The following is a 62,227-nucleotide window of genomic DNA, read 5'->3' as shown; positions in this document are numbered from 1 at the left end:
CGGAAAAGATAATAAATTTTTCTTCACTATTTTTTATATAAAATTTAGAGCTAAATCAACAGCTTTGGCCTCGGCTGAAAATATTGTTGCATTATTTGGCAAACGTAATTTTGATTGATTAAGGAGGCTGACAGCAGCACAGCCAACCTTTGATTCATCTATTGAACCGTTTGTGTAAAATTGCAAAATAGTCCTTGTAAGTTGACTTGATTTCATGATATTTGGACTTGAATATTTCAGGGTTTGTTTCAGACTTTCTAAAGGCAGTTTTCAAATCGAAAAAGAACTGTAGGAGTATGAAGGGTCCATGGCAGTGTATCTGGAATTGAATTTTCTTTAATACCATCGAATTCAAAGTCGGTTTCATTCATAGAAGATTTTATGCGAAATCCATACGGTTTGATTTGTTTTTATTTTTCCTCATATGAATCGGAGTACTTTAAAAATAATTTCATGGGCAGGATTGGATTTGCTGGCAGCCACTCTTAAAGTATATTACAATGAAAGTTTTTCTCGGCGTGTGTAAATAGAGGGTTCATTTGCTTCAGCATATAAACTTTCAACTGGCGATGTTCGGAATGCACCAAGAGCAATACGAAGACGTTGATTATGGATGGTATCTAACATTTGTAAATAAGATTTTCTTGCTTAACCATAAACAATCATCAGTTTTACGAATAGTTCTTGTTCTTTATTAACAGCCAAACAATACGTCACGGGGTACATAACTCTGGCGACAAAATTTCATGATTTAAGCACATTTTACATACATGTATAATGTCGGAGTTAAAGTTTTTGTGATCATCCATTTTTGATGGTCTATGGCTCTGAGATATGCTCCCAATTAATCTTGTCTTTGGACAGCCTGAATTAGAAAATGCTGAAACGAGACTAAAATATGGTTCTGATTATGTATTTGTTTGTTTTGGGTTTAACGCTGTTTTTCAACAGTATTTCAGTTATGTAACGGAGGGCAGTTAACCTTACCAGTGTTCATAGATTCTCTACCAGTACAAACCTGTTCTCCGCAAGTAACTGCCAACTTCCCCACATGAATCAGAGGTGGGGAACGAATGATATTAGACACAATGTCTTTTATCAAATCGTCAAGAAGAACATACGCCTCGCACAGGGCTCGAACTCGCGATCCGTAGATCTGCGCTCTCCCTATTGAGCTAAGCGGGCCGGCCTTCTGATTATGTAAATGCCTTTGTAAGTAGAATAGTAGAAATACATGAATATGCTGGGGACGAGATAAAAGTCTCTAGTAAGGTCATGAAAAAGAAATATGACCTGGATACTAACTTTTTACAGTACGGTGTAGGTGATAAAGTGTGGTATTTTAACCCACAATAGAAAGTCGGTCTTAGTAGTAAACTCATGAGACCGTGAAATGGTTCCTTTACAGTTTTGACAAATATTACTGGCATTTTGTACGGTATTCAAGTGTTACGTCAGATACCCTTTGTAGTAAATTAAAACCATATGTCTGCAGAGCATAGTACAGATAATGTAACAAATACGCAAAAATTGATAATGTACAATCACAACCTATTTCAAGTTGCGACATTATGCAGAAAGAACATGAATTATGTGCAATATTACCATTCAATTTACATCCATTCTGTGCCATCTACCAGTCGAATTTCATCCATTTTTTCTGTGTCTGTGTTGGACACGTATGAGAAGAAAATGACAGTGCTAGAAGTATAATACATGATGTAATGCAAGAATGACAAAATGGGTTAAATACAAAGAATCTGTACTTACTCGATTTTTTTTTCTGATTCCAGAAAATATTTACTTGGCGACAGCAACTTCACCACAAGAGGGAAATACCATTTCAATTTAATAGAACAACACAGCCAAAATAAATTAAGTTTAACAACTGTGGCAAAATATTTTCAAGGAATACTCCTGGAACTTAGTGTCACACCTCAGGAGATGATAATTCATATTAAGATATCATACTGCATCTGATGCAAAAGGGGTCGAGGCAGAAAATAATTTACAAGACTATATCACAAATGTGGACGAGTTAATTATTGACCAACATGCCCCTATGATTCGAATTCCCACGAGACCGAAGGCTTCATATGGCAAAGAGTAAAATGAGTGCAAATGTAAATAATCAACGAGGTAACAAACGCTCTTGCAACAGGGACCGGTCACCGTCTGCATCAGCAATATCATCACGTCCTTTGTCATCTTCATATAGGTCTCTGTCATATTCGTCAACACCATCAAATTCATCGTTATTTCCAATTTTTCATCATCTATAAACACTTTTTCGTCAACATAAGTAAGTGAAACGAAAGATCTAGGAAGCACAGCGTTGAAAAAGAAAAAACACTGAAGATAGATATCCCGAAAAAGACAGAAAAGAAAAAGCAAAAAAAAAAAAAAAAAAAAAGAGAGGAGAAAGGATGAGGAAGATAAGAAAAAGACGAAAGTTGAGAAAGAAAGTATAAACGAATATAGGATGAAATAGGAAAACATCATCCTGTATTTACTATAACGTTCTACTTTTTCCAGAATATACTACTACAATACTGATAAACAATGCATGAAATTTTTTATTAGAAAAGATTGTCCTTGATTTTTCAAGAATGTTCTTTTTATTCTTAGTTTTACATGAAAATTCTGGAACCTTCAATGATACAATAAAAAGGATGATGTCTGACATTAGAACACGAACCTAGAACTTGTAGATATTGATGAAATTTTCCTGCACATATTACAAGTTTGAATATTTTGAAGGATTATTTGAAGGATTTACTAAAATTTTGTGGATTTAAAAAATGTCTTTGAAGAAAGGAATTATAATTTTTGGATATACTAAGGTTACTTTTGAACTGTTTGAAACATCGTTGAATTTATTCTGATTGGATTTAAATTTGACCTGGACAGGATTTGGACTTTTAAACATATGTTATTAGATTTTACGGCTCTTTGACATTTTTGAAGGTATTTCAATTGTTACTTATAATAAATTCTTGAATAAAATTTCGTTATTGTTAATAGTTGCTGGTTTGTCTTTCTGTTACTTGTATCTACTGTAACAAGAAATTGTTACCCTCTGACGTAACACGTATCAGGGCAATTTTTGAAACAATAACATCAACAGTATCAGCGGGAGTTTTGTGTGAACTTGCAGACCTGGACACGCAAGTTATATTTTAGACATAGTGTTTCCACCTAATACTGAATTATCTAAGAAGTGAAGGAAACAAGGATAGTTTTCCCTTAAACATTCTGCCAAGCAGTAGGTCTGAAGTAAATAAAGCGAGCTGTTATTTGAAACAAGATTTTATGCCCTCCCTATTTTGGAAAAGCTTGTAACAGAAAAGAAAGACAAAAAATATTTTATCAATTAAACAATCCAGAAAAAAAGTCCAGAATTTAAATGCAACGAAAAGAATACTGTACTAGATTAGATTAAACTTAGGAACATATGTAAACTCAAATTTGTTAACTTTACTATTACATCACACTTAACTTACTTCTTAAAGTTACTCTCTAGTTATCACTCCTCCGCATTTTCATCATTAGTAGGACGGGTACTGCTCCTGTAGAATGTTAAGTAAGAACTATATTTAAATAGTTTTGTTTTTGCATATTATTGTAAATTTTTATGCCCCCGAAGATGGGCGTATGTGCGAGTACGAGCCGTGTACATTCTTGCCCGGGCTATAACTTAACAATCATAAAAATAATTTGACGCAATTGTTAACCATATTGAGAAGGTGTGTCGCACTTATGACCCAGGTCTCTCAGGTCATAGGCAAGGTCACAAAATGATTTGTATTTTTTTATTGTGTTCGGTCCATATCGTTTTGGCACATGGAAGGATTTTGAAATAACTTTGCACAAATTCTTATCCAAAGGGTGTGTCGTGTCAAAAACCTCTTTGGTCAGGGTCACAAATCGGTTTTCTGCATGCTGTCATTATTTTTGATTTTGATGATTATATTTGGATTAAGAAGTCATTTTGTGCAGATAACTTTTTTAGCCTGAGAATATGATTCGGATCTGTCGGGTCAAGGTCATTATTTATATTTTTACCTATTTTGCGCAGACAACTGTAGCATTCTTGGGGACGTTTCGCTAATAATGACAGCTCTTGCTTTAAATTTAAACAAAAACACTAAAATTTCAAGACTCAGTGTTAGTGAAGGACTTAGGTTGAAACAATATCTGGTAGACGTTTTGCTACCTTTCCAACATATTTACAGAAATCACTGTATTATTAGTACATGTTTGTAACTATGAATATTAATATTATTATTCCATTTTGGGTATATGAGGTACTGGTTTGAAAGCGGGATCTGAACTTTGTCTTTGTGGCTATAGGTATGTACTATTGCATTGTTAGACTGCGAGCCACATCTCACTTTTGCAAACTAAGTTGTGATATATTTACACACATAGTAAAAGATGGGTACATGTAACAAGTTGTACACTTCTGTATTAGATGATTGCATGTACTTAGAGTCTCTGCAATTCTTCTCTTCATTCGTCATTATGGTTGATGTATGTGTTGTATTAAGGCTTCTGCCTGAAATATGCAGTGTAATAATATACATTAGGAAATAGGGCAGCTATTAGTAATTTAGTGATAATTATGCCATGTAAACATTGTACTATTTGGCAAAAGATGTCTTTCCTTATATTGAGTAATATGTGTATTGTTCATATTGCTGCTCTTTAATATTTTCCTATACATATATAATTGTTCATTATTTCATTTATATATTTACTTTGAAGACTAAGCTAAAGCTGACATTTTCACTTCGTCGTTTTCTTGTTAGTTTTTGTTGTTCTCTATATCATATCTAATTGTGCCAATTATTACATTAATATTATACAATTATTGCCTTTTGGTAAGGTCGATATGTGGACTTATCGACCGGATAAAGCGATATCAACTTCGGCGCATCCTGATAAAAGCGATATCGACTAGGGCGCAACTAGAAGTTAAAATAGCCTTGTTTTGACGTCAAACACTTATGACATCTCACTTATGACGTCGCAACATTTTATCATTATCATGTCATATCTAGATTAATGGAAAGGACTATAAAAATATTATTAAATATATTGTCATGCAATTTAAAAATGCTACTCTGGTATAAAAAAGACTTCGGGTGTTAATTGCTGTGTGGCGGCCGTAAAAAGTCGTCCCGACTTCATCTCAGTGTTGTTATATTTTCTGGTTCCTCGAGATCATTGATTCTAAATTTATTTCTGACTACCGCTTAAGCCATTAAACGGGAAAACAACGGACAGAACTATACAAACTGGAATGTAGAGAGGGGAAAGACAAAAATAAAAAGCAGGCACCATATCCAAGGGGTGATTAAACAATACCCAAAGGGTTTAAAGCGGGAATATTGGAACCACCCAAGCGAAATATGCAAGCTGAAAAATTAAAAAGCATACTAACACAACATTAATGTTGCGCTGAACGATCTCAAGAGACGAAATATAACCGCTCAAAAAAGAATGATGAATATGCAGCCACCCCAAATAAAAGCCCAGCACGCGGACGCGTACTCGACCAACATACACAAAGTAAACACGCAAGGACAAAACAATCAAATAAAGGAAGACAGTGGGGCATCGCCTTGGAACGGTCAGTGACAAAATCACCACTGGGGAGCTTAAACCGGTTTATGATGCACCAAATCTCACCCATGTTCCAGTCACAAGACAGTGTAAATAAAAGTTATCCCCGCAAGGTGAAAGCTTAACGTATGCAAAGGCAACATGAGGCGTGTAATGCAAAACACAAAAATGTTCTTGTGTTAACAGTCCTTAAGAATCTAAAACGCATGTACACAATGCATTTACAAAAGACAGAGCAACAAGTGAAACACCAATAAGGGCTTGACAAAACAGGCCAGAAGACGGAAATCAGAATAGATAAGTTTGTTTGTTTGTTTTGGGTTTATCGCCGTTTTTCAACAGTATTTCAGTAACGGCGGACAGTTAACCTAACCAGTGTTCCTGGATTCTGTACCAGTACAAACCTGTTCTCCGCAAGTAACTGCCAACTTCCCCACATGAATCAAAGGTGGAGGACTAATGATTGCAGACACAATGTCGTTTATCAAATAGTCACGGAAAACATACGCCCCACCCGAGCTAAGTTGTGGTACTTAAGAACTACCTATCAAAAAGTCCTCCACCCGCTCCGTCAGAAACATCCAGAGGAAAGCGTAGCGTAGCGTCCAACTGTCAGCATCATCTTTCAAATACTGAACGTATTTCACTAAATGACATGCTATTGTACGCGTTCTGCAAATTCGGTCCAAATGTGAAATACAATGATGCGAAGATAATTTGCAAATTGGCGTTTTTTGTCTATGTTCTCAAAATTTGAATTTAAATTATTTGTTTGGCTTTACAGAAAATAGTTTTGCTTGGAAAATAATGCCTGTAATTCGAAAATCAGTTTCAGCGCAGTCTAGAAAATACTTCCAAGGTAGCTAAATAATATACATTAAATTTTACATTTACAGTTAACCAGTGTCTTAGAATTAAGATCACAACTAAAAACCCCGCTTGTGTATGACATTGTTTCCTCTTTGTTAAACTATAGTGAAAAACTACCTCAATGAAAGCTGTAAAAGACCTGTAAATGGAGAATTACTAGAAACACAGTTGAAATTTACAGGTGTAAAACAATTGCTGATCTCAAAAATACAGCTGTAGAAATTTTAGTTGGCTTACGGAAGGTCGGTGCTTCTACCCAGGTGCCCGCTCGTGATGAAATAATGCACGGAGTGGCACATGGGGTCTTCCTCCACAATTAAAAGCTGGAAAGTCGCCATATGATCTATCATGTGTCTGTGCGACGTTAAATAAAAAATAAATAAATAAATTTAGTTGAAAGTTACAGCTGTAAAATGGTCATGTCTCAAAATTACAGCTCTAACTTTTTTGGAGGGAAACATGAGTACTGTCAGCCATCTTTAATGCATTTTGGCGGATATAACTGAAATTCACAGTGACACCACATAATCTAACATGTTGGAATTTTAGCCATTATGGAGTAAGTGCAAATGTTTAATTATCTAAAACAGTTGTAAAAGGACATGTGTAAGCACGTGCATTAAAATTTACTCTTTATTTGAAACTGATAAGTTTAAAGGAAATAATTACAAGATTGTCATATGTTTTCATGACATAAAAAGTTTTACAAACAAGATATGATGCATACTTTGTATCCTACGCTTTAATTTTGCAATTGCTATTATACTAGAAACATATTTGATATTGTTCTTTAATTACTAGATCATTTATTTTGCCCTATGTGTTGTAATTGCTACCCTTTCTAGAGAATTACAATTCATCCTAAATCTTTTTGTACTTATGCTTTCAACCCGCCCGCTTAGCTCAGTAGGGAGAGCGTTGGTCTGTGGATCGCGGGGTCGCGGGATCACGGGGTCGCGAGTTCGATCCCCGGGCGGGGCGTATGTTCTCCGTGACGATTTGATAAAAGACATTGTGTCTGAAATCATTCGTCCTCCACCTCTGATAATTCATGTGGGAAAGTTGGCAGTTACTTGCGGAGAACAGGTTTGTACTGGTACAGAATCCAGGAACACTGGTTAGGTTAACTGCCCGCCGTTACATGACTGAAATACTGTTGAAAAACGGCGTTAAACCCAAAACAAACAAACTTCTGCTTTCGTCCCTTAAAATAATGTTTTCTTCTTCAACACCTGTTATAATCTACAGCTGTAACTTTTAGGCATATTTACAGCTGTAACTTTTTCTTTTTTACAGCTGTATCTCATTTGCATAATAATTTATTCGACCTTTTTTACAGTTGTTTTAAGCTGTAAATTGAAATCTACAGCTGTAAAATCAATGCTGTTATATAAAATCTACAGGTGTAAAATTGAAATAATCATGACTGTAATTTTGAACAAAAATACAGGTCCTTTACAGCTGTAAAATTTCGTACAGGCCGTACGGCAATGTATGAAAAAAATATATGTTAGTTAAATTGCAAATATTTCAATTTAAATTAATTCTAATAAATCATACGTTGTTCTAATTAACGTAAACTTTACAAAATATTTTGACTGGGGAAATGCCAAAAATATAGAAACCTTCAAGACGCAGTAAATCTTGCATCAGATTTTTGTGCAAATTAAGCCATAAAATTACTTCCCATTGTCACAAAATATACAAACAATTAATGATGTTTAAAAAATCATTGTGCCTGTAACTACAAACATAATAAGAGATAAAAATGTTGAAAGTTCAGAGAAGCTTCGACACAGAAATATACTTAAAAGTAAAAAACGTCCTCATCTCTAGATCTTAAAATACATTCATACAGCGTGATTGATATAGAACATGTGTCAATTCAAGGAAACACTCTATTCATACATTGTGACTCAAATGGTACGTGTCGATTATAAGCCAATAAATGTGTTGGTATCTGTTCAATCATATGATGTGAAAAAACATATCTTTCTAGGGTACGTATTAACAATTACTGCCAGTTGCTCCCGACACATCTAACAGTTTTATACACTTTTGAAAGAATATGTTCTAGCTCATGCGGCTCTTGTGGACATCCATACTTTATAATTAAGGTTTTCGATTTTTTTTGAGTCTTTCCGAAAGGAACAGCTGCTCTTCCTTGGTTAATAAAACGCCTCTTATTCTACAGCCATTCTACAACTTTTCGCTTTTTCCCCGAATCCAAGAATACCTAACTCCTTGAAAGTATAATGATTTTCAAATTAGCCTGAACTATTACTTACGTTATGAATTCAGATATTTGGCGAATAACGGGATAATAATTACAATGTATTGACGCCTTTTCCATATCAATGTCCTTGAATTGCTTGGAAAAATGTGAGTTCACAACGCTATCCTACTTCATGCTGAATTTTGGTATGATTGTAATCACTTCTAGTCGAACGTATAAGACTATGAGGCCTATAACTTCATATAAAGGGTAATCAAAGCATTTTTGTTTCTTAAAGAGAAAAAAATAATAATAATAACTTTCTTTCTAAAAACTTTAACTTGTAATCTGTTCCTCGTGGAATCTGTGAATTTAGTATAAAAGGTACATTAGGACTATTTAATCAAAGTATGAACTGTCAACATTACCTTTTCACCGACTTAAAAAATATCTTGCACTAAAAACCGTTGGAATAACAAAACAATAGTATATACTCGTTGATTGGTTTGGCAATTCTCTAAACTATTGCCCGAGGCCCTGCGGTTTTTTTCTTACCTCGGGCAATAGTTTTGACTATTGACCGGCAAGTCATTCGGCGAGCATTTTTATACATAGCCTCAGAAATAAATGTTTTCAATCAAGTTTTGCAGTAGAAAGTGAATACCATTTTCTGTTAATTTGTCGTAGTTACTCCAATATATGCAAAAATACTTTACAGACACTTCATGGCATTCTTTAGCAAGGTTTAACAATCTCATGTCAAGTAAACATCAATCGACTCTAGTAAAAAAGAAATGGACACACTGTAAGAACATACCTTCGCATGCAGAATGGTGTAAAAATGAATTACACGTATTCCCACACACCAAAGAATAACGAAAATCTCAGTAAAAAGGAAAATCACCACTATTTTTGAAAGTGGTTGCGCTATCACTCTAGTGGAGGCGCTATACAGTAGTGGTGGCGCTGTCGTATATGATAAGTGGTTATAATATTTAATTTATATGTATGAAAATCCCACAGCGGAGCATAATGTTGTTGTTGAAATAAAGGTATTGAAATCATAGTAAAATTTGTGTCTGTTACAATGTAAATATGTGGATTTTTCAATTTACGTGAGCGGTCTAGCGGTGCCTCTTGATATAATCATTTACCTTTACAATGTGATAAATTTTGTTAAAAGATCCTTTGGAAGCAAGGATTGAAACCGACAAACAAGACAGCAGACTTGGTTTGGTCGTGCATGAATTGAAAGAGATATGTAACACCCTTACGTCTTCTAGCATTAAAATTTAAAAGGTTACAGTGTCTTTAAATTTTTGTGAAGATTATTTTTCTAATTCACACGTTAAAACTGATTTATCACTACTTAATTGTTCTAGAATCCCGATACTAATTTATGTATACTCCATTTATCTATTGCAGATGTGCATTTTCAAGGGAAGAAGGAAAAGGGGACTTTTCCTTACATCTAAAAGGAAAAAAACTATTTCATCAAGTCTTGCTCTCCGATAGGAATAAGTCAAGAAAGACTTTAAATATGGAGATGTTTCAAATGATAACAATGAATATGAAGAGTTATCTGAAGATACTAACGATCTGGAGAATTGTGAAACTGTTTTTATTTGTTTAGATCTCAGGAAGACTCTACTATAAATTACGGGGATAATACGACGGATTCGTTCGTTTTTAAAGAGGAATCTAAAGAGGATAGTACATGTATTGCAGATGTATTCAAAGACGTTTCACAAATACTTGAAAAAGAAAATATGAATAGCGAGTTTATAAACTCTGATCGTTTTTTCTTTCTTTAATAACACAAATTACCAATTAGAGAATACTGGTGTTTGTTTTGTTCCGGATGCGTCAGAAGTTCGTATTATTGAATGCCGTTATAGCGCCACCACTACTGTCTAGCGCCATCACTCGATTTATAGCGCCACCACTTATAAAAATCCTGGTATATTTTTTTCTAACCCGAGATTCTATTAATCATGGTTTGTGCGTATATAATAATTAATCATTTCTACACAATTTGCATGCGCAGGTATGTTCTTCCAGTGTGTCTATTCATCGGAATGGTGTTCGAATGCTGGTCGATATGAAAATGTGCCACTGTCAGATTCGGGAGAAAAGCTCCTGGCATCACAATGTGCATAATATTTTAAAGAAATTACGGCCAACCTATAGTAAAAGTGTTGTTACACGGCACTACATTCTCCGATTTTCGAAAAAAGTTATATCAATAGAAATATAAGATAAAATATAAATTTTACTCACGTGTTTACTAACAGAAACGGGCGATAGCCGCACCACGGAAATGTCGATAGCTCTTTTCCTTATCACCACACTTTGGTGGTGGCGCTAGCGTTTAGTAGCCGTGCAGTAGCAGTTGTTTTATTTAGTTGAGAGTTGCTATATAAATACATGTATACACATCACTGTTCAAATCTATAATCTACATAGATTTAAGTGTATATATTGCACATGAATGCATTTATTATGCAGAATCAGAGCTATCTTGAAATAAATACCTGTGATATTTGCTTTTGTAACTAACCCGTAACGATCAATAGAAAAATACTTTAGGGCGGAGCAAACTACAAGCGTGATCAAATTAACCTCTCACCGATAACTAGCGTGGCACCTACGTCATTTACTACCAGGGTTTGATGTAAACGCCCATCCGGCGAGTTTTTCTGAAATTGGCAGTATTCTCGGATTTAAGATCAAGATTGGCTGACTCTAAAACTTTGATTTTCTGTTCGAGTCCTGCGGTTACGCCAGGCACAATAGCGTCAATCTATGACTGTACTGCTTTTATGACGATGATTGAAATTTCATCTTGAAACAAAGATTTTAACAGTTTAGCGATCTTTTCTTAGGCCGAGTCATCAAGTGATAGTCTAGCAACTGGAGAATCTTCAACTAAATTCATAGATTGCTCCATACCAGTAATGGACTCGCTAGCAATATTAATGTCCATTATGAGACAAGATTCCTTAACTTCTGCGTTTCTAAAAGGTGAAGACAGAAACGGTGTTTTTCGTCGTATTTACCTCAGGTGTCGAACTGCCTTGATTGTCACCTGCAGATATGTGTAACGATATTTATGGCTTGCAGAATAAACGAAATAAAATTTTGCATAGAGTCCATATACTCGTGCTTCACTCATGCGTACCTATAGACAGGTAAATCTTTATATTTCTTTGTTATACAAAATCAAACTTCAAAAGTCAAAAAATGTTACTTGATATCAATCGTACACTGTCCATCTCATTTAAGATTTTAACACATTCCAAGCTTTCAAAAATCCCTCAAATCCTATTTCTAAATTTTAAACATTTCTTGGAGCACACGAAAAACACAACCATCCGCCATGATCATGTGACTTTTAGCCTTAATTTTAATCCATACTGTCCCTCTAAAAGGATTAGGCATTACAGTCTAACCCTAACCCCATCTTAAAATCAAGAAAATATGGTCATTTTCCCCTGCTTTCAACACATACAAAACAATCGCTTATGAACTTTCATAGAATTACACCAGGTTTTCATATAGCTCAACCCTTAAGTTGCAAAAACTTGCTACGCACAGTGTCTGTCAACGACCAAGTTTCAGGTAAAAAGCAGGTCAAACCATTTACTGTCCGTTTTGCTGTAGTAAAAACCTGATTCGTTCAAATCAGCTTCCATGAATAGCGGCTCACAAAATTTATAGATCTAGAAGTAGCCAAAATAATAATAGCATCTGCTATTTATAGCTGCATGCAAGTACACAGATTCAATATTCAAGATTCAAAGTTTATTTCTTGTAACGAATACATGAAGAATCTTGTTACAAACAGATGTATTAACAAATACAACGTGACACATTCAAATAACACGCACACGTACACACGCAATTGCGCGCGCACACACACACACACGCATATACGTGGTCTTTTTCCTGAATTAATATATATATACAGAGAGAGAGAGAGAGAGAATTTTTACGAACTAAATCACTACCACAATATACCAGACCAATTACGGCAAAGCACCTAGCTGTACAAACGAACACGCACATGCCACAGCAAGTCCACTAACCATTAAGATTACTTTCGATGCTTCTTCATTCACGAGCCCGAATTGTACCACACATTCGTACTGGTTCAACGCTTGCATATACACTTAACAAAATTCCTAATTGGTCAGTTTATATTGTATTACTATTTTGTTAGTAATGCATGTATTTACAAGAAATTACACATACCGACATTTGAATAGGTGCTGCAGCTAATTATTGATTTATATTTGGCCGACTCACGGCCAGCGTAATCGCATTAGGCGTTTTGACCAATATTGCATATTTTGCACGTGCAGGGCATGCGCACCAATATGCACTTGTTAGTGAACATTTTTGGCATTACTGACGAAAGTCCTACTAGAAAAACACATGCAAAATATGTAATGTTAGTCAAACCACATAAAGCGGTTACTCTGGCTGTGAGTCGCCAAGAATAAATCAATAATTAGCTGCAGTACCTATTCAAATGTCGGTATGTGAAATTTCGTGTGAATACAGGCATTATTAACAAAATAGTGATACAATACAAGTTAAAGCATAGCAAAAGGTCCTTCTAGGGCACATCTATATAAATATAAAATGATTATCTTGTAAAATTTTGATTGCAATGTCTGTTTTATACTGCCAAAACAATGTCAGGTAAGTATTTACGCTAGTTATTTATCATAAATTGTTAAATCCAACAACAAATTAAATATGTTACCACTTTCAGTAGAGTAAATACGGCAATAAAACATTGACCAGGTCAATCCATTACAATTCGATGCGTGAATTTGTTGCGCCTAGTTAGAGGGGTTTGTTTTCACATATTAACCATGCATTTGAAGGCAACGATAATATTTAGTTGCTTACATTTAACTTTGCTGATATATGTCTATCTGGTCGACTAAATGTACATATGTTGTTCTTCAAGAATGGAGGAAATAAAAGAATCAACCAATCATCCTAGGGTTTAGTTTTCCATGGAACGCGTTCAGTCAGAGAGTCGCCTCAATTAGGAAAGAATAGTTTAACGTCAGAGGTTATTTCTAAGGTCACGGAGTTTAATTGACCACTTTGTAATTACAACAGCCTTCGATATCAGTAGCTCAGTCAAGTATGACTTACCGAATTAAAATATTCCTTCTCAAGAGAAGGAACAATAAACTGACCAATTAGGAATTTTGTTGAGTGTATATACTCAAATCTGTTTTCATGTCTCACAAATCAGTAGTGACTTTTTAGTTTTTATAACTGATTGGGACCAGTGAAGCTATATTTTCTCCCTCTGAAAGTTAACTGGATCTCGAGGATACATTGAATAAATATATTTGCATTAAGGGATATAATTATATTCAGAACAGTTGACTTTCCCATACGTGAGATCCGCTAAGATACAAGTTCGCATTATAATTAAATATTACTTCACATGCATAAGATTCTGTGACAGTATATGCCACAGCCCATAGCGCCAGATTTTATCAAAGCACTGGGAAAACTCCACATATGAACAGAAAAGTTTTTGCTTCTTTTTCTTCAGAATTTCAATAAGGGCATGAAGTGTAAAAATGCGATCTGAACAAGAGTAGCCTTTTCTAAACTCAGCATGATTTTCATCTAACAAATTGAACGTTTCGACATATTTTGTGAGACGATAATTTAGAACTGCGGTAAAAAGTTTGCCTAAACAGCTTAGTATTGTGATTGACCTATAATTACTATAATTATTAGGTTCCTCCGAGTTTCTTTTATTTTTAAAAATAGGTATAATGGTTCCCTCAAGCCAAAAAGAAGGAGCTGTCCAGTATCAAGCACGCTATTAAAAAACCTGACATATATTGGCATTAAAAAAATACGTTAGCAAAAAATCAAGTATAAACGTGCACATTGGAGCAGAACAACATACGTGAGCGATTCTTTTACAAGATATATTTGACCAAAGTACGCAGACAAGTCTCTACTGAAGCTTTCCTATAAAAAAAATGCGGTTGGTGTAAAAATGCGAAGCTTTGTTACAGATTTATCTTAAGACTACTAGTTTGCCATAAATATTACTGTCAAGGAAGTAGGTTTTTGAACGTAAGTAACCTGTGTGGTTGAAATGATTCTTTAAAAATAAAAAAGTACTCTAAGTGCAAAAAAAAAAAAAGAATCTTAAATGACATTAAAATATGATGTTACACGTATCGTATTAAACAAAGACGTAGCTTTGTCGGTCAAATGCGCGCATATGTGCCTACGCATGTACAATTTATATTTTTGTCAAGGGTATTTAATTCTATGCGTGTGTGTGTGTGTGCGCGTGTTTCAACATTGTATAAAGTGGATTTGTTTGTTTGTTTTGGGTTTAACGCCGTTTTTCAACTGAATTTTAGTCATGTAACGGCGGGCAGTTAACCTAACCAGTGTTCATGGATTCTGTACCAGTACAAACCTGTTCTCCGCAAGTAACTGCCAACTTCCCCGCCTGAATTATTAGAGGTGGGAGACGAATAATTTCAGACACAATGTATTTTATCAAATCGTCACGGAGAACATACGCCCCGCCCGGGGATCGAACTCGCGACCCCGCGAGCCGTTGACCAACGCTCTCCCTACTGAGCTAAGCGGACGGGCTAGTATAAAGTGAAAATCTGTTAATCCGTGTTTCAACATTTTCGTTGAAAAAAAAGAATAGTTTAGATTTCCTGCAGCTGTTACATACTTCAAAGAATCATCACGTCATTGACCGAATCGTAAAACTACGTTCGCATTTTTAGGGATAAATCTAAATGTTTTTCAGACGCCGACTACCAGCCATGGAAACTTCGTCGAATATCATTCACCGTTTTGTTTTTGTTGTTGTTGTTTTTGTTTTTGTTTTTTTTTAATTAGATTTATTATCAGAACAATACATAAGATTGTCATATATGTTTAATACTATATTCATCATAATCGGAAACCACAAAAGATGTTTTTTTTCCATACAAATCCAACTGATAATAAATATATTTTATATTTTCCCCATTTTTGTCTTATTCCATTCATAGAGACAAAAACCAGCCGTTTTTAGGTATTTCCATTGCGGATTGATGTTAAAAAGTATCATACTGGACACATGATATATACTTGCTCAGTTAACTACATTCAATCATAGAAATGTAAAATATATATCATTGTTTAGGAGCTGGTATTGGACATTGGATATATATTTGCCCAGTTCATTACATATAACCAGAAAAATGTAAAAAGATATATCTTAGTCTTGGAGCTGCTCTATATAATGGTTACAGATCGTTCAAAGACGAATTACCAGTTTTCATTTCGATTGATTTTATTATGTCTTGAATATGGTATGCAAGTAAAGGATTCTATCACTAGTTGTTGCTGCAGATGGGAATATACGGTGCTAGGGTTAATGTGTACGCGGTAACTCGAAAGAGCCTCGTTACTGCCTAAACAGTAACCCTAAAGGCCGGAAATTCCTACCTGCACCAACAACTAGTGACAGAATCTTAAAATATACTCTTGTTTTCTCTTAATTAGTTATAATGACTTTTTATTTTGAGTATTTATGCTTATGGCTTAAACCATATATTTTTTAAAGTTACTGACTGCCGTTCTTACCGAATATCTAAAGTACTTAAGGTCAGCAGAGTAAACAAATTATGTTGACAGTTTGATCTACATGGAGTAGCGATGCATTGAAATCAATCTATTTGGAACCTAATTAATTATCAATATCCATTTTTAATTTATGAATTTGACCATATTTGATAACTTGATTTAAAGTCGAAAAACGTCACCGGTTGATGAGGTCATGATTTGACATATATCTTGCACTAACAGCTATTTGATATACTTTTACTTTTAAAATAACTGTTATTTACAATAGCGTCGTTGTACAGGGCGCATAAAAGTAACAGTTTATCTGAAACAGATCGCGGATTGTTGGTTAGACATAATGCTGTGTGTTTGATAAAACCAATTTCAACATTCGTTTTTATCAAAAGCATTATCTCGAGAGCTGTCGCTTTGCTAAGTACAAAGTGCAACTCAGGCGATCGCTACATCTGTTTGAAGATATGATGGGAAAAAATGAAATGTTAGTTTTGATTTTTTGTCTTCTGGTGCAGTTCATTGGAATTCATGCAACCAGTTTTACAAGGTAGGTGAAATATATAATTAGCATTCTATCAAATAATCTTACTATATCATTTTACAATATTTATTTCCTCTGAAAGGTTAAGTAGAGAAAAATGCTTTAGCGAAGTTGTGATATTTCAATTTCGATACTTATTAAACAGCATTACATCAAGCGTACTTGGCTCCATATTTCATACAAATTGAATTTAATAAAACAAACTCTACAACTTCTATTTAGTACTCTCGACTATTACCGCCACGAGAGTATGAGAGAAAAGAAGCCAGATTCCATATTATTCCAGACGCCGAGCTCCAGTCAATGCGGCTTTCTTTGTGTGTGTATGAGGTAGCCGGAAAACTAATCCACTACGTTCTACTTTTGGGCTAACCTGACTTTAATTCTTAATCTTAGCATATCTTATATCATTTAATATTGTCGACACAAGTTACATCGCCTTGGTTTACAGAACATTAAATGTATGATTTCTATGATAAATATTGAAGTGAAGTGTCATTGCGGATGGGTATATCTGGATCGCGGGTAACTGTTTACGCGGCAACGAGACTGTCAAGTTAATTAAAAACAGTTACACAAGAGGAAAATATTTCATCTGCACCACCAAAGTATGATAGATTCTTTTGTGTTGCAAACCATACAAACAATAAACATAAAATTTTTCTATCATGTAGTATTTTATTTACGAGTCATTCTTGTACCCCGGTATGTAAGAAGATTTTTTTCAGCTCGATTAAAATACGTGAGAATCATGCATGCAAAAATTAATGAGATTAATCACCGGTTTCACAAAAATTTGCACAACCGTCTGATTTTGTATTTCATAGGAGTGAACTGCTACAGCGTCTAACTAACAAGACTACATATGACCCGTATTATCCCCAAGGCTATGATGAAGGTATGTTAATTTTTATAATCTGATCCCTTTTGTGCATTCAACCAGCATGCATGCTGTTTGAATCTATTTGTTATTTTATTTGTTCCCTTTCTTTTTAGCTCATTTAAGCACACAGTCCTCTGGGTGAGCTATTGTGATCGTTCACCGTCCGTCGTTCGTTCGTCCACAGTTTCCTTTAAACCACCTGGCAAATATTGAATGAACTCTGAACAAGGATGTTTCTTGGATGGTCTTTTAAAATTGTTTAAAAAAATCGAATTCCATACAGAACTCTGATGGCCATGGCAACCGAAAAGAAAAATTTAAAAAAAAAAGCCCTTCTTGTTCTAAATCACTGGCACTGGGGCTTTGATGTTCAGTTTTTTTCATCCCCTAATGGTACTCTACCAAAATTATTACAATAATCGTCCTAAGGTCAAATTTGACCAAGCCCTTGGTGTAGCATGATTAATACAGACTTATATAGGGAAAATTTTGAAAATCTTGTCCAACAAACAGGGCCTAAGACTTTAATATTTGATGCATAATCTAGTAGTTTTCACCTAAATGTTCATTATTCCCAAGGGTCAAACATAGCCGAGCCCTGGGGGTCACATGATTTCTATAGACTTACGAATATCTTCTTGTAGAAAACCACATGGCATAGGGCTTTCTTGTAGAAATCCACATAGCCCATGGCTTTGATATTTGGTATGCAACAACGAGTACCGGCCTTGCACCTAGTTTTGAGCTCATCTGAGCACAAAGTGCTCATAGTGAGGTATTATGGTCACATTGTGACCGTCGTCTGTGCGTGCGTGCGTCAATTCGTCCGTCGTCAACATTCATGTTTTAACGATATCTACTCAAAAAAAAAACAAAGACAAATATCAAACAGAGAATGCCACGTACCAAAATCGCAGCCTCCCCAAAACGAAACCTACAGCACGCAGACGTGCACATACACATGCACACACACAAAGCCAACACGCGAGGACAAAACGAACAAACAAAGGAACACACACACATACACGCGCGCACACACAAAGCCTACACAAGAGGACAAAACGAACAAACAAAGGAACACAGTGGGGCACCGCCTTGGAACGGTCAGTGGCAAAAACCAAACCACTGAATGGATGTTGATGCAATTCGGCCTGGATAATGCCTGATTAGTCCTCTACCAAAGTTGTTCAAACGGTTTCGCTTGGTTGCACATAGCAGCCACCAGAGCTAAAATTAGAAAAAAAAAACATCTTCAAACGACATCTCCTCATATCCTCTCCCGTCCTCACTCCTTAAATCTGAGGCTACAGTCTTCCATCAATTTTTACTATGTGAAGTTTTGTACCCTTACCTTGTCAGACATTCTAACTCTAAAAATGAATCAAGGTACTAGTACAATACTGATTGAAGTTTATTTATGATAGTATATGTATGAAAGTTTTTTATTCCAAAAACGGCACTAGCTTTAACAGCGCTTTGATAGTAAGAAATACAATACATATAAGATTCGATTCGGCTAACAATATCATCAAGATGATACTGCGAATTGGTGATATATACAGTTATGCATTCAAACCCCCTATTAAGTAAAAAAATGTTAAGTAAAGGCATGCAGCCGGTAGCTTTTCGGAGTAAATTACTGCGCCATTGTTACATATTCAGTTATATTTTTACTGGGCATGAGTACTTGTAAGTTTGTGATCAAGTCCGCGGCTGCCTCAAAGGTGGTGATAGAGTTGGCAATTTTATTCTGGTTTGTAAGTTTAGATTAAAATCTGCGCGGTTACTTAAATCATCTTCCAAAAGTAAAGGTGAAGTCCTGTGAGACTGTTTTGAATTTTGCTCGCTTTATTAAAAAATAACCATGGGGCAGAGGTAACACACATTTGATATCATGTCAGTTTCCATGGAAACCAAAATGGCGTTCCTAATGTCCTCCATTTCTTGCGCTCATGACCAGTCTTATTTTTATCTTCTCTGACAATTTAATGCCCGCATATTTTGAATTTAATTTGTGGGATAATTCATGTACAGATATTTAACAGTCTAATGATCTCCCCATAAAAGCCACGAAGGTCATTCAAATGTAAAACAAAGATGTTTCAAACACATTTCTACCATAGAATGTTTCGATTCTTTAACATAGATTTAGTCAAATGTCTCTGAAAAGTATTTTATGACAACTTGTTATAAATACAGGCAACACAAGACTTAGTTCGTGGTCACAAATTGAATAATCGTAAGATTAGATAAAATTATATCTATAATTTGGATAACATTAGAGGATTTCTAAAAATATAAAATAAGCGTAATTACATGTTATTGCTTAAGTTGCATGAAATGTATAAGCATATCATCCACAATACACAAGTATGATATCTCATGAACAGATAAGATTATATTTTCGCCAAGGATCTCCACTTCAGGATCAACAAATATGACGGTTAAGGTCATCTTAAGGTACAAAATGTAGAAAAAGACTAAGGTACACAAATCATCTGAATTCTCGCACACAGCTTAAACAAAAAGAATATTGTGTAAAAACCCGTTCCTAATTTAATTTCAGTGACTTCACCTTCGTCAGTAATTAATTTAAAATGTTAGTGCTTATGAAATAATCATAAACGCATGCTATACGTGAAGTTGCATGAAGTATGTGAGCATATTATGTAAATATATGTTAATGTATTGCATCTGATTAACTAAAAACACCTAAACCACAAATTCCAAAGGTCAAGGTCATAACATGGTGAACAAGCTATAAATAAGGAAATCGTGTTGTAACAGATTCTTCCTTTGGCAGATTTTATTACCTTATATAGGTTAGATTCATCTGCTTAATATAGGCAGTATACTTAAATATTTTTCACTTCATGTGGCCTAAGCAAATTATTAATTAATACGAAGTTACTGCACAGATGTTTACATTATTAAATACATGTTTACATAAGTAATTAGAAGAAGTAGGTACAAACTATCATTCACCAACATATTTGAAGGTTACTACAGTCAAACCTGTGTATAAAGGTTGTCTGTGTGTATATTCTCCTCTCAGTTTGTAAGTCCTAAGAAGCACACAGTGTTTGAATTGTTTGTCATCAGTCACACTAGTTTATGTTCACAACTAATACTGCCTCTGGAACATTCAACATATGGAGAGCTGATTTTGTTCCTGTTTAAACGGTGCGCATTCTCTTGTCTGTTTAAGCTCCGAAATGAACGTGGAAAATTTCAAAGGGGCACTTAGCCCCCATTTAGAGGCAGTTATAGCTGAGATATGAAAACTCTTTAATTACTTCTTCTCACGAATGAAAAATCATTTTGGGGTCCTTCCTAAATTTTTTTCACACTTGACCCGTACCGTTCATATTATCATTCATAATTCAGTATATAAACATCAGCTACTTCAAGCAGTCTAGCTTCAGTGATATAACTATAAACATGGACCTCAAGACCTCAACTTTGATCAAGGAGTCCTGAATACATTAATATAAGGAAATGTGCAGTCTAATTTGTCTAAACATGTAGTGTGTAATCCCGATACGACATAACTTTGCAATTAATATTTCTATAAAAATCAAAAGATTGAAGTGCTGTCACATTATTTCTCAACTTTTAATTGCATGATCATGAAACACATTTTGTTATTATTTGTAATGATAATAGTAGTTGCAAAACACCTTTTGAAAACATTTGGCTTAAACTGTGCAAAAGAAATTAAACGTGAAAGGGTAAAATATATTTTTACCGATTATTTAACATTTTGACATTCAAATTACCTTGAACTTGACCTTTGGTGACATTGATGAGTAGTAAATAGAGAGCTCAATATCTTTATATAAATTACCAAACACGTTGCGGTCAGTATATATGTGCACATATTTATTATCATAATTACTGTCATGGGCTCATGAAATGTCGCCTTATTTAGCGCCATCCATGTTTCCACGGAAACTGACGGAATTTCAACCGTCAAACCTCACTAGAATTAAACTCCAAGCACCCTTCCATATAATTAGACCAAGAAAGGCTCTGGACAAATTATTAAAGAAGTTGCTCCAGGGACTAGACTAAGAGCATTCAACATAATAAGAAAATGTTTCGACAAGTTCAATACCACATTTCTACAAGATGATATCTATCTTTGACATAATAAAATAGCATTTGGCAATTTGGCAAGATACTAGTAACATAGCTTTTGAACATATTAGCATGCTTTGTAGACAATATCAAGCGGTAACATAACATAACATAATAACACAACTTGAAAACAGTATCATACTTTGACATGAAAACATAGCTCGTTAACATAATACGCCACTTTTTAGATAAGTCAGCAACACAATTTGTCATGATAACATAGCTTTTCAACAAAACAAGACGCTGTTTCGACAAGTTAACACCACACATTTACAAAATAACATGGCTTGTTAATATACTTAAACACTCGACAAGTTAACGCAACAATTTTACATATTAACAGATTTTTTTAACATAATAATGCATCGCAAATTATCTATTTATCATTTAGGTGGAGGGCAAATATCACACCATTTTCTGTAATACCACAAGAAAACCCGGCCTTTGTGTTCTACGTGCTGAACTAAAAGACAGGCTTGCTTTACGGTTTGGGTTAAAGTTGTTTTACATAAAGCTTTAATTCTATTTGAAAATTAGGAGACATCCTTTTAAGAATGTGATAAAATGTGTAAACATTTAGCACACGAGAAAAAACTGATTTTATTTTTGTTTGATTCTCTAGATTAAATATTTCAAGCACACATCAATTTTTAAGAAGAGATGATTGTTCAGATTGGTTTTATGTTTAACAATATTTTCAATTGTAACAGTTATGCAACAGCAGTCTTTTAATATAACACATGGTTATTGATTCTGCACATTGTCAAGTAATGACCTGTTCTCACCATGCATGCCAACTTCTCCACACGGCAGATAGGTGGAAAACGAATGTTGTTATTGTAATAATCACGGAGAAAACACGCCAATCCAGGATATCGAACTTTTTAGTAACATTTTGTGTATATTTGCATTTGAACAATGAATGGGTTCAATCGCTAAGGTAACTATGCCTTCGGCTAGCTGACAAATGATGTAGAACGTCTTTTGTTAAAACTTACAGCTGGTAAGACCATATATCTCGTAATACGAGACTGTATATTTCCTCTGGCTACCTTGCCTATGTGATATGTGTACCAATGATTCGTAAATGATTTCACTAATGAGCTATATAATTTCAGGGATCAGGCAAAACTCACTCAAAGTTTCAACTTTTAACCTTCAGCTAATGGAAACAGCTAAAATTCCTATAGGCTGGGGGTACTATACTTGACTGGTCTATTTGTTGAAGTTCCCGTCAGACAATGTCTGTGAACAACAACGTAATAGTCCTATCACATAGATGCTCAGCCTCTGTCCGTAACTAAAGCTTAACTCAATATGTTTGCTCTGACTCCTGGGTGCTCAACCGCTATATGCTATCATATATAGCATTCAACTATCATAAGTATATATAACAGTAAAAACTTTATCCGCCCTATCAGCGTAGCTGTAGCAACCAACTTCCCCATCAAGCTACTGGGAAAAATTATAAGCTGAATCATCGGTGGGTCAAAATCAATCGCCGGATAGAGAATAAATTCTCTGTCATAAATCTACCAATTCATATCTTAGAAGAAGTAAGCTTCGATTGGTGCTACTTATAGAACTTGTTTCTGATCTTTCTAAATAAGCACTTAACATATTTAGCATGGAAAGGGAGTCAAGCACTAGATGTGCTTATGTGTTACATAATTAATGAATCAAATACTAGTATACAAATTATTATGACTACTACAAATGAAAAGGAAAGAGGTTTTATATAAGTTATCTTTGTTTTAGTGATTGTTCGTTGCTCACATGCGTGTTATTTTATCACTGGGGCTGCCCTCGTGATACAATGCCGTCTCACCTTACTCACTGAACAGACACTGAGACTCTGATTTACCGCATTGCCGTGTACAATAAATCTGTATAATATAGAAGAACGTCTGAGGTTGATAATCGGGCTGAATATTATCATTTGCAGTTTGTTTAAACAATATCTATTTTCCAAATAAATTATGCATTATGCATTTCATACAAATATTAATGTGAAATAATTGAGGAGAAAGTCAAACGCCTGTTTTAAAACCTCTTTCCTTTTTATTTAGCAAACAGTTTTCTTTTTATTTTGCGACAGTTCATACCAAAACAATTTCTCTCAGTAACAGTTTACCAAACCCTATTGATTTTTTTTTGACATTTGAGTATTATGGGGTCGGTGAATTTAGTTGTAGAAAATATGCATGCTACTGCTGATAGTGACAGACTCTGTCGTTACTGGTCAGGTGTATTGTGGACGGTCAAGACATTTCGGTTCAACAATGATAAAGTTACATTACCCGATAAAGGGATTTGGACTTTTCAAAAATATTGGCACGTGATCAAGTGAAAGTGACTGTCATAATAAATGAGCAAACAACTGCTTCAATCAATTCTTTAGCCTAATCATGAAATGATTGCCTCCCTTGTACACATATAGTGGTGACGTAATTTTTCAATGTGTATACAAACGATTCAGACGACAGTAACTGTGAGAAAGAAAAATGGATCATTTATCTTATTTACTGTTGAATCAAATAAATTAATAAATTTTTTAATCTTTCTATGTAATTATTTTTGTCCCGTATGATGAAATGAATATTATCATATGGCAACATGTATGACATTGATGTCATCATGAGGGCAGAATGTCACCCGAGGGGAAATATTGCGTTGACGTTCGCATTGGTTATGCTGCTGATTTTATTGTGTCATCTTTGCACGCACGCTAATTCGCCATGATGAAAATTTAAAGGACGACACAAAATAAATCGGACAAGAACTCTGTTTAACGTTATTACAAAATATTTAATTTTGGCATAAATGCTAACGCACCAACACGAAATAAGTGTTAACAGCGTATTAACCAACGTGTTTTAACATAACAGAGATTGTATCAGTTTCAATTTGTAGTACAGATCGGGTGTGTTTCTAAAGGAGCATTGAAAATTAAACCTTTTGTATTGGTTGATTCTATGTGGGGTGTACATATTGCTCCGTTCGATTAAATTCTTTCTGTACATGTTAACAAAACAGCAATAACTGCCACGTGACTTTAGAACATAGGTGTGTGAGCAAGGTTAGAAGCATAAAAAACGATGAAAGCTCCGAAGTGTTTTTTATGCCATTGATGGTTTCAACTCTGTTCCTTTATAGCTTCGTTTTATTCTTGTGTGTACGTGTGCGTGCAAGTGTTTTGGTTGGGAGCAAGCCCGCCCGCTTAGCTCAGTAGGTAAGAGCGTTGGTCTACGGATCGCGGGGTCGCGAGTTCGATCCTCGGGCGGGGCGTATGTTCTCCGTGACTATTTGATAAACGACATTGTGTCTGAAATCATTAGTCCTCCACCTCTGATAATTCATGTGGGGAAGTTGGCAGTTACTTGCGGAGAATAGGTTTGTACTGGTACAGAACCCAGGAACACTGGTTAGGTTAACTGCTCGCCGTTACATGACTGAAATACTGTTGAAAAACGGCGTTAAACCCAAAACAAACAAGCAAATTGGTTGGGAGCACGTCTGCTTACTGCGAGTAACAGTTTGGTAGGTCATTTTTTAATATAGCTTGTTTAGCTTTATCTTCAGTATACTGTATATATATTATATATTTTACTTTTTAGGGCATAGTTATGAAGGTATTGTTATTTCTGTTTCAGTTTGTAGTTTCAATTTAAATATTTGAATAATTAGTAATAAATATATATATATTTTTTTAATTGTTTTTTTTTTCAGGTAAAACAAACGTAGTGATCGTGCAGCTGGATATACTTGATTTGACTTCAATCAGTGAACAAAATATGGTACGTATTATAGTGTTAGCATTGTTCTGCATGTTTGAGGATCCAGATAACATAGAAACCTAAGTACCGCCACCAAAATAAAAGCGATAAAGTCAAAATGTATAAAATGTAACATAGAAAAAGATCAAATAGGTTAAAAAAACGCGGACTCCCCAAAACTAAATTCAACAGCAGTGTATGTATGACTGTTATTAACTAAAACAGTCGGGGAACAGACAATGACAAAACATCTGCTTACAGGTGCCTACAATCCTCATTCTAAACATCAAATATTTCCGCAGTTACAATATAGTTGACGCCTTAACATAACGGTCGCACGAAATGTACCGATTAACCACACAATGTTCGTTATAGATATACAGAAGCCATATACGCAGATAATCACATATAACGGACTGGCAAGAAAGGCCAGAAGACAAGTATAGAAACAGATCAGTCACAGAGATGACATGCATAAGTATTCCAATCAATCTAACAAAATATCAAGAGTTTTACTTCATATTCTTACTATATTATCAGCTTATAAAAGTATCTTCTGAATGTGTCAAAGTACAAAAAATATGACTTAATAATCAGTTATGAAATAAACCATGAGCATAATAAAAGTACAACTAAACGGAATAAAAGCTCGTAGAACACGATTGATTGATGCATCCAGTAACTGCAAAAGGAACAGAAATTATTTGGTCTCTGTGCACTGTAGGTTTGACGTACAAGCCTCAAATAAATAATTACCAGTCATAAGTGAAGTCCGTATCAAGTGTTATCTTAGACCAAATCATTCTTTAGTTTGTTTTTTTTTTTGACAAAAAAAATCCTACTAACCAGAAAATCCATACGGTTCAACTGCTTGTCATGATCAGCCTCACTATTTAGTTTCGTGATCCTAGGCCTAATCATTTTCAAGTTATCTTTCAGAAAAGGTTTAACTTCCCGGGTCTCTGTGATCTTCACTTTTGACCTACTTATTACAAAATAAACAGGGGTCATCTGCTGGTTATGATCAACTTCATTTTACATTTTGTGATTGGAAACAATCACATCTAATTGCTAACATCCCTGCCAACTTTCATGATATAAGGCACAAGCGTTCTTGTGCTATCGTCTGGAAGCCGTTTAGCTGTTCCGGGTCACTGTGACCTTGACCTATGATCACTTTCTCAAAATCAATAGAGGTCATTTGCTGTTCATGATCAACCTCCCTATCAAGTTTCCTGATCTTAGGTACAAGCGTTCTTGTGTTATCATCCGGAAACAGTTTAACTGTTCCAATTCACCGTGACCTTTATATTAAACTTACTGATCTTAAAACCAATAGGGGTCATTTGCTGGTCATTACCAATATCCTTATCAATGTCAACTTTCAAGATCCTAGGCCCCGACCAAAAAAACCGCCCTGTGATAATTATAATAATAAAAACAATAACCACAGGTCAGTTAACAGTCATAAGCTACTTCCGTATCAAATGTAACCTTAGTCTAAGTATTTTCTACTCATCTGGCAAACAAAGGTCTACTGTTCTGGGTCAATGTGACCTTTACTGTCCTCAAGATCAAGGATCTTCTGCTTGTCATGATAAACCTCGCTATTAAGTTTTGTATTCCTAGGCCCTAGAATTCTCAAGTTATCTTGACCAGGAACTTGATCTTCGACCTTCTAATCTCAAAAACAATAGTGGACATCTGCTTGTCACAATCAACCTCCCCATAAAGTGTCGTGATCCTAGACCAAAGCTTTGTGAAGTTATTATCTGGAAAGCATTCAATTGTTCCATGTTACTGTGACCTTGACTTTTGACCTACTGATCTCAAAATCAATAGGGGTCTCAAGCTGGTCATGACCAACCACCTCCCTATCAACTTTCATGACCGTAGGCACAAAGTTTCATGCTTTGTGTCTGGATCAAATTGTGTTGTATTAAATAAATACATATTTGTTACGAGTTTTGGTACCCAGTTTAAAAACTAGAATTTGTCTGTAGGACAAAGGGTGTGCCTCCAATAATATATTTATCACAAATAAGGGGCAATAATTCAAATGTTTGCAGTGTTAATAAGGTTTAGCCTACACACATTTTATGAAAATGATTCATTAATCTAGGCCATATGCTTTCTAGCTATGAGCATCACATAAAATCCACTATTTTGGTTATTTCAAGGGCAATAACTCTGTAATAAGCGCAAAGACTCTCAAGAAGAATGCCAAGTGTGCAAGGTCACATCATGATAAAGACTCAAGCAAGGTATCAGGAATTTACATGAAATACTTTTGAGCTAGGCACGTAATTAGGTGAAAATGTGCTTTTCTACTATTTCAGGGGCCATAACTCTGAAAATAGTGGGCGGAGTCAGATAAAAAAATAAGGAGGTACGCAAGTTCATATCATGATTAAGACTCATACAACGTTTAATCAATTTATATGAAATACTTTTGAGCTATGCGCGTCACAAGGTGAAAATGTGCATTTTTGACTATTTCAGGGGTCATAACTCTAAAAATAGGCGGCGGAGCCAGACGGAAAATAGGAGGTGCGCAAGTTCATATCATGATAAAGACTCACGCAAGGTTTCATGAAATTAGGGGGCAGACCAAAATGAAAAATAGGAGGTGCGCAAGTTCATATCATGATTAAGACTCATGCAAGGTTTCATGAATCTATATCAATTACATTTTGTGGCTAGGCATGTCACAAGGTGAAAATGTGCATTTTTGACTATTTCAGAGGCCATTACTCTAAAAATAGGCGGCGGAGCCAGACGAAAAATAGGAGGTGCGCAATTTCATATCATGATAAAGTCTCAAGCAACGTTTCATCAATTTATATCAAATACTTTTTGAGCTAGGCGCGTCATGAACTTCGGACGGACGGACGAACGCACGCACGGACAAGACTAAATCTACATGCTCCGCACCACTCATGGGGGGATGGGGTGGGGGGCACAACACATACATAATAAAAGTAATAACAACAAAATGTGTCATTTTTCTTAATTGTCCTTATCAAAATGTCGAACATCTTGCATAAACCGATCAAAATATTATTTTGGTAGATGCCATGACAGTACCAGGATGAAATAGAGTAACTAATAAGGGTTGGATCTATGTGTTTAGTGCTACATATTAACATATATTTATCTTGATGTATACTTTAAGTTTCATTATACTGATCATTAACAAATAAAAGAGTAATTATTATTCCGTGTTGTAACTATAATTTAATTATTGACTTTTTTTAAAATTCTTTTCATCAAGAACATATTTCCTAGTTTGTCTGTTTAAATTTCTCAAGTTTCGTTTTAGTGTGGGATTTTGTAAGCCAAAATGGAACCGGTTGATCTCCCCTTAACGAAATGTTTTCGCGACGATATATTTATTTGTACGCGTTTGATTTTCAATTTCACTAACGGAAAAATTGTAGGTTAATACCACCAACTGACGTATATTTAGATAAGTTATCAAATATAAAAAATAACAACGGAAACACCGCAAGCCGCTTAATACAACGAATGAAAAAATAGTAGGCTCGATTGGATTTGACCTATTCATAGACGGGAGTGGAATTAAATGCTGCCGTCAACGCCCTGTAGCTCCAGGTTGGATAGAACGCAACATATTTACAGTCTTTTTTGGTACGGTGGCCTTACTAGACATTTCAGAAACAGATTTCAAGTAACACTGAACAAAGTTCGTGGTTATAATAGAAGAAATTTTAATATAGCGGATGAATTCAATGCTAAGGCTCAATCATGTGCACAGTTGTTTTTACAATAAAGGTACTTCTAATGTTACGGATTAACATTACATATTGAACGCCCCTCGTACCTGCGGTAGATGATTGTTATCGTTCTTCTTTTAGAATGCAACTTAAGAATCAACCAGTTTATGATTTGAAACAATAGAAAAATGTGTACTTTTAAAAAGGAAACAAAACTTTATCTGTTAAATTGTTGAAACAGAACTATTTTACTAATAACATTTACTAACAAGTTTGAACAAATATATATTTTTAGTAATTTGTGTTTTTCTGTGACGCATTTATTAGTCCCCTTTTGATTGAAAACCAGTTTCAGGGTATTCGCCTTTCCGTCCGTCATTTCGTCCGTCCGCAATGTTATGTCAGGTCCATAAGGGATTTCAATATTACCTTGCAAAATGTTCCCTATGATGAGACGACGTGTCGTGCGCAAAACTTGGGCCCCTAGCTAAAAGGATGTCAACGGTCAACAGTACTTTTTTCCTTTCCGGTTTACAACTCTACCATCCATGAAGGGATTTTAATATTACTTAGCACAAATGTACCTCATAATCATACAATGTGTCATGCACAATTTTCAGACACCTAGCTCACAGGTCAAGATTACACTTGTCTGTCAAATGATAACATGGCATGAACAAGTAATAAGTAATTATAAAAACTTCACCATCAAGAATAAAACAGTTTAGTAAAATTATGTACGAAAAATCATTTTGGATACTATGTGAAATAAATAAAGATACGTGTTTCCTGTGTTCCAGTCCTAAATGCGTATGCTTAACTCTTAAAAAAATCACGCGTGCATCACTCATGATCATATTTTTATAAACTCCACCGTTTACATGTACCTCACTATAGCCAACAAAAAAAGTCTTTCTTCCATCGAAACTGAATGGTCCTTCATATATGAAAAGATGTCTTGTGTATTCAAAACTATTGACCATAAATACATTACCGGGCGGGAGGCGTTGATTTCCTGGAAGCACAGAGCGACCAAACCACAGTCACAGAGCCATGCATCACAAAGTATCCCCACAATGATTAGAAGCTGTAACTGAATAAGAGATCGTAGAACACGAAATGCCCCGCTTGATGCTTTAGTAATTGCAGAAGGAACAGATCTTATTTGGTCACTGTGCACAAAAGGTTTACTGTTTTTGGTCAAAGTCACCTTTGACCTATTGACCTTCCTATTTGCTGCACAACAAAGCCAAAATTTACCATATTCCCATTTATAAAATGAAAACGAACAGTTTATCAGCTAGATTAACGAAAGAAAATACTTTATTGACTGTTAAAAACCGAAATAAAATATGCGAAACATTTCACATGATACAGATAGATAAATAAAAACATTTAACTAAAGAAATCATTTCTACAATATACCAGACCAATCACGGCATGCGCCTAACAGTACAAGTCGATTAGTTTCAATGCTGCTTTACATGCACACCCGAATAGTATTACACGTTCCTACAGGTTCAACATTTGTATAAATACTAAAATCTCTGTTTTCATGTCGCATAAACCAGCAGCGACATTTTAGTCGTTATATATATATATATATATATATATATATATATATATATATATATATATATATATATATATATATATATATATATATATTCATAACGCAAGAGTTCCGTATCATTCAATACTTTTAAAACAAAACTCATAGACTTCTGAAAGGATATGAGCTAATATTACCATTATCAGTTCGTTTAAGATGATGCCATGCATGACATTTCATTAAACACAATTATCAATGATGTGTTCTATCGGTTTTTGTCTTGGATATTTTCAAAATAATTCGTAAAAAGCTAGCACTAAGATAAATATCTGAACGTGCATACTTGATGCTACCGAAATAAACAGTTACATACCTTAATTTCAAAAGACGGAATAATAATATATTTCAAGAAAACAGTTTTAGAGAGTATGTTTTACAGTTCTCAGCTGTGGAAAAGTGATGTGATGCGCAAGACATTAAATATTGCCAACAGCCTACTTTAAGTATTTTTTCTATCCAGTAAATTCCAATTTCTTAGTTAGTCATTGGTTTAAGGGTCATTCAGGCCGATCAGAATTCTTACGATTATTGTTCAATATGTGGTTAAAGGTAATACATTTTCAGAGATAATCTGACTTTTACAACTCAAACAATACTGATATAGAGATCATTAAGAGAAGAGGTCAAATCTGCTGTTAATATCTAATTGAAACACAAGGAATTGCAGACTTTCTGTTGATGTGTGTACGTGTATGTGTGTGTGTTCAGGTTAAACGTCTTTTTCAACAATATTTCAGTCATATAAACGACGGTGTTTACTTGTAGCTGTGAGCACAATGCCCAACTTTATAGTGCTGCCTTCAGTAGACACGCGACAAGATACCCCACCCAGTCTCGACTGTCTGTTTACAATAAATGTAACTAAGTAACAGCCTATTTCACATTATGTGCCATACTTATTTCATTTACGTTACCACAATAACAAAGATATAAAAGATATTATTTTACATTTATAAATAACGGTTTTTGATAATAGACCTGTAATTAATACCCTTTTTTCAGGAATATACATTAATGATGCTTATGAGGATGCAGTGGCAAGATGAAAGATTAGCATTCAAAGAACTTGCAAACTACAGCCGACTTGATCTAATAGGGGAAAGAGTCAGATTGGTATGGACACCGGACCTGTATATGTTGAATGAGAGGAAAACGGTTGCACATTCATTTATAAAAGCTGAAGAGCTTATTTACATTGATCCTGATGGGATTGTGACATTTAGCCAGAGGTACCTTAACTTGTTGAAGAGTTTAACTAATAAAAGACTCCTTGACAATTAAACATACTTGATGTATACATATGTATTTACGATCTACAACGGGGAGATAATGTGCTGTCGGCCGGATAGCTCAGCCGGTAGAGCATCGGAACGATATTTCGAAGCCCCGGGTTCGAGTCCCGGTCAGGCTGCACATTTTTCTCATCCTGTGATATTTGGCACCCAACGGGGGACGGCATTACACTGGTTAGTCTCCGACGCCTGTAATTGCTTATATATATATAATGTACTAGCTGAAGTTCGAGTACGAATTTCAAAATAGTGGGAAAATATTTCACGGTGTAAAACTTGAATATTAAAACGGGGAGATAATGTGCAGGCGGCTGAATAGCTCAGTCGGTAGAGCATCGGAACAGTATTCCCAGGCCATGGGTTCGAGTCCCGGTTTGGCTGCACATTTTTCTCAGCCTGTGACAAATGCATCTATTTTTAGCTAATGGAATCTGTTTGTAAATATCATAATGTTAACGTCTTTCTGCATGTAATTTTTATATCGGTCGTGTTGTAGAAACGGCATCATGGTATTAACTTTCAAATTAATTTACAAAACACAAAAACATAATTATATCTTATCTGATCTGCAACCCATGTTACCTGATGACATTAGCATATTTTCTTCGTATCCTATACCGCAGCATTGGTTTGCGTTGCTTAAAATCATCCAGCACACTTTACAAATTTGAAAATTCCTACAGTACCAAAAACACCTTTGCTTTAACCAGTTACACGTGATCTCTTTCTTACCTTTAAAACTTGTGTAACAGTTTTCCATTTTTGTAACTATAATCGAATCTCCTACTTTGTAATATGTATCATAAGTGACTAACAACTAAGAAATTGGATATGATGAAAAAATAGTTGAAAATGACGCTCAAATCAAAAACAAATGTCCGTTCTCGATATCTTAATTCTCTATTTCCAGCACAGATGGTTTGGTTTGGGTTTAACGCCGTTTTTCAACAGTAGTCTTGTATATTAGTCATGAAACGGCGGGCAGTTAACCTAAGCTGTGTTCCTGGAATCTGTACTAATACTTCCAACTTCCTCACATGAATCAGAGGTGGAGGACTAAAAACACAATGTCGTTTATCAAATAGTCACGGAGAACACACGCCCCGCCTGAGGATCGAACTCACGACTCCCAGAATCGTAGATAACTATCTATCTACTGAACTAGACGGGCGAGTCAGTTGATGCTTTAAAATCAAATAGTCACAAAAAATGACGTGTTAAAAATGTCTCTAAAATAATAACAAGAGGGCTATAAAGTCCCTGTATCGCTCACCTGACCTAGGAATCATCAAGATTAGCATTCTGAAGTTTCATTAAGATATGATCATAATTGCATAAATGTGACCTCTAGAGTGTTAACTACCTTTTCCTTTGATTTGATCTGGTGACCTAGTTTTTGACCCAACATGACCAAGATTCAAACTGGACCTTGAGATTATCAAGATTAACATCCTGTTAAGTTTCATGAAGGTAAAGTCATAAATGTGGCCTCTATAGTGTAAACAAGCTTTCCTTTTGATTTGACCTAGTGGCCTAGTTATTGACCCCACCTGACCCAGATTTTAACATGACCTATAAATTATCCAGATAAACATTCTGACCAAGTTTCATTAGGATATGATCATAAATGTGGCCTCTAGAGTGTTAACTAGCTTTTCCTTTGATTTGACCTGGTGACCTAATTTTTGAACCTACATGACCCAGATTCAAACTAGTTCTTGAGATCATTAAAATTAACTTTCTGACTAAAGTTCATGAAGATATAGTCATAAATGTGGCCTCTACAGTGTTAACAAGCTTTTTCTTTGATTTGACCTGGTGACCTAGTTTTTGAACCTACATAACCCAATATCAAACTCGTTCAAGGCCTTTCCAAGGATAACATACTGACTAAGTTTTATTAAGATTGAACTACAATTGTGACCTCTAGAGTGTTAACAAGCTTTTCCTTTGCTTTAACCTTGTGACCTAGTTTTTGAACCTAGATGACTCAATATCAAACTCTTCCAAGATTTTGTTGAGTATAACATTCTGACCAAGTTTCATTAAGATTAGGCCAAAATTGTCCCCTCTAGAATGTTAACAATCAAATTGTTGACGACGGACGGCGGACACAGGGCGATCACAAAAGCTCTTTTTTGTGCACTTCGTGCTCAGGTGAGCTAAAAATCTGCAAAAAGATCCTTTTGGGAAAAACAGAATACAACCAAGATGAATGATAGCAATGAAATGTGCACCTCTAAAATGTTCAACTATATTTCTAACACAGAAACTCTACTATACCTTCCATATCAACTTCTGTTTCCATTCGATTTTTACCTAGATATGTAATAAATATTTGAAAGATATCAAGGTTTTCTGTACTCCTGACCAGGCCAGAAATAAAAAATGCCCCTGTACATGTTATACCCTACCCCTAGGTATTCTAAAAGAACCATGGTCATGAACGGTAAAATGCACTAACCCATTTCAATTGTACATTTCTCACTTAAAACGCGTAGTTTGATATGCTTTCGTCAACGTTACAGAAAAAAATTGCACGACCTTCCCTAATGAACGGTCGGTCTAGAGGTCACAGCGGTGTGCACACGTTACGCTGAATGCAAACAAACCAAAACAGAATGCATAAATAAAACAATAAAACACAAATTGATGAATGGAATTCATCTTAAAAATTATTTTGAATTTGAAGTCATACATCTGTTTTGTTTATTTTATTCACATTGCACGTTTATGCTGCATTTACAAATATTAGCGAACACGTGTAGTTAAATGACGACTGACCTACATTTTCATATCAACCAATCGAAATAGGTTTGTAATCTAGACCGGAACTTTAACAGGGAAGTTCATCAAAGTTTTTTCTGTGACGATGATGAAACTATAAACTACGTATGTTTTCTCTAAGAAAAGAAATACTGACGAAGTGTGACCGATACACAATGGAAGATAAATTATCACTTGCTCAATATTCAATATAAGTACACGTTCTTCGAACTGCACGTCATAATTGAGAAATTTGCGATTGAAATGGGTTAGTGTATTTTCCCGTTTAAGACCACGGTTTTTATGGAATACCTAGGGGTAGGGTATAACATGCACAGAGGAATTTTCTTTCTGGTCAGGTGCCAGTGCTCTTGACCCAAATTGCAATACCTATGGCACATGTACGTTAAAAAGTAGTCTGTCTAGTTGGTGACAAATTAATTTACAGTGTCAGTAGAGCTAAACGTGTGTGTATGTTAGTCTAGTTGCTTCTGTAAAATCGTCCGATCATCGTGTATTCTAAGACATTATATGAAGGTTACTTATCACCTTTGAAGTGGAAATGCACATTTTTGATTCCTTAATCTTATTTGGATCAGTATATTTGTGGTATAATTTTATGTACGAAGAGAAAAATAACAGTTACCATGTGGACCGAAACATGTTAGTTTACAAGACGAATGGAAAATTTGTCGATGTTCATAACACATTTTGTAACCTTTATATACTATCTTTGTCATTTTCTTAGATGTGATCTCACTTTGGTGTGGTTTCAGCGTGTTGCTGCTCTTTTTATGTATCAAATGACTGCTGCAAGACCTCATCCAGCCCTCTCTCATTCATGTACACATACAGTTAACTGTTGCAGTTTTTAATCTATTTTTTTGAGTTTAGGCATTGAACTTGCGTACATAGTCACTCATGCTTACTTGCTTACATGTAATAATATATAAGTCTTCACCTACAAATTCACAGATACTAGTATTGAAAACCTTGAATAATGCTCGTTGATTTCTTATTTCTGTTTCCTAGATATTTCAAAGTTTGCATAGTACTTGTTATGATAATCTTTATATTTGTGATTTGTTATATAACCAAAAGTACTTCCATTGCTAAATTTTGCTAAAAGTACAATCCTTATTGAAGGATGGTGATAGAATGGAATCGACTTGAATAAATGCACAGCGATTCTTTTAGATCTACAGGGCCTGTTATACCACTTGTCGTTTCACTGTTTGTCGTTCTGTCGCTCTCCATCCCTATCATACAAAACGATAGAAAGGAAACGTTGGCGGGGGAAAGAACGATTCCTGTGTAAAGACCAATGAGATCTAACGTTTGTATCCTTTTCATTACTAGATTTTCGGCGACAAACTACTGTCGTATGAATCTGATGCATTATCCATTCGACGTGCAAGAGTGTGTAATTACGATATTGAGTTGTAAGTACACGTTAACATATTACATTATCATTTCAATTTTCAATGTTTTGTTCCTTTGTGTTTTGAGGGATTTATATATATATATATATATATTTATCTAAGAAGGAGCAGAAGACGTTACTAGCAGTTGCTATAGAACAAAAAATTAAATATAATAAAATTTGTAAAATGATTGTTTGGAAGTAAAGAATGAAGCCAAGAAAAATTAAAGCTGAAAACTGCATAAGATTTTATTATTTCAAAAGATAGCATTTTTAGGAAAATAGGAAAAATGTATAAAGACGTTATCCCTATAAGTAGATAAACGACTTTCTGAGATTTTCAGCGAGAAATAATTGGCTTAGTCTTTACCTGTGTCTTCGTAACGTTGAGTATATTTAGAATATACTACTCCAGACGTAATGCACATATAACACAAGGTAAGTTGCTGTCTTTATTAAAAGTGAACTGACTTCTTTTGTGAAACCTTTATGTGAATGGTTTACTTTTGGTGTTATGATGTTGTTTGATAAAACATTACTGTCCGCAGATATAGATTTCTTGCATACCAGACGGGGATTTCCGGTATCTTTAGGGTGTAAGATGACTCTCGTGCTGTAAATGACGTATTACGAACTACATATATGTAGAAGATTTATGTAGTAATATATATTTTATTTAAAAAACGGAATAAAAATTCAATACCTTGACAGTTTCTATTGGTTCCTGATAGTATATTTCTCGATTCAAATTACATTATCATATCAAAAATTCATAACGTTACGCTGCAACTGATAAAACAAAACCGGAACTAAACATTGTTATTTGTTTTGAAACGTCATGACATCTTTCCTGTTTACGGACGTTGGTTTCCCGCACTTTGTTTAAATACACTGCCATATGAAATAGTTCTACAAAGAAAGCCGTTCAATTGTTTTTATTTTTATTATTATTTCTTGAAATCGGTATGCAAGAAAAAGATTCTGTCACTGGTTATAGGTTCAGATGGAAATATCCGGCTCTCGGGTAACTGTTTAGGCGGTTACTCGGCAAGGAGCCTTGTTACCGCCTAAACAGTTACCCTCGAGGCCGGATATTCCCATCTGCACCTACAACCAGTGAAAGAATCTTATATTCTATATGTTTCACTGTTTGTACCACCAGAAAATTCTCCGTTTTATGATAATAAGGATATGACGGGTTTACAAGAACTGGAAGTTACTTAATACAGAATTATTGTTAAATGATGATTTAATAAATGTTTGTTTGTTTCATTCAACAGTTCCAGATTTCACCGAATACGGAGAGTTGTCATATGCCTATAGGTCTAAGTTTGAAATTTAGTCATGGCGAAATACTAGTAATCACTGACGAGAATTTGCACTTGTGTTACAATCTAAATGATGACAATTGTCATTAGTAATTGCAGTTTGTATCAAGCTTGTATACTATTTTAATCACACTATTGACATCAAGTATAGTTCAGATTTGAAGTCAGCGATGTTTTTGTACTTTTTAATTGAACGGTCTATGATTTAGAAAGTGTTTTTAAATACAATATCGTAGTAGCCTAAATGATTTATTTTGTATAATAAATAATTTTAGCAACACAATACATGAACCGCCTAAATTGTTGTGATAGACAGGTAGGTATAAGCATTGCAGTCTTTTCATTTTGTTGGTGTTGGTGCAATATCTATCAATATCAAATGTCTTACTTAGTATTTTAACATATATAAGTTTTCATATTTAACACAGCGTTTTGTAAATCCATAACAGATCAAACGAAATCATATGGAAGTCTGTTGCGTTGTACGATATATTTTTTCCAAGTTAGTGCACATTATCTTTTATATTGCACAAGCGAAGTGATGCATGTATATGCAAATCAAATAAGGTATAATTTATGAAATTCTTGGCTAGAAACGTACCAATAATGAAGCATTATGCATGGTATTTTGCGTTAAGATGAAATTTATTTTACATGACAAGAAATTGAAAAATATATGAATGGAAGAATGAATCAATTTCATCACACCTAAAAGGTTAATACAAAATGAACCTACAGATTACTGAGCCCCAACCGCTTATGTGGCAAGCGTAACCACAACACGATTTTATTTGTTGAATAAAATCTAACAAGGTTGATTTCCATTATCAACAGATGAGTATAGATTGAACTCTCAAACGTCAAATCAATTTATTATTTAGTGCATTGTAACTCTAAGTTTCGGCCTTCACTATGTTGTAATTACCTCCCCTGATTGCATCTAAAGAAAATGAAAGTGGAAAATCCCGCGCTTTTCTAAATGGCAAAGGGATGGTTTCGACTTTGGCCTGGACACGTTTTCTGAATAAAATAGGCACATGTATTTTAGATGCATTTGTATTCAAAGAGTTATTTTTCACGGTAACTGAAGTGAAGATACAAACAACAATTTACAAGCTGCTGCGTACTAGAATCAAATTCCCTAGCTCCCAAGAGAAGATTTGGACCTAAACTAAAGAGTGGAGAGGAAAATAGACAAAACAGGAAAGGTCAATCATCCATCCATGTATTCACCCATATACATTGTTCCGCACTCAGTACGTGTGGTCGCTATCGGGGAAAAACTTTTGTTTGGGAGGAGCCAGGGTTGAGGTGTGAGGCGGTGGTAGCCTAAAACGCTTACAGCAGTTAATAGGAAGACCCTACGGGACCTTGAGTTTGGGACGGCCCTTGTAGAGGTTGACGGTCTATAAGGGGCCAGTATAGCTGCTACCCCGGGAAAACTCTTGTTAACTCTTGATCGGGTCTCAAACATGGTCCGAGGCTGTTTTTGGAAATTTTCACATTTTTCAGTATGGGCGAACCAGTTCCGCCCCAGACCTTGCGTTTTGGATCGGACTGGGTGGCCGTTGTAGAAGGGGTGGCCGACAACGGTGGATATCTCTTTGTTTTGGAGGAGCCGGAGTTGCGGTGTGAGGCGGAGGAGGCCTGAAATGCTTACAGCAATTATAAGGAGGACCCTGCGAGTCCTTGAGTTTGGGACGGGATCCGGTGACCGTTGTGAAGGGTGCCGGTCTATGGGGTTACAGCATAGCGGCTACCCCGGGAAAACCCTAGTTTACTCAAGATCGGGTCCCAAACTTGGCCCGAGGCCGTTTTTGTGAAATTTACACATTTTTTAGTTTTGGCGTCCCCAGCTCCGCCCAGACATTGAGTTTTGGATAGGACTTCGGCGGCCGTTGTAGAGGCGGTTGTCCGCCATCGGGGGGAAAACTCTTGTTTGGGAGGAGCCCGGGTTGAGGTGTGAGACGGGGGTGGCCTAAAATGCTTACAGCAGTTAATAAGTGGACCCTAAGCGATCATGAGTTTGGGACGTGACCGGGAGGCCGTTGTAGAATGTTACGGTCTATGGAGGACCAGCATAGAGGCTACACCGGGAAAACCCTAGTTTACTCAAGATCGGGTCCCAAACTTGGCCCGAGGCCGTTTTTGTGAAATTTACACATTTTTTAGTTTTGGCGTCCCCAGCTCCGCCCAGACATTGAGTTTTGGATAGGACTTCGGCGGCCGTTGTAGAGGCGGTTGTCCGCCATCGGGGGGAAAACTCTTGTTTGGGAGGAGCCCGGGTTGAGGTGTGAGACGGGGGTGGCCTAAAATGCTTACAGCAGTTAATAAGTGGACCCTAAGCGATCATGAGTTTGGGACGTGACCGGGAGGCCGTTGTAGAATGTTACGGTCTATGGAGGACCAGCATAGAGGCTACACCGGGAAAACTTTTGTTTACTCATGAACGGGTCTCAAACTTGGTACGAGGCCGATTTTGGAAATTTTCACATTTTTCAGTTTGGGAGCCCCCAGCTCCGCCCAAGATCTTGAGTTTTGGATCGGACCGGGTGGCAGTTGTAGAGAAGGTTGTCCCCCACCCGGCACGGGTGGCCACCATCGGGGGAAAACTCTTTGTTTGGGAGGAGTCCGGGTTGCGGTGTGAGGCGGGGGTGGCCTAAAATGCTTACAGCAGTTAATAGGAGGACCTTACGGGACCTTGAGTTTGGGACGGGACCGGGTGACCGTTGTAGAGGGTGACGGTCTATGGGGAGCCAGCATAGAAGCTACCCCGGGAAAACTCTTGTTTACTTGTGAGCGGGTCTCAAACTTGGTCCGAGTTTTTTTTTGGAAATTTTCATATTTTTCCTTGAGTTTTGGATCGGACCGAATGGCCGTTGAAGAGGGGATTGTCTCCAACCCGGCACGGGTGGCCGCCATCAGGGGAAAACTCTTGTTTTGGGAGGAACCAGGGTTGAGATGTGAGGCGGGGGTGGTCTAAAATGCTTACAGTAGTTAATAGAAGGACCCTACGGGACCTTGTTTACTCGTAAGCGGGTTTCAAACTTTGTCCGAGGCCATTTATTGCAAATTTTCACATTTTTCAGTTTGGGCGCCCTCAGCTCTACACCAGACCCTGAGTTTTGGATTGGACCGTGTGGCCGTTGTAGAGGGGGTTTTCCTCCACCCGGCACGGGTGACCGCCATCGGAGAAAAACTTCTGTTTGGGAGGAGCCAGGGTTGAGGTGTGAGGCGGGGGTGGCCTAAAATGCTTACAGCAGTTAATAGGATGACCCTACGGGACCTTGAGTTTTGTACGGGACCGGGTGACCGTTGTAGAGCTTGACGCTCAATGGGGGCAGCATTGCGGCTACCCCGGGAAAACTCATTTTTACTCGTGAGCGGGTCTCAAACATGGTCCGCGGCCGTTCTTAGGAATTTTCACATTTTTCAGTTTGGGCGTCCCAAGCTCCGCCCCACATCTTGAGTTTTAGATCGGACCGGGTTGCCGTTGTAGAGGGGCTTGTCCGCCATCGGGGGAAAACTCTTGTTTGGGAGGAGCCCGGGTTGAGGTGTGAGGCGGGACGGGGTGGTCTAAAATGCTTACAGCAGTTAATAGGAGGACCCTACGGGACCTTGAGTTTGGGACAGGACCGGGTGGCCGTTGTAGGCTGACGGTCTATGGGGGCCAGCATCAGTTTGGTCAACCCCAATTTCGCCCAAGACCTTCAGTTTTGGATCGGACCAGGTGGCCGTTGTAGAGGGGGTTGTCCCCTCACCCAGCATGTGTAGCCGCCATCGGGGAAAACGTTTGCTTGGGAGGAGCCCGGGTTGAGGTGTTAGGCGGAGGTGGCCTAAAATGCTTACAGCAGTTAATAGGAGGACCCAACGGGACCTTGACTTTTGGACGGGACCGGATGACCATTGTAGAGCTTGACGGTCTATGGGGTCAAGCATAGCGGCTACTCCAGAAAAACTCTTGTTTACTCGTCAGCAGGTCTCAAACTTGGTCTGAGGCTGTTTTTGGAAATTTTCACATTTTTAGCTCACATGTCACTTTGTGACAAGGGGAGCTTTTGTGATCGCGCAGCGTCCGTCGTCCGTCTGTGCGTCCGTCCATCCGTCCGTGCGTGCGTAAACTTTTGCTTGTGACCACACTAGAGGTCATATTTTTCATGGGATCTTTATGAAAGTTGGTCAGAATGTTCATCTTGATGATATCTAGGTCAAGTTTGAAACTGGTTCACGTGCGGTTCAAAACTAGTTCAGTAGGTCTAAACATAGAAAAACATTGTGACCTCTCTATCGGCCATATTTTTCATTGGATCTTCATGAAAGTTAGTCAGAATGTTTACCTTGATGATATCTAGGCCAAGTTTGAAACTGGGTCATGTGTCCTCAAAAATTGGTCAGTAGGTCAAATAATATAAAAACCTTGTGACCTCTCTAGAGGCCATATTTTTCACGGGATCTGTATGAAAATTGGTCTGAATGTTCATCTTGATGCTGTTTAGGTCAATTTTGAAACTGGGTCAACTGCGGTCAGAAACTAGTTCAGTAGGTCTAAAAATAGAAAAACCTTATGACCTCTCTAGAAGCCATACTTTTGAATGGATCTTCGTGAAGATTGGTCAGAATGTTCATCTTGATGATATCTAGGTCAAGTTTAAAACTGGGTCACATGCCTCAATAACTTGGTCAGTAGGTCAAATAAAACAAAAACCTTGTGACCTCTCTAGAGGCCATATTTTTCAAGGGATCTGTATGAAAGTTGGTCTGAATTTTCATCTTGATGATATCTAGGTCAAGTTCGAAACTGGGTCAACTGTGGTCATAAACAAGGTCAGTAGGTCTAAAAATAGAAAAACCTTGTGACCTCTCTAGAGGTCATACTTTTGAATGGATCTTCATGAAAATTAGTCGGAATCTTCACCTGGATGATATCTAGGTCAAGTTCGAAACTGGGTCACGTGTCATTAATAACTAAGTCAGTAGGTCAAATAATAAAAAGCCTTCTGACCTCTCTAGATCTTCATGAAAATTTGTCAGAATTTTTATCTTGATGATATCTAGGTCAGGTTCAAAACTGGGTCACATGAGCTCAAAAACTAGGTCACTGTGTCAAATAATAGGGAAAAAACGACGTCATACTCAGTCCAAAACTGGGTCATGTGGGCATGTGGGGACAGGTGAGCGATTCAGGACCATCATGGTCCTCTTGTTCAGTTTGGGCGCTCCCAGCCCCCCCCCCCCCCCCCCAGATCTTGAGTTTTGGATCGGACCGCGTCGCCGTTGTAGAGGGGGATTGTCCCCCATCCGGCACCGTTCGCCGCCATCGGGGGAAAACTCTTGTTTGGGAGGAGCCTGGGTTAGTGTGTGAAGCGGGGGTGGCCTAAAATGCTTACAGCAGTTAATAGGAGTATGCTACGGGACCTTGCGTTTGGGACGGAACTTAATGGCCGTTGTAGAGGGTGACGGTCTGTTGGGGTCAAGCATAGAGGCTATCCTGGGAAAACTCTTGCTTACTTGTGAGCGGGTCTCAAACTTGGTCCGAGACAGTTTATTGGAAATTTTCACATTTTTCAGTTTGGGCGCCTTCAGCTCCACACAAGATCTTGAGTTTTGGATCGGACCGGGTGGCCGTTGTAGAGGGGGATTGACCCCCATCCGGCACGGGTGGTCGCCATCGGGGGAAAACTCTTGTTTGGGAGAAGCCCGGGTTAGGGTGTGAGGCGGGGGTGGCCTAAAATGCTTACAGCAGTTCATAGGAGGACCCTACGGGACCTTGACCTATGGGTGGCCAGCATAGAGGATACCCCGGGGAAACTCTTGTTTACTCGTGAGCGGATCTCAAACTTGGTCCGAGGCCGTTTATTGGAAATTTTCACCTTTCCAGTTTGGGCGCCCCCAACTCCGCCTCAGATCTTTAGTTTTGGATCGGACCGGGTGGCCGTTGTAGAGGGATTGTCCCCCACCCGGCACGGGTGTCCGCCATCGGGGGAAAACTCTTGTTTGGGAGGAACCCGGGTTTAACGGGCGTAGTTTCCGAGAAAAATGCTGCCGGCATGCCTTTCTTTCAGCAGTAAATTTACCAGAAATATATTTAAAAGTGGCTCATTTCTCTCGTTTGCTGTAACAGAAGCCTTCTTTATTGCTGTCATTAACCAATTTACTGCTAGCAGTAACAGGAGGCTGGTATATCGCTTTCATAAAACATTTACTTGCTGGTAGTAAAGTCCCAGTCACACTACACGGTATTGCGTTAACGGACGACTAACGTATAACAAAATTTTCAATCCGTTCGTGTCCGTTCACATGCGTTTCATTTCCGTTTCTCGTGCAGCGCCTGCGCTATTTGTCCAGCAACGTTCGTTTCATCCGTTGGAATGTTTTGAGCATGTTCAAAATTTAGAATGTACACGACCGGACAAAGTTGTCCGTTAGATAAACGGTAGCAATGCGCTGATATGCGTTTTGTCCGTTACTCGTGCGTTCCCTATTCTGAACTTGTACTGTTCGCATCCGTTCTGGTCCGGTTCGCATCCGTTCTTGTCCGATGGACCTGATTCAAGGCCGGACTACTACCGGACATATGAACGGATGTAACGCATTTTCAACGGACGATAACTGACAAGAACGTTGTGTCAGTTTCTCATGCGTTGCGCTTATGTTTTACGCGGTACAAATCCGTTACTAGTACGATGATATCCGTTAATTGAATGTTGTCCGTCTTTTATATGTGGTTTTATCTTGCGGTCATTGTGCGTTTTATGCACCCAATACACCGATCGCGAGAGCACAGAGCAGCAGCGAGGGATACCTTTCACCACCGGATAACTTCCTGCCGCAATGATTTTATACGTTAACGCTTTACGGTGTAGTGTGACTGACACAATACATGTAAAAATCTGGTTTACTAGTGTTATAAACCATTTGCACTGCTAATAGAAATGCATAGAAAATGCGAAAACTGTTTTCATTGGTCATTTTACAACTGGAAGTGACAGTAGTCTTGCAAACTGCTCTCATATATAGACCACTTAACTGCTGGCAGAAACATAATTGAGACTTGTAAACAATTTAACTGCTGGTATTACCATTAGTGAGATTTATCATAATTTCAACACCTTTAAGACAAACATTATGTAAACGGCGAATTTTATAAAAAGTGGAATGATTTCTATGCCCGAAAATACATTCCCATAGCTGGTAACGTGCGAAGTGGAGTTTATAAATAGACTGATGTGTCGTTTGCTCACTGTCGAACCCTTATTTTTGAGCATGTTTTAGTAGAGTAGATCGGGAATAACCGATTCATCAAAATTCTGATTCGGCAGTTCTCTTTTATTTTCCGTTTAGTATTCATATGAAAAATCCTGGATATCTGACTAAAACAGTTTTTGTACTACCCAAATGAATTTTGACAACAGCGTACTTGGTATAGACATTTGCAGTACGGGGTATAAACCGCTTACAGAAATAACCTGTACGGTGTATAGACAAAGATAATTGAGATATACTGACGGTTTTGTTCAATATGATTACTTATCTTTTCTAAATGTCAGTAATGATGTACAAATATGGAACCAAAACAAGAAGCTTAACAAAGATAATGGAACATTATTCAAGTTATGAAACCTTATTTTATTTCTTACGTATTATTGGTATGCTTATATTTCCTTTTTCATTATGTATCTCTGCCTAAAATTATGAAACATTTTACAATGATTATAGTCTGCCTATATATCCAAAAAGAAGGCCTAGAAATTGCCTTTGATGGCATTTTTTTGTTAATGCACGACAGCCATGTTCATTGTTAACTTTATAAAAATTGGAAAAGTTTCAGGGGGGCTGTCGCCTTCTAAGAACCCACATCGATAAGGGGCAAGTGATTTGAAGTCAGCGACCGTAACCACTTGGCCACGGAGGCCCCCCTATGTTAAGTTGAAGTTGAACATCCGTCAATATTTTCAATATGAACATGTTAATTTTATATCAGGTTTGTGACGTCATTAATGACACCACATTAATGACAAAATTGTTTAATCCCGCAGATGGCAGTACATGCCGCATATAGACCAGCACCAAGTTGCATTCATTCTGTGACTTTTTTTGGGGGGGGGGGGGGGGGGGGGGCGGGGTGATTGAGGGGGTTACCTTATTTGAACTGTCATGGCTCAACGAATGTACGCACAACTGATATCGCTGTTATGTTTATTTCATTGAACTGGTCATTAAACAATGTGTCTAATTTTCATTCAAATCTGTCAAAATTTGGCAGAGATAAAAACAAAAGTGTGGAGTTGTTGAGTAAATGATTATAAAATGGCACTGCAAATGCATTTCTTGCACTTCAGGCAGCAATAAAATTGGAATTTAAGCTTTAAACTGACAATGTACATATTGTACCCTTTTTGAGAAATGTGTGCGAAAGAGAAAATATGGTAGGTTTTGAGGAAGAAGACTACATCAGAAAATGAATTACATATAATTATATAAAAATTCTCATATAAAGAGTTAAAATCACTTAACTGTCATGTATACAACCAAGTATTTTAGCTCAATAAGGAGAGCGCAGATCTAATGATCGCGGGGTCGTGATTTCGATCCCCGGGAGAGGTGTCATACTATGTCTTCCATGACAATTTGATAATATACATTGCCAGGAGTAATTTCGTCCTCCACTTCTGAATCATATGGAGAAGTTGGCATTTACTTGCGGGGGAAAAGGCTAGTACTTGTAGAGACCCCAGAAAAACTGATTAGGTTAATTGACCGCCGTTACATTACTGAAATACTGTTTGATAGCAGTTTCTAAAATGTATGAGTTATATCAGAGTGATAGTCTGTAATACACTAGTATGCCTTAGTCATTGTGCAAGATTTAATTAGAATAAATTGGATTTCTTTTCAGCAAATGCAACATAACAGCTGCTTACTCTATGTAGACATTGATGAATTAAAATATTGTCTTTGAAAGAAAGTTAATAGGAATTTCAACCATATTTTAGATATAATCAAAAATACTAATTAAAAGGTCATAGCTTTTCTGCAAAAACAAAACTTTAAGTGAGTATCTTCACAAGCTGATTAGCATTCATGTTAAGTGTTAGGTACAATCTGAAGAGCCATAGTTCTGTTATACATGAATGGACAACAGGTGCACATATTTAAATGTTAACATGTCTAAACAGTGCAGATCAAAGACAGTAAATGCATATTTCAACAAACATGATCGATTTGATATCTAAAACATTTTTATATTCGTATGATCTATTTTTCTCATGATGAATGCAGCAAAAAAGATATGAATGCAAGTACTAAAAAAGTGTATGTAATTTTATCAGAATGACCCATAAATGTTAACAGCATGCATCTTTTGACTTATAGTCTGCCAATATCTTAGGAAAGTATGACTTCTGATGGCATTTTTGTTAATGCCCGGAAATTAGTATAAAAGTGTTAGTTAGGATCATACATGAAATTTGAAAGGGGCTGTCGCCTTCTAGGGTTCCTCATTACAGTATAATGGGATCAAAGGTCAAATGAGTGCATCTACAAATAAACTATGCCGCTATGCACTCGTTTTATTTTCACATAACCATTTAAATTGGTTTAAATATTGTGTCTCAATGGCCGTTAGTATTTTGTAAATAAAACTGATGATAATATGAAAAAATGTATATATAATATATATTATATTATAAAGAATAATATATATCTGGGAAAAGTGGCATCCGATGGCAAAGTGTGTTATAATTCCAGTTATGTACTTCTATTCTATACTCCGTACAGAATAAAACTATCCCCCCTTACAGTATACAGGCGAGAGGAACTATACCCTGTACAGTCCATACATGTGATTGATGATGAACTTCTTTGCAAGTTGAACATGGAAAGTTCCAGTATTTGGCATGGATTAATGTAAGATACAGTGAACAAATTGCAAACGTAATATGCAGTTAGGTTTCTGAACGAAAGAAACTCTGCAGTTGTGCTCAAATCAGCGGTGAGCATCCGAACTTTACACAGTTAATTTCTTCTTTTTTTGCCACGGCAATGTGGTTAGAATGTTCTACATGCATTGTCTATACACTTTAGCTATTTACAAAAGTTTGAATGTAAAAGGCCTGTATGGAAAAAAAACCCGTAAAATATGGATGCAGATTTTATTACCTTGATCCTCTCGTTTATTTTGGCTCACTATACTAGCTATATCTGTACGATGTGTCACCGTGACCGTGGAAGAAACACAGATGTAAAATCATTGCACGCAGCACTTAGCAACAGAACATAACACGTCTTCCGCAATGTCCGTAAAAGAAATGACCATTGAGAAATTTGGTAAACAAAAATGAATACCATTGGATGTTGCACATTTGCGATGCAATAACATTAAATGTAATGGGAACAACAGAATGCGCACGGGACTTAGAACAGAAAACTATTAATAATGCTTTAATGATCTGTATATGATACGGACAAATGTATAAGCGAGAATAGGTTTGACGTCCTATTACACATGTGAAGGAGACTGGTAAAAACTGTTAAAATGTTAAAACTTGTAACACAATTTTACTGCTGGCAGTATTATGTGTAGGACACTGACAAAATAAATGCCCTATGTCATTCTCATCATCTAACTGGTTATACAGCTTTCTTGACTATTGCAAGCTATAAGAAATTGTTGTTTGTTTCATATAAAAATCAGCTAGTTCACAACAATTTTGTTACATTTTCTAGTTTTTCACTCCGTCATAGACCTACTTTATACAAGCATCCATACATTTGCTTCAAGAAAACGAAAAGAAAAAGAAAGGGGCATCGAATAGTTTGCAATGAAATGCAAGTCAACTGAAGTCAGAACCCTCATATTGCTGTTTTCAAGTAAACAACTCAAAAACATGCGGATATTAGAATGAAAAGTGTCCTATTTTATGTAAAAGTCATTCCACGAAAGAAATAATTACGCGCAGATGCGAGAAAATGGAACAAAAATAGGATCTGTTTATTACAGACTTCTTTCGACTACACAACGGGAGCATATTTTTTGACTGAATTACTGGAATATAACTTTGTAACTGCTGGCAGTGGTAGCCGTTAACTGGTGTAAGTATACACCATCAATTGCTGTAACTGCTGGTAGTTAACTGCGACACGCAATAAGCTGCTGTAACTGCTGGCAGTGGTAGCAAAGTAACTGCTGTAACTGCTGGCAGTAGCAGCAGTTAACTACTGTGACTGCTCCTACTGCTGCTACTGCTGTACTGCTAACTTCACGCCGATCTATATAAATAGCAAACCAGTGTATAAAAACATGTGTAGACGGAAACGTTATTTGTATAATAAAAGATATGTGTCTAAAATAGAATCTGTAGTAAATAATTCAAAGATGTTTTGGCGTGAGTTAAAGAAATTGACAGATAAATCCAATTCGCAACCAAATATATCTTTGAACAGCTGGTTTGAACAATTTAACTTGTTTGCAGTGAATGGTGTTGAAGACATTATTGATTATGAACAGGACGATAGAGATACTGATATGAATTTGAATATTGGTGAGATCGAGGACTTTGTTTTCAATTCTAGTATTACAGATGACGAGGTTGTAAATGCTATTATTACAGATAACGTGATTGTAAATACTATAATGTCTTTAAATATACACATCTGGCATATGGTGGTAATCTTTTTCCACAGCATATAGTTTATGGTGTAAATGTATAATGACCTTTTATACGAAAAAAGTTTAACAGATTACTTACAAAAGGTGAATTTCAAGATCAGAGGGCCAAGTCAATAATTATTCCGCTGCATAAGAAAGGAAGTGTAAGCAATCCAAATAACTATAGGTGTATTACATTGTTAGATGTCAAATGTAAAGTCTATATATCAATAAATACCAAAAGGTTGACTTTCTAATTAAACGCGTATAGTAGAATATCAGAATGCCAAGCTGGATTTAGAACTGGCTATTGTACAGTTGATAACGCCTTCATTCTGTATTCTATTGGTAACAAATATTTAAGGTTAATAGGAAAATCGGTATACGTTACTTTTATTGACTTTCAGAAAGCCTTTGATTCGGTTGATCGGTCATTATTGTATGATATTTTGAAAAACAATGGTGTTTAAGGCCATTTATACAAGGCTATACATTCTATTTATGAGTCTGTTAAAGCTTGTGTTAGAACACAACAAGGTTAAACCAGTATATTTTCATGCCCTGTTGGACTACGGCAGGGGTGTAACTTGAGTCCCATTTTGTTTGCCATGTTTATAAACAAATTGTATACTTTGTTATGCCAAAACAATACTAGAGGCATCAATTTATTTCCTTATAGTATGGAAATATTCCTACTTATGTTCGCAGGTGATATTGTCCTTCTGGCAGATACTGTTGTAGGGTTACAAAGGCAATTAAATATTTTAGAAACCTTTTGTTATACAAGTAAACTTACAGTAAATATTTCTAAGACAAAAGTACTGGCCTTTAAGCGAGGCAGACGATTAGTGAGGAGAGAACGTTGGAAGCTTGGTAACAACGCGTTAGATATTGTAAATGGTATGTTGGTATATATTTTTCTATTAGACTGTCTTTGTACAAAATAGCTGAAGCTATGTCGGTTAAATCAAAAAATGTACTGATATATATTTTAATTCTCTTACAAGTTTTGCAATGTTTACCTTATAAAACGTTCTTTGAAATATTTGATACAAAAGTTGCGGCTGTGTTACTTTATGGTTCAGAACTATGGGGACTAAAACATATGCGAAGTGTTGAATCGATACAGGTATATGCGTGCAAATGCTTTCTAAAAGTGAACAGAAGTGCATGTAACGATGCTGTTCTTGGGGACGTTGGTAGGTTCCCCATGTACATATACTCAGCTAAACGTGGTATCAAATATTGGATGCGTTTGTTAACCTTGCCTAGAAATAGATACATCAGATTGTGCTATGAAATGCTTTTATGTTACGATAGTCTAGGTTATATAAATTGGGTTACAGATGTAAAACAATATCTATATACTAATGGATCTGGATATGTTTGGGAATGCCAAGAAGTCGTTTACCCACGCTATTTTTATTTCAATTTGAACAAAGGTTGAAAGACTAATATGTTCAAAACTGGAAGACTAGATGCAATGAAAGTAGTAAACTAATTCACTACAGACATTTTAAACATGCGTACGATGTTGAGAAGTATGTTACATTTGTAGATGTAGCATAATATCGATCCTTTATGACAAATTTTCGAAGTTCTTCACATCTCATGATCGAAAAAGATAGATATTTTCGTTTAGATAGAGAACATCGTGACTGTCCATATTATGAAGTGTTATTGAAGACGAATTTCATTTTGTACTTATATGTCCTTTATATTCAAATATTCGGTCATTATACATTCCAAACTACTTTGTTAACAATGCTACAATGCAAAACTTTTATGATCTAATGGAGGTGACAAACTTATTAGAAACTTAGCAATGTATATATATCATGCTTTTAAGGAAAGACGTCGGCTATTTTTAGACTTTACTTGAACATGCATTTGGTTACAGGTACATAAAAATATTTTAACATGTGTTACTATATAATGCATAATTGACAAGTACTTTATGATTATTATAATTATGTAAATGTAAATGGCCTTTGCTCCAGACATGTAATGAGATGTTATATGTTCTGTATTTCTCTTGTGTATGGGCCGGAGGCCTTATCATGCAATAAAGAATGAATGAATGGAAGTAACACAGTTTAGGAGCATAATATGTGACTTCTCTTGTCTGTAGGAAAAAGGTAAGTAATTTGGTCGAAAATATGCTTCTGTAGTCGAAAGAAGTCCACAGTAGATCCTAATTTTCCCATTTTTTGTTCAAATTCGTGCAGAACGAGTGCTTTAATTTCACCTTTTCACTGGTAGAATACATTCTGCATTTAATGAGACGGTTTTCATGTTTATACACCGCACATGGCAAGTTTTGCAGATCGAAACGGAAAGTAGGGGTGTATTGTGCGGACAAGAGCAAATACGCGCCATTTTTATTGTAACAGACCACAACTGACTGTCATTTCACTAGGAACTATTCAACCCCCTATTTTCTTTTCATTATTGTCATTAATTTATGACAGAGCTTTCATGAGAAATAGGTGTAGGAAACAGTGATGTCCTATAAAGATACGTAAAAACGACCTGAAGTTGTTGTTTTTTATATGAGACAAAATTACTCTATATATATTTCGTGATTATTTTTTACTTTATTATCAAACTATTAGAAGATTTATAATATAATTTGTTGAAATGTTTCGGTTACAAGAATTTTTTTTGCATTCATTGTTTGAAAATGTGAAACATTTTTCCCGTCGTAGATTTCCGTTCTTATCCGTGATTTTCTAAAAATTCTTATTTAATTTACCCGCTCTTGTAGATAGTCCTGCCTGTCTAGTTATTGATAAATATCTAATCCCCAGTTATAACTGGATTATTGCAGAAAAAAACTTATGTCGATGCAAAAATATTGTCCAATATATGCATATTGTATGATATCACAAAATGTTTTATGACTGATAAAATAAATTCAGATCAACTATTTAAGCTGAAATTTAGAAATAATATTATTTATACCATATTACACATCATATATATATAACAAGAAAAAACTCTTCAGTAATTACTTTGAAAATGGACATTTAAATGAAATGAGTTATCACTAAGTTTTTTACTATACAGTTACTGCATTCTGCCTTTTAATTTTCGTCATACAGGTGTAAAGGTAAATTCAACGTAGGATTATTATTTGGGTAATTGATTGATCTTCAGTACTATGTCTATAATACTGTATCTGTTTTATTTTTCACACATCTAACCATATTGCGACGCTGTCGGCGCCGTTACACCGTACATGTACAGTTAATACTAGTCTAGTCTAGTCTAGATTTCAATAAATATGAGATGTATTTTAGAAGTATTAGGTCCCATATATTTTTCTAGTATAATACTTGTATGCTGAGTTCAAAAATATATATTGGCCATCTGACAAATAATCTTTATAGATGAAATGACGGAAAACAAAATGGGCGACAAAAGATGTTTGTTCTAATAAAAATGTGTAATAGAATCACAATAACCCCAAACTCTGATTTTTGTTTTCTTTTTTTTATGACAGTATTGTGTAACATAGTGTAGTAGTCGCAACTTGACCGCGATGGTTGACCTTAGGCTGATTATTCATATAGATTATTTCATTGTAGAAAATAAGGGGTGCTAAGGGAAGCCGTGTATTGTTCAGAGTATGGAATTAGTTTGTGTAGAGTTCAGTATCAAAGTATATATACTTAAATTTGATCAGTTAAAACGTTTCAATACACTTATTTATATTTATATAAATTTATATTTCCATTTTCTCGTGCAGTTCGTGTTTTTTACACCACTGCAGTAAATCTATATCACAATAAATGTACGTAAAATTTGATTTTATGAATGCAAAAAGATGAAGAGTACACACCTTTTCAATAATAGATTGTGCCTCATTATGTATTATAATACAAAGGTCAACCATCGGGGTCAAGTTGCGTCTACTATACATGTGTAATAGCTAAAATAAACAACTTTTTTTTTCAATGATAAACAGCTTTTAATTTAAATGTGTGCTCAATTAAACACAATCATTTAAACATAACACTTAACATGTTTATATTTGATAATGTGAAGTGATTGTTAAACAAAAAATATTGACGCTGGTTATGATTTCACACCTATTAATGTCCCATTTCATTTATTGTCTTGAGTTTGTAATGCTTGTATCGCATTGACATGTGTCTGTGAACAATAAGATTGTCTTATTATATTTACATCTGAGGAACATACATCCAGATGTATACTTGCAAGCAATAAACTCCATATAAGCTTGAGGAATGGGATCACAGGTAATAAGAAATGGCTTAAGGTGAAGAAGGTGTAATTCAGCGACGTCTGGCGGAACGCCAAACGTTACGCTTCGCAACGTCGTGTCATTGCGTTCTATTAAGAAACAAAATGGCGCCGAGCGATGCGGGAGGGCGATACACCGGACGTAATCGGGGATCACGTGATTTTAAAATTCATTCAAACGAATATCCCGTTTAAAGGCGCACTACTAGCACAGAATAACTGTATTTTTTTGTGTTTCCTTGATGGTAATTATACTTGATTTGCATGAAAAATATGAGATATACAAGATTTTTAGTTTCAAATTGACAGTGGCATATATAAGGTCTATATTCTAAAACTATGCTGAAAAAAGATTGACTGAATAAATTTGCGTATGAAGTTTTGAAAACACATTTATTTCGGAAGGGCCTAAATTGCCCCCCCCCCCCCCCACCACCACCACCACGAAAACTTGTAGTATAGCTGTTTATTACCTGTATTATAAGAATGATAAGTTTTTGTGAGTTACAAAATGTTGAATTCCCAATGTTTGTAAACATTATCGTTGGTGTTTGCATCTATTCATAAATTATAGCCTCGTTTCGGAGCATTCTTCCGGGAAAAAAACCGAAGATGCGCGACGGGTTCGCAAGCAGTCGGAAATCATACTTAAATGTGCAAGTCTTTTCTATATGATAATGGGTACAGACTCGAGAATTATGAAAGGCATGTCAAAATTCATATATATATTGAAAACTGCTGATGTGTATAAATTTTATTTATCAATCAGACATTTTATATCATTGCTGTATAACATACAACCATATCAGTTATTAAACGCATTGTCATAATAAAAATGAAAAATTATGAAAAACTTTTGGGATTTGTGTTTTGTTCGTATTGCAGGTAGTAATGATTTGCCGACAATTTAACTGCTATTGTTTACGAACTCCCTAACGGTATCAACTTGCTCAACATTTATTTAATACTGACAACATCTCTGTACCAGGTTTGTATAGATGCAGTAGTTTTAAATTATAACAAAAGCTAGTATTTGGCGGTCGCTCAGTCCCGAATATGTTACAATTTTACATGCTGCATATTATTCCTACATGGTTTCATGTCTCTATCATTTTTTAAAATAAATGTAACAAAAATCTTGAAGCACTTAATGAGATACATGCGACATAATTTTATGTATATTTTCGACTACGTCAAGGGTCATAACACCGGTCTGACAGTGTGAGATCAAATTAAAACATTATATACTCAAATGGAAATACTGATAACAATCCTGAGAGGTTTGATTACTCTGGGTCAATACTTTCTTAGATATGTCCGACACTATTTCTGACTGACGGACGGCCGGGCGAGGGGAACATTAATTTCCCCGACCAAACATAACTTGGATAGGGCACATAAAAAGATATATTTCATATTGTTACATTCTCTGTGCAAAAAAAAATCATTTACCACCAGTTGCATCATATCTTATACTTAAAAACACATCTTGAAATATGTCCTAACATTTCATGCGAAAAAAAAATGTACGGCTTTCTTTTCACCACGGAATACAATGAATATTCTGATTATTTTCGACCGAATGTTTGTATTTATCTTGCCTCGTACAGGTTTCTTGCATTTCTATTAGTCAATAGACGTTACGTAGAGACATGATATATTCCATATCCTGCAAATAATTTCAGATACGAATTTTGATTATAACCTCGATTACGCCGATTTTAAATAATTAAAGCTTGTGACTCGTATCGATTATAGCATGAAAATAAAGGGTAGTCGGCAAGATAAAATCGTTACACAGCTTGTTGGTGACAGGATACGGGATATACGCTGTCTCGAAAATCCATATCAGGCTCGAGCTTCGCTCTCGCCCGAAATGGATTTCCTCAACAGCGTATATCCCGTATCCTGTCACAAACAAGCAGTGTAACTAGTAATGTACGTCTATATGCACTTGCTTAATTGTGTTTTGTCTCGCAATTGTACAATATAAGTAGATAACTTGAAAATTACCACATATATTCACGTGATAAAGACAACTATGAAATATAATGATTTGGAAATACAAGAATGAAAGTATGTTTTAGAAAATATTAGATTTTTTAAAACGGAATTGCTAAATATCTATTTGCAAACAGCATTCACAGTTTTAGTAATAAGACGTTTGCGTAACGTCAGAAAAAAATGGGAAAATTCGCAACGTCAAACGCCGCCCATAGCGCCATTTGAGACTTTATCAGTTTTTGCGACTTCGTAGCTCGAAAACAAAGTCGGTAGTCTAGGACTTTTTTTTCGTTATTTTGCTGAGAAATGCCTTTACAATAATTGTGTAAATTTTTAAAAAATTCTATGGACCAGTAAATGCATGCTCCCAATTTATACAAGAAACGTCATTTCCGTAGAGGTCAGATTTTGGAACAACACATGCTAAGATTTATGGTTACAACTTAATTAATCGGAAAGAGTCAGCCTCAAACTTATCACTTAACAAACTCGCGTGAGGTCAGTGTCGCTGTGGGCTAACATTTATCTGGTAGATGTGCATTTCATTGATTTATCAAACACTACATTGATTCTTTCATAAGTTGTCCTTTTTTTCAAAACTCACAACCCATAAACGACTGTACTCTCCCTCTTCCTCTTGCGACTGATCAAAACAACAAACAGACACACGGAAAATAAGAAATTAATTATTGTACTTTACGCTGTATGTGTATTTAAGTTTAACGGTAAGTCTAATATAAATATGCGTATATGGTGATATTATAGATGAAACAGACAGGTACTGTTGACAGAATGTTATATAATCACACTCATTGCATGAAAATTCACTCGACCAAGTAACGAAACTGATGAATAACACGTCAAATTGATTTGTAATCTACTACGCCATGATGTTTTCTGAAATAAGCATGCATAATCCATAAATATATGTTAATAAGATGATGCATATCAGTTGCGTTTTTGAAGAAAAAATATCTAGTCGGTTAAAAACATTCACTGCTTGCCGACTTGTCAATTTTGATATTTGATCTGAACGCGTATTTGCTACTAACACTGTATTCCGTTTAGCGACTACAGTAGGCGATCTATGTCCATTAAAGGAGAAAATAAATAAAGAAATACATACTAAATTGTCTGTTTTAATCAGTCGTCATGTATATAATGTCATGTAATGTCGAACCCCTCGAGCTATGCATGAACTAATCCACTGGTGAAGGGGTTTGGGTATCTGTGACTCACTATCCTACCTAATTATATAATGAACTGAATGCTTCAGAATCGTTTACATGCAAGTGTTCCGTGTTGATTCTACAGACATGTACTATCATAAAATAAGAATTAAAAACTTAAAGTATACAAAGGGCCCCTACTCTGTTATGCAAGAAAAAACCGTCTGTCGATTTCCTATGGAAGTCACGCGAAGAAACGTTACCTGACGACTTTAAAATGTCGATGAGATGAGACAGGAGGGCACTATAAGTTGAACGCCGTCTGTCTGTCCGTCTGCCAATAAAAATGATCCTCTGATTTTTTTAAACTATTGCTGCCACAAGTACCTTGCGAATGGACATACAGCCGTTGTGTTTATTACCTGTCGAGATTTAACCGTTACTTCTCATGTTTAAAATGATTTGATAATGATAATACTGGCACGCGCCAGGAATCTATCCTTGCGGATTTAGTCGCTTTTATTGCGAAGCTGGCTCGGTTTAAAAATGGCGTAAGTACTATCTCGTCTTTGTTTTAATACCATCGGCAAATTCAGACATTTAAGTCGAAAGCTGTGTGTTAATTGGTAAGTATAAGTGTATGAGAAATAACGGTCAAATCACGGCGGGTAGACAACACGACGGCTGTTTTTCCAGGCGTATCTAAGGAACCTGTGATTGCACCTACATTGATACTTCACACGCACGCACGCACGCACGCACGCACACACATTTAGGGCAATATGTAGTAAACGCACGTATACTATTTTTATCAAATCACGGTTGGTAGTCAACACGACGGCTGTATGTCCAGGCGCAGCTATGGAACCTGTGATTTCACCTACATTGATACTTCACATACAGACACACGCACGCACGCACGCACGCACGCACACACACAAACACACACACACACAAACACACACACACACACACACACATTTAGGGCAATATGTAGTAAACGCACGTATACTATTTTTGGCTCACCTGTCAAGCTTTTCCTTTGATTTGACCTGATGACCTAGTTTTTGACCCCAGATGACCTACTGTCATACTCGTCAAAGATTTTGAAGGTAATATATATTGCAAAAGTTTCATTAAGATTTGACCAAGGCTATCTCTAGAGTGTTAACAAGCTTTTCCTATGATTTGAGCTGGTGACCTAGTTTTTGAGCCTAGATTACCCAATATGAAACTAGTTCAAGAATTAATTAAGGGTAACATTCTGACCAAGTTTCAGTAAAAATTGATAAAAATTATGACCTCTACAGTGTGAACAGTCAAATTGTTGACGACGACGACAGGTGATCACAAAAGCTCACCTTAAGCACTTTGTGCTCAGGTGAGCTAGTAAAACCTCATTTTTTCCTTTTATGACATTTCTGTTTGTAAAATTGCGGGGGCCGCAATGTATTTTCAGTGTAATAAGACAGGTTTTATGTTAAAAATCGCGTGTTTATGGCAAATACAACGGCAAAACTAAAATAGATCCGTTTACTGTGCGACGCTGTCAAGAAACCGATCTACAAATGGCTAGTGAATTAAATCTGACGCCTTTTCACTACAACCAACCATTTAGTGTTCATATTTTCACAGCTTACTAATTGTAGTTTGCGATAATAAATCGGTTTCAATGAGTTGAAATTCTCCACACAAAAAAATAGTCTTATGCGGGACACATCGTCTCATGATAGTGAACATTTGGGCCAAGTTATTTCAGAATCTCTCGATGCATAAAGCAGTTATGGCATGGACACGAAAAACAGGCCCCTGTTTTACCTTCAACTGTCATTAAAGAGAAAAGGAAAATAATAAGACGGGCATTAGCTACATATTGCCGATGTTTGTGTGTAAACTTTGAGAGAGGTACGTGTAATAGTATTCAAGTAATTGCACGACGAGATTTATGAAGACACATATACAAAAAGACCGAACACACAGACCGCATGGTGACTCCCATATACCACCCTTCTTTAAAACTTCGTCTGCGGGTTAAAATTATGAAGAAATGCTATAGGAGCATAGGAATCGCCAATATTTTATAAATAAGTCAGTTGCAAACATGCATACATTTTTTTTTACAAAAGTCACAAGCACTTGTACAGTACTAAAGCAAACATACAAACAGTCAGGTAATCACACCGAATCTTCTTTTATTGACGGTTATAAACAAATTGGAGATTTTAGCAATGATTTTGTTTTATTTTACCAAACAAGTATTGTTTCTTTATTCATGACTCAGTGGAATTTACATATAGATCATTCTTCTAGCAAGAAAAATGTACTTTGACACCGATAATGTACAATTTCTGGACAAAACAAGTGATCAGTCGGGTGTTTTTGTTGTAATTTTACCTGTAATCAGACTAAAACATTATATACAGAAACAAATCATGTTCAGCTTGAAATAAAATATAAATAACTGCTATTGTTTTTTGAAACCAAATCTGCTTTATGGTCGTAAATTTAGCAGTATTTACGTAATTTATAATGCTGAAGAAGCTTATTTGTAATATATTAATTTTGTTCAATGAGATCCTTAGCACGCTCTTGTAAACTGAATTAAATGAGAAATATATATCAAATAAGATATAGCCTTGGGTACATTCCCATCCAAATGGGGAAATTTACAATTCCGAAATTGAAACCATCCCTCTTGTCATAAACTTTGATAAATTATGTATAAAATAGTGAATAGAGATATCTAAATCTAGCAAAGAAGCAGTAGTTTCCGGGTTGCTAGTTTTATTTAACTGCAGCTCCCGGAGATAAATAGTATCCTAAAACAACGGATTACTTATATTTAGAAAATCATGTAGATAGCATGATCAAAGGAAGATAGAGAGCACCGCCTTCGTACGGTCAGTGTCATAACCAATAAAATCTGAAAAGAAGAAAGTAGATCTCTCGGAAGCACCGAGAACAAGGCAAATGGAAAATTGCAGACTCGGTTTGATTGAGTCTGTTCATGAACAGTAACGGAAACATTGCCCGATCCCCCTAGCATCGGCTTAAGCAGTATTCAATTTTCAAATCTTAATGAGTTAAAATCAATTATCTCAAAGGACCAGAAAATGTAACAGCACAGAGAAGTCTGGATGAAGAAATATCTTGTTTCTACTTCTTTTTTTCAAATTATGTACTAACGCTAGGCAATCCAAGCAGTCTTTCTTTATATGTTTATTTGATCACTTCATTGGTTCAATCTATTTTAATATCCTTGTCTGCTTTATATTCAGTCAATAGACAATGCAAGGTATTTCTATCTGCTTTTAATATTTTGCCATTTACAACTGTTGACTTGGGTGCTTTGTCATTGGTGTACAACGAAGCGAATGCAGATTTTCTTTTTAGCTCACCTGAACACGAAGTGCTCAAGGTGAGTTTTTGTGATCGTCCTGTGTCCGGCGTCCGTCGTCGTCAGTCGACTGTCGTCAGTCGTACGTCGTCAACAATTTTACTGTTAACCCTCTAGAGGTAACAATTTTAGCCGAATCTTAATGAAAAACTTGGTCAGAATGTTACCCTCAATAAAATCTTGGACGAGTTCGATATTAGGTCATCTTGAGTCAAAAAACTAGGTCACCAGGTCAAATCAAAGGAAAAACTTGTTAACACTAAAGAGGTCACAATTTTTGTCCCAATCTTGATGAAACGTGATTAGAATGTTACCCTTAATAAAATCATGAAGGCTCTTGATATAAAATCATCTTTGATCAAAAACTAGGTCACCAAGTCAAATTAAAGGAAAAGTTATTTAACACTCTATAAGCCACATTTATGACCGTTTCTTAATGAAAGTTGGTCAGAATGTCAATCTTGATTATTTGAGTTCAATTTTGAGTCTGATGGGGTCAAAAACAAGGTCACCGTGTCAAATCAAAAGAAAAACTTGTTAACACTTTAGATGCCACATTTATGACTATCTCTTCATGCAACTTAAACATAATGTTAACCTTGATGATTTTAAAGTCAAGTTCAAATCTCGGTCAGGTCGGGTTAAAAACTAGGTCAGCAGGTCAGATCAAATGTAAAGCTAATTAACACTCTATAAGCCACATTTATGACTGTATCTTAATGAAACTTGGTCAGAATGTTAATCTTGATAATCTTTAGGTCATTTTAAAATCTGCTTTAGATGGGGTCAAACTCAAGGTCACCAGGTCAAAATCAAAGGAAAAGCTTGTAATCACTCTAGAGGCCACATTTATGACTGTATCCTCATAAAACTTGATCAGAATGTTAATCTTGATGATCTTTAGGCTTCAGTGTTTTTAGGTTTCAGTTTAGGCTTTAGTTCAAATCTGGTTATGTGAGGTCAAAATCTAGGTCACAAGGTCAAATTAAAGGAAAAACCAGTTATCACTCTAGTGGCCACATTTATGACGATATCTTAATAAAACTTGGTCGGAATGTTAATATTGATGATCTTTAGGTCAATAGGTCAGATGAGCGATACAGGGCCTTCATGGCCCTCTTGTTTATTGTATCACTTAGAAGTTCACTGAATTTCTCCCTGCCAATAGCAACGTCTATAGTTACTACATTTAGGAAAATTTCATCTTGAAAATTTCAATCACCAATATTAAATCTCTCTTACATACTAATCAGAACAAACGAATATCTGTATTATCCCGAAACAGATTAAATGCCATACCAACAGCTCTTGCTCGTTTCGTTGATTCTCCCTCAAATTTGTAATAAAGACAGTTTTAATTCACACTGGAGTACTCTCCAGCAAGAAAAATATATATTTATCAACATATAAAGCACTCCAAGGAGATAACCTTCCCCGTGTTTAGATAAGGATTTTAACTAAGACATTATAATATAATCGGGAAAGTAGATCCCTCGGAAGCACCGAGAACAATGCAAATAGTGAAAATTGCAGACTCGGTTTGATTCATTCTGTTCAAGAGCCGTAACAGAAAATGACCCACTGTCCACGCCTCCTAGCACCGACTTAAGCAGTAATTAATCTTCAAATCTAAATGAGATGAAATCAACGATCCCGAAGGACCAGAAAATATAACTACACTGAGATGAAGTCAGGGCAACTTTTTGCGGCCGCCACACAACACTTAACACCCACTCAGATTGTTCATGTAATGGAGACACCTCCCCGGCCATTGTTAATACTGATTAAGTAATTAAGTGTGCACTTTTTAAATTTCAATATTCTCAGTTCTAAAAGAGGTATCCGTCTACAATTTGCAACATACTTTGCTCGAAACATTGATC

At 36.1% G+C, this 62,227-nt stretch overlaps 1 protein-coding gene and 1 non-coding gene across 2 annotated transcripts; both read left to right on the top strand.

The window, feature by feature from the left end:
* Window positions 1–16,667: 16,667 nt before the first annotated feature.
* On the top strand, window positions 16,668–49,478 carry LOC128552292 (gamma-aminobutyric acid receptor subunit beta-like; the record flags this gene model as incomplete). The annotated part of the gene is made up of 6 exons (XM_053533324.1): window positions 16,668–16,907; window positions 17,729–17,799; window positions 25,654–25,721; window positions 32,052–32,278; window positions 36,467–36,549; window positions 49,330–49,478. Coding segments are annotated over exons 1-6 (681 nt in total), but the record flags the coding sequence as incomplete, so codon positions are not given.
* On the top strand, window positions 32,389–32,460 carry Trnai-gau (transfer RNA isoleucine (anticodon GAU)). The gene has a single exon. It is a non-coding gene; the product is annotated as a tRNA-Ile (tRNA).
* Window positions 49,479–62,227: the final 12,749 nt, after the last annotated feature.

This window comes from Mercenaria mercenaria, unplaced genomic scaffold (assembly GCF_021730395.1).
Source record: "Mercenaria mercenaria strain notata unplaced genomic scaffold, MADL_Memer_1 contig_2244, whole genome shotgun sequence".
Taxonomy (NCBI): domain Eukaryota; kingdom Metazoa; phylum Mollusca; class Bivalvia; order Venerida; family Veneridae; genus Mercenaria; species Mercenaria mercenaria.
The sequence above is the reverse complement of the archived record's forward strand: the minus strand, read 5'-3'. Positions and strand labels throughout refer to the sequence as shown.